The sequence below is a fragment of the Zeus faber genome (genome assembly GCF_960531495.2).
Source record: "Zeus faber genome assembly, chromosome: 18".
Taxonomy (NCBI): Eukaryota; Metazoa; Chordata; class Actinopteri; order Zeiformes; family Zeidae; genus Zeus; species Zeus faber.
Genome location: NC_137210.1, coordinates 17,662,873 through 17,734,961, shown reverse-complemented (window position 1 = coordinate 17,734,961; position 72,089 = coordinate 17,662,873). Strand labels below are relative to the sequence as shown.

Here is a 72,089-nt window from a genome sequence, read left to right as displayed (position 1 = left end):
GGGTTTTGTTTTTCTATCGTTGTTTTTCGTTGTGGTTCTCAATGACGTGCCCATCATAAACTCAACTCTTTATGCATTCTTTCAGCATGTTTCTATGAGTGTGTGTGTGTGTGTGTGTGTGTGTGTGTGTTTTGTGCTTGTCGGGATCATTTTTTTTTGTTTTGTTTATATTGAACCAATATTCCTGTTCCTTGAGTGCATGGTTCATTGTTGATTAGCTCCAACATGGAATTAGATCAACAAATGCGCTGAGAGAAAAGGCCATTTCACAGCTTATAAAGATATTCATCTCGGCGCGCCGTGAGAGGAGGAAAACAAATAAATAATGGGTTATAGTTCATAAAGGAAAATCAATGTAACGGTACACCTGTATTAACGGCACATGGAACTGTAACTCATGCACCCCCCCCCCGACCAGAGCAGCGGACATCTTTAATCAGTGTTTGATAACATGATTTCACTTCAGAAATACGACCATTTTACGAAATATACGAAATCCCGAAAAATAAAAAAGAACATCTCACCGACTTGAAATGTACTTAAATCGAGGCTGGGTTTTTTGCGTACAACACAGATAATAACTTTAAAGCAATTTTTGCAACTTGCAATTTAAAAGTATCAGTATTTTACATCGGGGGGGGGGGGGGGGGGGGGGGGATGTGGTCAAAATAATAAAATAACGTTGTTTACATTTGCATAGATTTGATGCTCAGAGAGGCTGTTGTTTGGGGCGGTGCCCTGGCCATTGATGTCTCGCTTTTCCGAGCGACTGTAAAAGTCGGAGTCGGACACAGGGAACACGCATTAACGTGATGAACGGCATTATTCAATTCTGAATACTTGTACCTCAAGGAGCAGAAATGAATCATCCTTGACTTGACAATGGCACAACAGTGCGACAAGGCGTGCCTGGACCGTCTAATGCAAATTACCACAATTTAGAATCTTGTATTCAGCGGGAGACCATTGCTAAATGGTCAGGCAAGCTAGTCACAGATATTAAAATAAATTATGTCTAATTTGAATTTTAGTCACGGTACATTAACTAATAGAAAGTTATTAACATTTCAAGAGAGGGAGAAAAAAAAAAAAAAAAAAGCTTTTGCCTGCGAAATTAACAGTGGCTGTGCTGACCTGTAAGCCATGCAGTCTGATCACTGTAATGACAGCGTAATGGCATATTTACATTAGAATCTCTGCAGCTAATATGGGATTCAGAATGGGCTGCTCAGTCAAGGATTATTTAGTCTGGCCTGCTGGCCTCTCCCTGCCTCTTTTTTCCTTCTTAACTTCAATACAAAGGAGAAACTTCTCATTTCATGACTATTTATGTGGCTTGCTTTCCCTCCTCTCATCCTAATGTTCTCTTTAGTCTCAACCTTTTTGTCTTTCATCTCCCTCCCCCCCCTCCCCCCTCTCTCTTCCCTCCTTGGTGTTTAAAGGCAATTATTATTTCGCTTTCACAGATGTCAGAATCCTGCACTTCACTAGTATCTGGAGGAGCCTTGTTGGGATGAATGGAATCCTCCACCGAGAGAGATGAGTAGCCTCTCCGTGGCGCCCGTGCCCCAACCCGCCTGACACCGCCGTCTTTGAAACAAGGGAGGAATTTCTTTGCATTTTAAATACGCCTAATTCAGTTCACTGTACTCTGATTTTTTATTATTTTTTTCTTTCCCTCCCGACGAACCTTTGTGGCGTTTCGAGATAGAGGAGCGGGAGGGAGATGCGAGCGGAGAGAGAGCGCCCGGGTTTGTGCTTTGGCAGTCGGGGAACGGATTGGATGGCGATATGGAAATAAATCGCTCTTTAAATGAGCTTGAAACTGGAAAATAAAAAGAACTGAGGTACGGATGGAGGCGATGATTAACCGCAATTTAAGACCGGGGCGCAACACATCTGCCAAGAGGAGAAGACGCTCAAATTTAACGCATTTAGTAAAAATGCAATCAATTTGAGCGTCTTCCACTTCTTCGTTTATACCAAACGCTCAATGAGGAGATGATGAGGAGATAAATAGAACTAATAGATAACATGACACTGCTGCACATTGTTGCTCCACTGCTGCTTTATAATATATACTATATAATATATGGTGCACTACTTGTGCTAAATTACTTTAGTGTCACTCCTATCTGCCCATGACAACAACAACTAGGTAACGTAGCCCTACTCCATGTTAACTCTGTGGATGGACGTACATACATACGTTATTTTATCGTACTTTTTATCCCTTTCTTGACTGTCCTTCTTTTTTGCTGATGTGGCACCTCAATTTACCCAAATCAATGAATTACATCTTGTCTCGTTACTAGGATTAAAAAAAAAACAGTCGTCAGAGCTATGGAAGAGAGTCCCCATGGAGGTAATAGTCGATTAACATTAAACAGTTAACAGTACAGTCAGTTGCAATCATCAATTACCATTACTATTACAAATACAATTACAATTACAATTATTGCATTGTAATTGAACAAACGCACCACGACGTGCGATCCAGAACTCGGTCTCCGACGCCCTGCAGATGGGAGAGAGGGAGGTGGAGGTGTATTTAAAAATGCAAAATGGCGTCTAATGTTTGCTGCTAATGCCGAGCGTTTCCCAGGCGCCACGCGTGGAACCCGGACGTGGCCATCTGCTGCCGCCGCCGCTGCCGCGGTCGCACAGAGCCACAGTTGCTTTTTTTTTTTTTTTCTTGGCACCGGCCTCCGTCTCAGAGGAGAAGCCGGTGTCATCCGGTTTCCTTTTCCTGGATCAAAGTCGGACGAGGATAACAATAACGATATATGCTTAGCGGAAAGGAAGGTTTGGATGGGGGCAATAACAGCCATGTTGAGACGCTGTCACATTACGGATGAAATCGCCTCAGAAACGCGGAGAATTAATATCCTAATGAAGCGTTGAGTGGCCATTAGGTGTGTGTAATGTTCCTCCGGGGGGCTGGGATGGATGTCCGGCGGCTCCAGGAGCCTTATTTGCGCGCACGCACCTCAGCAGTTGCTTTTATTATTAGGGAGAGGGAACGTCAGAGCGGAGGAAAAAACAGGGAGGGATGATGCCGCGAGAAGATAGGGCTTTTATTGCTCCGGTTCCCAGGGAGCCGTGCTCTACCTGTCAGCGCCACGCACGGCCATGCTGTTTGAGCTCCTTCTGCAGCTAAATATCAGCCGTACAAATGTCTCAGTCGGTGGAACAACATTGGGGCCATTATCACCACCGGCGTGGCGCAGGTCTGGAGATGACTTATTCGGGGTAATGTGTCAGGCTGTATGGACAGATTTCTCCACAGATGGCCCGTGCTTATACTTAAATAGTTTATTCGTTCCCTTGGACTTTTCAGCATTAATGTAATCTACCCCACGTGCGCGCACAAACACACACACGCACGCACGCACGCCCGCCCGCCTGCATGCACACACACACACACACACACACACACACACCGTCCATGCACTCTCCATCTCTGACAGGAGTATCCGAGTATTTCTCGCCCCGGCTTTTTATCATCTCACATTTTTTGGGGTGGGGTGGGGGGGGGGTGGTGGTGGTGGCGGTGGGAGTGAGAAAGGAATTGCTCTTCATTGTCACGGAGGGAGCTCTGGCCAAGAATTCATTTTAATGGGTCAAGTGTTTCAGAAAGTCATCTCTGACAGGAACTATCCAGTGCAATGGACAAAAGGACAGAGCCTGGCGGTGGACGGCGGCGGCGATTTTCTTTTTCCTTTTTTTCCCCCACCAGCGTCCGCCTATGCACGGACAACATGCGATAGACAAAGTGCCGAGCACCCGGCGTCTGTGTAGAAATCAATATTGAATTAATACACTCCAAGCTCATGAATAAAAAAACTAAAATGAAAAAAAAAAAAAAAAAAGCAGAAGTAGTGGGGGCCTATGGAGCTGCAGGACCCTCCAGTCAGCTAATGAAGGTTATGTTGCATGGCAGAATTCAGTAATTGCAACGCACAAGTGAGGTATTAGACGGGATGTAGCTAATGGAAAACAATCACATTTAACATGGCTCCTTGGTTCTGGCTGTTCAATAAGTGAGCAGCAGGCTGGCTCACAGCAAAACAGGAGGCAGGGGGCTCCGCACGGCGCAGGCTTTTTAATGTGATCGGACTATAACAGACAATCTATTTACAGTGTGCTCTAGGGAGCTAATAAACAAATGTTGAGTAATTTCAGCCAGCAGTAATTACCCTTGCAGCTGACAAGGAGAGCGCGATACTCTCTCCTTCACCTCCGTCTTGGTCGAGGAGGCATGGGGGGCTCGGCGTGCCTCACATATATATATGCAGCATATATATATATATACAGTATACACACACACATATATATATATATATATATATATATATATATATACAGTAGCCGTGGTTTCTGGCCAGAAGTCAAAGCCGCAGGACAGGAGTGCTCGCGGCGCTGGGCTCTGCCTCCAGGAGGCGCTGGGGGTGTCGGACCCGACGCGCTATTGTTCTTCTGCAGCCCAAACGCCCAAAGACATATAATGAGGATATCAAAGCAGATATGATAATAAGTCGGTGATGTTTTTATTTTTTCGTGTAATGAACGTGTTAAAGGGCTTAGCGCTCCAAAATAATCAAATTAAAGGAAGGTTTAGGTGCTGGGTGACCAGGCCTGAGTCATAATTAACATTTATATGATTTCTGGGAGACTCTTTCCGGTTTTACTCCAACTGCGTTTTATTTTATTGCATCCCAGTGCTGGAACCCGATGTATAAATCATTTGGGGAGTGGGGTGGCGGGGTGGGGGGGTGGGGCACCAATATTAAGTTTAGGAAGCAAACAAATTACTTTGCAGTTTAGACGGCCAACGAGGCCAAAGGCATTTTTATCCGGGGGAGCTCAGACTTGATCCTTCACTTACGGCGAAATAGATTTTTATGCAAATATGTCCGTATCGATCTCCCCGCGTTTCTCACAAGGAGCCGGTCGGAGAAATCTGCATTTAATTAGGGAAGAGATAATCGTTACACAATAAACACCGCCCGGGATAAGAGATCTGTAACACGCAGGGAGGAGGAAAACAGTTTTCCTCAAATTAAAAAAATAAAAGTGGCTTGTTTGGTTTGGTGTTGGTTAGCGCTTTAGCCGAACACCACGGAACAATGGATCAGCAAACAGCGACGATTAAAAAAAAAAAAAAAAAAAAAGATGAAATTTGACTGGAGATATCACAGATTTCTTCACCGAGAATTTCCCGCCTTGCAAATATTGCGTCCCGCGTCGTCATGTTTGTCCGAGGCGCGACACCTATACAAGGCAGAGAGCCTTCTGCTTCCGCCTGGGAAACAATGGCCACCCCACCCCCGTATCAGATCCCCGCGTTCTTCCCCCGGAATACCAAGGAGGGCGCGGCGTGGCGGGGTCCGGTCTGAGGGGCTGACAGACGGACGCTGAAGCCCGCCTGTCCCTTATCCTCAGACAGGCAGATGTCACCTCTCCCCGCGCGCCCGGCTGCCGGCCGGGGGAGAGCCAGGCGGCCGGCGAAAATGAAGAAACTTGAGAGCTCCTCGGGGGGCGAGCTGGTCATTTGATGTCCAGCACAAGGGCAGAGTGTGATGCTGAACGAGCCGAGGGAGAGGGGCCGCCTCTGCAGTCTGTTACAAAGGCCCGGCCTGGCGAGTGAGGAGGGGGGAGGGGGGGTTATACTGAGCTCAGACAGACCATTACTGTATTTCATCTATTTTGTCAGAAAGAAAATGGTCCTGGAATGCAGGTAGGAATGTGTCCTGGATAGAACTGGAGCTGGAGATACAGACTCAGAAAAGGCTCTTTTAAAAAATAAAAAATAAATGCCGTGATCATCTGAGAGTTAAATTCCCCTTTAAATGGTTAAAAAATAATAATAATAAAACACTTATTCTGAGCATTTTCCCATTCGAGCGGACATTGACTGGCTGGAAAAACAGCCTTTTAGGACCAATTTCAATAATCACGTCTATTTGGATGCGGAAAACACTGGCTGGTTCTATATGATATCCTGGGGGGTGGGAAACAGGTCCGGGTATTCTTCTAAAAAAATGGTCGGTTCCGATTGGATATCTGGACAAAATATCCACATTTTGGGACCCCGTGAAGACCTGTGCTCTACGGCCTCTTTCCCACCTGCTCACGTTTGGCTCTTTGGAGGCTCCGAAGAAGGAAAGGGAGGCGGCGGCGGCGGCGGCGGTGGTGGTGGTGGCCCCGGAATTGATCACCGTAGCGACGGAAACCTGAGTCGTGCAGAACTGCTCGACTTCCCCACAACGCTCCAGAGGTGATGGGCAACATTAACTGTCCGGGCAATTTCATTTTCTGAAAGGGAGGATGCTTTGGGGGAGTTATGGTTTTTTTTTTGCAGGGGGGGGTACGTAAGGGGAATCCCGGGGTATGGTGGACGGATTGGGGTGGGGGTTGGGGGGGGGGGGGGGGGGCAGCGGGTACATGAGCCACGGCGATGTAGCTTTCATCTTGCCGGAGATTTGGAGAGGTTTCAGACCACGGAGACTTCTTAATTCTCGCTAATTCATCTGCGTTCCACACTCCGGATCAGCCCAGGCCCGGGACGTAACCTGACTGAGAATGATAATGAAACGCCGCCGTCCCTCTACCTTTGAATGTGCCCCGAATAGATTCAGATAATCTTTTCCCTCCCAATCTTTCTGGGGGAGAAGAATCTTATTAAGAGCGACGGGTTCTGAGGTGTCCTAAGCGCTGGAGAGATAGAGGAGCTGGCGGGGGGGATTTTGGTGACTGAAGAGATACCCCCCCCCCCCAAAAGTTCAATATCCAAAGTTTTGATTTCGAAATCTGACTCTGCAATGAATATTTATTCCCCAGCTGCGGGAGTCTTGGATCAATATTTTCTTCCCACCAGTTTACAGTTATAAACAGGATGCCTTTTTTTCGCTTGAATATCACCCTTCATCCAATCAATACCTTATCAGTATGAATAGAAGGGGGGGGGGGGCTGCCACCAATACACCCCTCACACATACCATTTTTAAAAAGATTACAGACTAAAGAAAAACAACAATTTGAAGCGGAACTATAATAAACATTTTTTATCTTTTACTAAAGAGAATAATAAGAATTTCAATAACAGAATTAAATATAATATATATTATATATATATATATATATATATATATATATATATATATATATATGAATTCAAATTACTAAAAACGTAAACAGAAAAATCACAACATTTTTTTATTCCTAATCTAATATGAAAACATTAGATTGTCAATAAAAAAAAAATGTTGTGATTTTGCACTATATTAAAACACCCCTGCAACCTCAAAGCCTTTCTTGCAGTGACACTACTAATGTTAGACTCTGAATCAAACTGTTTGTGTCTCTGTTCTTTAACCATGCATGAAATGGACACGCTTAAAAAAAAAAAAAAAAAAAAAAAAAGATGTTCTTCACATATTCCCTTTTTTTTTTTTAAACACTGCACTGACAGTGAGCGCGTGGGGGAGGGGAGGGGGGGGGGGGGATTCTCAACAGACTTTAGAGGTGTGCGGGAGTTCTGAGGGAGAGATTGCAAACTCTTCTGAGGGAAGGCAGGAGGGGGAAGGAGGAGAGGAAAAAAAAAAAAGAAAAAGCCGCTTCTCCTCGTCTCTGCGCCACTCTCATCTCTGGTCAAACAGAAGAGAGCTTAATTTGAGGGTTTGCCTGGAGAATTTCAAAAGAGGGGGGAAAAAAAAAAAAAAAGAATCTTTGAGTGACGCCGGTGCTGTGAGCTCCCTGATGTCAGAGAGATGAATGAGAGCCGAGTCCACGGGGCTGCAGGGCCCGCGCCCACTCCCACGCTGTAGCACACACTCTTTCAAGTCCTCATCAGTGTAATTGTACAGGGAAGGAATCCAAACAGCTTCCTCACGATGGAGGATCCAGGTGAGGCTGCTCATCCGCCTGATTGGGAATTAGAATTAAGGATATGATGGAATTAGGTAACACCATATACCTAGTTAAAGGTAAAAGCAAAGCTGTTATGAGTTGAACTGCCCCGGGTCATTTCAAACGGGCGAACGACATAGTTATTAATTATCTATTACAAAATAAGCGGTATTTGAACCTGTGTTTTGGAAGGAAATGCAATGGCGTTTGCATGAATAAAATTGTGACCCACTGCAGACTTAAGGTACATTTGGTGGCTTTTGACTTTTTTACATCATTTGGAAGTGAAGAATCAGAGCTTCAAAACAAGGTGTCACTTGTGCAAATCAAGCAAATATTTTTTATAGCTATGACTTGTTAATTACAAGGGTGTAGCAAACTGTGATTCTGACATAATCACCTTCAAAGTTTCCCCCCACACTTGACTTCATTCAGCCAGCTTCCAGAATGTAAATGGTTGGAGGACCAACACAGCCACATGGCCAATTGACACCCTGCTGAATGGGGACTTGACACCCTGCTAAATGTGTTTTGTTTTTTGAGGGAATGTTGAACAGCGTCAGCGACACACAACATCTTTGGTTTGTAGAAAAGCTTTTATTTAACAGTAAGAATATACATGTTTTATAAAAGTGGAATTATTTTGGAGTTTAAAAGTGCGGACAACACAGTTGTCTATCTATTGATAGTCTATCAAGTCTATCAATAATAATAGACAATAAATAAACCAATAATATGAGTCTCTGAATATCATCCTCGGTGTGTCATTTAATATAATAATGTGCGTATGGCAAATATCTTCAAAGTTGTTGGAGTTATTATGTGGGCTAACCCCACCCTACCCCAGGTACACTCGGAGAGCCTGTTTGGGCCCTCTTTTCATTTTCTTTTTGCCCCTGGCTGCATTTGCGGATATACTTGAGAATCTTGTACATTACTACTTGTTCATAATCTGCATCACCAACCTCAACCGACTTTATCGCGTCATCAACTTATTTGGTTGTACTTCAACGGGCGTGTCGTCGGTCTCTTGACCTTCTCTCGAAGGTCTTGAAAATATTTTGTTTCATCGTCCGTCGTTTGAAATGTTCTCCAAGTCTGGGATAACGCCACCGGTATCAGTTTTAGCATCGCTGTCGTTCTCTGCACTGCTGTCGGAGAACTGACTATCATCGCGCAAAATGAAGTCCAGTACGTGCTGCTTACACTGACTTGGATCTATTGCACTGTTCAGATTAAGGTCCGCAATATGATTTAGATCTTCCGCCGCCCGCTTTTCGTAATCCATATCAACCCCGGAGATGACAGTTTCCACAGACAAGTGAAACTGGGTCCCCGGCCTATTTGTGGAAGTGACGTCAGCATTTCTTATTCGATGGTACACGTTGGTACACGCCCCCTCCACAATGATATCTCCGTCTGTGTGTAAAAGTAGTACGATTTAGTAGAGTTGAACTCTATTGAACTCTATCAAACATTGTTTCACATTTTGACTTCACATCACATGAAATATGGAGGAATGATCTTCACCTGGACTGTCGCTTTAAAGGAAACAATCGATCGCCGTTGTTCAGCGCTGTTCTCGGTTAAGTGAGCTGTGTTTCCCCATGTAATCTAACTGGAATATTGAACTCGACGGTTTAACATTTTTCTACTATTTATAAATCAAACTCGGTTTTGAAAATACGTTGAGAGATAAAAAAAAATAAAAATAAAAGATAAAAATACACAAAGGAATTTGGAAAGATCTAATTTTCCTTCTAGAAAGTTTTTTTCAACAGATTTGGCTGCTCCTGGCCATTTTAGAAATGTGGGTTTGGCTGTGGTGGGTCACAAATATTCTCAGCAGCGGTTCGGATGTGTAAATGTGGGAATTAGGAAGTTATGACCTCTGTCATATCAAAACATCAAACTAGTGACCAAATAAAGGACACTGTGTTCCCTGACAGGTCGCCATTGTAGAAAACTCAATTCTCCAGGCCTTGCACTTTCTGACAGATGTCCTCACTAAGAATCAGAATGAATATGATTGGTTTACATTACACCATACACCTGTTTAAAGGTTCTGTGCATAGAATACCCCCGTTTGAACGACACCATTCTACTTGACTGTCATAAAATAAGGAGTATTTTAACCACTATGCGTGTTATTTAAAGATATGCGACGGCCTTGGTATGAATAAAAACATTTCTGGCAGTGGTTCAGATCTATCAGGGTTGGTATATAAATATTTCTGTGTGGGAATTCCGAAGCTATGGCCTCTAGTTATTGGAAAATATCAAACTATTATACCCAGTGACCAAATAAAGGACACTGAATTTCCTGACAGGTTCCCATTGCAGAAAATAAAGGGGCGTATTCTCTCCTGACAGAAGACTTACTGTGCTGTGGAGTGGCTCTGGGGCCCGGCCTTGATGGAGCGCCCTAACATTTTGACAGCACAAAATATAATGCTGCTCTTTATTCCGCGGACAATTCACCAGACGCAGGCGTGGGAACAACTTTAATCAATAGAAATGTGGGAGCGACCGAGTGATTTATACCCCCCGGCCGACGCTTTATGTACAGAGAAACATTGGCCACGGCGGCGGGGTACACGGCGTAACGGGCGGCACTCCATCTGCCCAGAGTGCTGCTGCTGCTGCTGCTTCTACTGCTGCTGCTGCTGCTGCTGCTGCTGCTGCTGCCGCCGGATCTGCACGTGGCGAAGCGACGCCTTGGAGGCTTCCCCGCCGACAGGCGATTAGCCGCGCTAAACGAGCCTCATCGCACGACCAAATTGATGACTCAATATCAGATGACAGACAACTCAATTTGTATCCAGATAAGGCGGCGTGGCAGCTCGCCATCAATCATAATTGGGTTATTATTGAGCGTAAAGGAAGGCGTTTGTAACGTCATTCAATCCAGATAGGCTCCTGTCTATACATCTGGTGGGGTTTTTTTGGGGGAGGGCGTCGTTTGTGGAGTGTTGGGGAGTGGTGTGGTCACCGTGTTGGCAGCCACGGTGTTTAAATAATTTTTTTTTCTGCAGTTTCAACATGTTTCTGTGCACCTCGCGCTCGGGCGCAGTAGCAGCGTACAGATTGCCGATGTCATCAAATTCTGAACAAACTTCTCCATTGGAGTCGACCTTCATCTGCAGCCATCTGCCTCCTTTACCCCCTCTGGGCTCCCTGTTCTCCCCTGTTCTCCACCAAATGATTGACATTTTGTTTTCCCGTTTTAATTCAATAATGTATTCCTGAAAGTAATATTGTTCTCTATTGCGCTTGTAGCAGTGTATTACATAATGATGCCAAAGCACATTTTTACAATACCTTGCCAAAATGTGAAAAAAAATTGACGTTTACGGCATCTTGTACTTGTCGCATTTTGTAATAAACATCTTGAATGCAATACATAATATGTTTTGACGCACTTTGTAATATCAATATTGTGATATGGCATTCAAGATGCTAATAGCAAAATAAGACATATTATTACAAATTTGCAGAGTCATTATATAATAAAGGTAAAAAATGTTACATTTCAGCAAGATATTACAAAATCCAATTTTAATAATTTGCAATATTTCACATTTTTGAAGTGACTTGAAACATGCACTTGCAGCTCATTAGAAAAATGGAACTGTCTTCATTATTTGTCAATTCACACAAAGTGCAATAGCCAAAATCATAAACACCTAGCACTCCCGTAATATGTGAGTACTTCAAAATACTTGTTTGATTGGTGGATTTCTCGCTCTCACATCCCGACGCCATGCAGAGCCACTGCTCATTTTGGATCTCGTGTATTCTTCTTGGCAGGATGTCTGGTCGGCCATGTTGTTGTGATGTGAGAACCCCCCCCCCCCTCCCAGCCCCCCATCTCCCTCCCTCTCCCTCTCTCTCGCCGTCTCTCCCGCTTCATGTGGAGATCAGCGGCGTAGCGGGAACCTCCTAAAAAGCTTCCTGACAACGTGGCGTGAACAAGTGTCTGCTCCTCTCTCATCCGGTGATCAGAGTAAACAGCGAGCCGGGAGGGGATCTAATACACTCCCTGCACAGTTTGACATTTCCCTCTCATTTTCATATCTGTGCCTTGCCAAATGACAGTCTATGTAACATGTAAAAGGGAGGGAGGGGGAGGGTGGCGGGGGCGGGATGGTCCTAAAAATGCCACGGCGAGATATGAAATCAATTTGCATTTCCCGCCGGTGCCGGGGATAACACGGCCCTGTCAGAGAGATCGGCCGCAGATAATGACGTTATAGAGGAATTCAAAGAGTGACGTGTGTGTGTTTCCGATGATTGTCTCGATGTGTGTGTGTGTGTGTGTGTGTGTGTGTGTCTGTGTGTGTGTGTGTGTGTGTGTGTGTGTCTGTGTGGTGTATTGGACGTGTCCCCTCTCCTGTCTCTACTCCCCATTAGCTCCACTTGTTCCCAGTCAGGGGGTTAAGACAGGACTAAAGGGATCCAGCGGTCCAGGGCGGGGAGCGCTGGTGTCACGATGGCATTTCAGCCGCCAGGGGAAAAAGAAAAAAAAAGAAAATGGTAAAGAAGAAAATTATACTCCGAGTCATTTAATTTCATCAGTCTTTTGTGCTATTGTGTTATATTTTTTCATGATGACCTGCAAAAAAAAAAAAAAAAAAAAAAAAATATATATATATATATATATATATATATATATACACACATATAATAACAGAAGAGTATTTCAATCAATTAAGGATTTCATTATGGTAATTAGAATATTAATGAAGAAAGCTTAGTGCGTGAGACTTTTGGGGCACTTTTGGTGTTAAGACCTAATTTATACAGCTTAATTAAAACGTTACTTGATTATTCACCACCAAAAAAAAAAAAATTGCCACAAAATCATTAAGTGATGTTTTATTTACTACAAAAAAATACTTAATTAAGCATTTCAACGCGTGTATTTCAAACTTTTATTAAGTTAAAAGGCAAAGGCAAAGCAATTGATTTGTGTTCAGCGAGACATCTGTGATGTCATTTTATACCACGACCTGCGAATACTCAAATCTGATTGGCTGGAGGGTGGTCGTTATTTGGAGATATACAGACACCCCGGAAGTAGTTCCAGGCCAAAATGTCTGACTGCGTTCCCCCTCCAACACAACTTCAGCAAATAAGACCTGCCAAGGGAATCATTTCACCATGTTGGCTTAATCCACTGTATTTGGACACAAAACGAAAAGAAAATGAATGCATCCCATGAAAAAACAATGCAGAAAATCAGAGAAGTAAATCAGATAAAAGTTCAAAGTAAAGTCATCTTATTTTGAGGCATTGTTGTTCTTTCACGATGTGATTTATTTTGTTTATGTGATGTGAAGTGTCTTTGAGTACCTTGAAGCGCTACACAATTATAATGTATTATTATTATTATTATTATTATTATTATTATTATTAATAATAATAATAATAATAATAATAATAATAATTATAATAATAATAAATAACACAATATTTTGAAATTATTTTATTTTGTATTATTATGTCATTAAATGTTTTTATTATAATTGTATTATATACAGTATATATATATATATATATATATATATATATATACACAGTATATATACAGTATATATACAGTATATATATATATATATATATATATATCTTATTAATTGGCTCAAATCCACTGGTCCACTAATTGAAGGCATGTGTCTCATTATATGGATCACCTCTGACAAGCAATTATATCAAACCTAAAACAAAACGACACAACATTTTGGTCCCCTTTGTGCTTGGGCTCCACAAGCAGCTGCATCTTCAAGCCTCTCGTCCCGCAGAACAACCCCAAAAAAAAAACAACCCAAAAATCTATTGTGAAAATGTCCTCATAAGCAGCGACCTGAGGACACTTTTAACACACAAAAACACACCCACACCGTCGCAAGGTCCTTACTTTGCTTGTTATCGACTGTACACCTTGTGTGTAGCGAGGGGGAGGGACACAGACGCTGCACACGCATGCACACACACGCACGTGCGCACGCACACACACGCGGACACACACAGACACACACACACACACACACACACACACACACACACACACACACACACACACACACACACACACACACCTCCTGGTTATCCAGCCAGATTTGTGGCTCTTGCCTATCGCAGGCTGCTGGAGCTGCCGCCGCTGACCCCGGGACCCCCGGGCAGACAGCTTTCTCTCCGTGTGACAGATGGTGAAATAGTGAAAGTTTTAGCTGCTGTCTGCTAATTGGTGGCGTGCGCTCAAGGCAGAAGTCATCAAAAAAAAAAAAAAAGGGAAAAAGAAAAAGAAAAACCCTCTTCTGATTCTCCTCGGGTGTAGTGCCGAAGAAAGGGAAAAACGCTTCATATTAAATATGACGTACGAGCGCAGATTTTTCTCGAGATAAATTACCTTCAAGACGAGATCACATGACTCCCCCACCAGCAACGGCCGTCCGCCGCCTAAAAAAATCCCTGCGCGGACAAACACCAGCGTTTTGCCGAGATAAAACGACGGCTCTAACGATGCCCATGCACCATTCATTAACCGCCCCTACCCCTCAAATACCTCCCCCCCCCCCCCTCCTTAAATCCGCCTCATTAGAACATCAAATCGAGATTAGATCTGTTTGAACGCCCGGGGAAACAGAACAGGATCTGACTCTCCGGGTGTCATTGAGAAGACGAATAGTAATCAAAAAATAAAAAACACAATTTCAAAAAACCTGCAGATTTGGAAGTACCGAGTGTAGTAAATGGAGGAGTGGTGATACGGAACGGAGGGATGGACGGGGGACGCACCGGTGTTAATCGGCCACTTAGCGGCGAGGAAGGATGGGCGGCGACGCTCCGCCAACAATTTTCAATTAATAATAAAAAAAATTAAAAAAAATAAAAACATCATTTTGTCCCCGTCTCTCAGGAGGGGGATTAGATGTGACTTCGGGGCCAAAGCACATACAGCACATGGTGTGCCAGGGTCTCTCTCTCTCTCTCTCTCTCTCTCTCTCTCTCTCTCTCTCTCTCTCTCTCTCTCTCTACCATCCTTTTATGCACATGTGCATAACGCAAACACACACACATGCACACACACACGCGCACACAAACACACACGTGCACGGGCATACATACACACACACACACACACACACACACACACACACGCCTGCATGCACACGCGGAAGCAGGAAATTCTCCTTGTCTGCACGGTTTGTTCGCACTCGAGAGATAAAACTTTACACGTTGCTCCCAATTAGCACAGCGGTGACCACGCACCGTCTCCGCCGCTGAAGGGCTGTTTATGTGGGGGCTCGCGAGGATGGGGAAGATACAGTATGAGAGAGAGAGAGAGAGAGAGAGCGAGAGGGCGAGAGAGAGAGAGAGAGAGAGAGAGCAAAAAAAAAAAAAACAGATAGAAAGAGAAGTTGAAATGGCTTAAGCGTCCATCTTGAGTGGGGAGAGACAGGTCCTATTAACATTTAACAGCTTCTGTGCAACTTGGTGCCGAGGTTATGATGCAAATGAGGAGGAATTAAAAGTGGCCAGAGGTTTGTCATTGATGGATTGCAGTCTGGCGGCGCCCGCACTTCCCAGTGTCCATCACAGGCGATTACTGTGTAATTAAACCTTATTTCTGGACTCTCCGCCGCATAATTACTTTGTGGGTGTAACCGTCATCCAAAAGCTACGGAAAAACGCTTTAGCATTTAGTCGGGCAGTCGGCGTGCCCGGGCCCGTGTCAGATATAGCCATCAGACAGCGCAAAGGAACTGTCACTTTTAATAAGAGGCAAAAAAAATAATAAAATGAAACAGTATGCTTATTAAGAAAAAAATTAGGCTTTCAAGAGTCCTTTCTGTTATTTGCATAATTTATCCCCCCCCCCCCATCCCCCCATCCCATCCCTTTACCCCGCCCTCGTACGTACACACACACGTGCACGCACGCACACACGCCAGCACACACACACACACACACACACACACACACACACACACACACACGCACACACCGCAAGCTTTAGGCAATTTCCCTCACATTTAAATAGATTGCACATTTAAGGCTACTTAAGGAAAATTATCACTTTGCATATTTTAATTGTTACGAAGGAAGTGATTTGAGAGAGGTCCGTGGCTCATCCTCTTCAGCCGTCTGATTCGCCGGCTGGGCGCGTGCGGCGCCGCAGATAACCTCCAGGTTCACACACATCCACTCCAGTTTCATCAGAATGCAAATGAAGCTCACAACACCGGGACAAGTGGATCTTTGATATTTACAAAATAGCCACTAATAACTTGAGTGTAATTTGTTTGACTCAACTTTATTTTCTCTTATCGCGTCGGATTTTCTTTCCTTTCATTCTTTTCCCTTTTTCCCTTTTTTTCCTCTCCCCGGTCAAACGGCCCCTGTTAGGAATTCAGCGGGAGAGACAAAGGTATATTATGGTTTTCTTTTAGAGTGAGGGGATGACGAGGACGGAAGAATATCAGACAAAGTCATTGTTGAAACAAAGATGCGGCCACGCCCATTTTGTCCCCTTTCAACCTCCAGCACAGCGTGAGGGATTTGAACTTAAATGATACGAAATTGCATAACGCATCTTATGTCTTATCGGTCCTAGTGCTATCATTCAAATGACTACCAATACCCCCCAAATGGCTCAAATTTTGGCTTTAAACGAATAATCTGTAAAATTATTTTGTAAAATAAACACTTTTTAGCGAGCACGGGATTGCGGTGTACAGTATCTGCACTCATGCAGGCACTTCAGGTTCTGTTTCTGTCGTTGGTGGCGCGGTCCGCCAAGCGCCACCGAGTGTCGCGCGGCTAGTTGCGCTCAGTAAACTGTGGATATGGAAGAACATTCCCCAAAAAACAAAACAATTATTAGAAAAAAAACAAAAAAAAACACGCAAATCACAGGGTAAACCCAGATGTTGTCATTTCGGATGGAACTGTGGGACTTGGAGTGCAAGCCAATCAACACACGGTGTGATGGATAACGTCCAAGTATTTAGTAAGCCAGGAAAAAGGCTTTTAATGGATGTAAGTCGTCCTCTGGGTGAACCCGGTCGACCTTTTCCTTTCTTTCCTTCCCAACGTGAACAACAATTTTCACGATAGAATCCACGACCCCTCACATGACGTCATTGGGATACTCTGCTTTGTTTCCATAGAATTTGAAACAATTAAGCAAATACCCAATTCAGTTAAATTCCATGAAAAACATGCGTGGAAAAACTCACTTAAGTTATGGAATATGAATATAGCAACACACACTCGTTTATCCTCTTGTTGAATGAAAATGTGTATTTCAGTTGATCTCATCATAAGAAACACCATTGGGGTGGTATGAATACAAGATCAAGAATGTGAATTTGAATTCAATATAATTCTATAAATGATGGGTCTTCTTTTGCATCTGGTGCAAAAGCAGAAGGCGAACTACCCTGTGGTATCAATTCAACATGAGTTGCTGTTGCTTTCTCTATTTACATTTACGATATGTTTGAAAAGGGGCCGCGTTTAGCGTCTCTCCACCAAGGAAAATACTCGTAACGAGATCAGCGAGATAAACCAAATATTATGTTACAAAGCGACCACCCCGGCTAATGAAAAGGGAAAATTACCGACACTGGTCAAAAAATAAATAAATAAATAAATACATACATAAAAAAGGAAAATAGACAAAAGCGCTCTCTGACATTTCTCCCTTTATGTTAATTGTGCATCAGCTTCCCACACATCCCTCCCACCGCTTAATAACACCGACAAAAAAGAACAGGACGCAGAACTGCTCATTTTACATAATGAGCAGCGGCAGCAGCACAGCTTTAAGATGGGAAGCCGGGAAAGTTGGCGCTTCATCCTGTTGCATCACAACGATGCAAATTATTCCACAAAGAAAAAAAATGAAAGAATGACGAAAATAGAATAGCGTTGTATTCATATTTGTGGTCCGGCAAAACGACCCATCTCAAATTGTAAATTAAGTGTATAAAAAGTTAAGCCTGGTACACGGTTTATACTACAAGGGCCTTTTGCAAGAAGATAAAACTAAATTATGATTCATATTTATGGTCAATTATGGTCAAAACACGTGCGTCTTTTCAGAAAAAAAAACATCTTTATTCTGTATTTCAACGACCATCGTCATGAACCTCGGAAGAGATGAAAATACATTTACGTCGACAGTAAGTATGGCATTGAATACACACATATGGACACGCATGTGGTGCATTTTTCCCTATGCTTTACAGTACATCATCAGCAACATGTACAGTACGTACACATATGTGCGCAGTCTTTGTACACGTGTATGAAAAGTAAAAATCCAAATTTCCTTCACGGGTGTCTTTCATATGTTGAACCCCAGCCGGCCTTCATATACGTATTGTGAGTGCACACACACACACACACACACACGCGCACGCACGCACGCACGCACGCACGCACGCACGCACGCACGCACGCACGCACGCACACACACACACACACACACACACACACCACGCATGCACACACCTTAATACGCGCACTACGACAATCCACGGAAGATTAAAGCAATTTATTACAGTGGGGGACAAAAAAAAAAAAGAGATTTTTGCATCTCTCAGCAGAGCCAACGTGTCCACCGGAAATGCACCGAGAGGAAGGCGGCATTGTGGGGAATATAAGCGTCGGCAGGTTGCGGGGCCGTCTTCCCCTCCGCTCTCAGGCGAGGTGTTTTTTTTTTTTTAATCGTTCCTACAACTGTTCAGCACAAAAAGACACTCTGAGTGAGGTAGACTGCTCAGAGTCAAGGGCAAGGTTTTTTATTGTCTTTATTTTGTTTTTTCACGTCTTTGATTTTTCTTTTTTTTTTTTTTTTTTCCGCATGACTTTCAAAATGACAGAAACACAACTACTACATGTAGAATATGTAGCAATGAGGTAGAAATGGTTATAAGGGGGATGTCGGGAATACAAAAAAAATAAATAGTCAAATTGAAAGTCAAATTATGTACAAAGGAATGTACAGAGACGGGGATTCTGGAAAGCGATTCAAATGACTCAGTTGATGAGGATTTTAGGATTTGAAGACTCCATGTGCTTGTTAAAAGGCTCCGTCTGTTACCGCCTCAGCCCGTCCGCCACAACGTCCCTTTCGTAGTTTTAACATTGACATCCACATTATACATAAAGTTTATTTACACTGCGTTGAGTAAATGTGAGATTGTTTTTTTCCTAAAACCTCTTTTGCACGGTTATGGAACATGACATGCTCAAATAAGACTTTTCTTTTTTTTTAACCATATCGGCGGCTTAAAAGCCTCATTTAAAATCATTGGGAGATGAAATGTAATGTTTTAATTTTGGGTTGATGGTGTTATGGAGTTCATGAACGGTCCAACTTCACCAAAAACACCAAGGATTATACAGAATTTAAAGTGATGATGTTTTCTTTTTGCTATCTCGGTATTTTAACTGTATCCACACGTTGTGCTATTTATTTTATATGTTTTGAATATTAATATTGTATATTAATTAATAAATACATTAATTAATATTTGAATACTCATATTTCAATAGATGGTAGATTCATTATTATTGATTCTTGGTGTTCGATTGTGCATGAACTCACATGGAGGAATGACATCATCGATATTAACAATACCACTTCAATAGAACTGTAAAATAAAAATAAAAAAAATACACCAATAACACCAATAATAACACCAATGACATTTGTCCACACTTTGAGACGCAGAGTAAGTTCGACTTCTTCAAATGTGTTTTCAGCGTCACTAAATCGAGGCTTTAGTGTAACTTTGGCTTCGAGGGAGATTTTAAAAAACAGCGGAGAAAAAAAACCCATCACCACTTGCAAATCTTTTAAATTGTTGATGTGTGTTTAGTTTCAAAGGTGCAGTGTGTAGAATTTATGGAACGGACTTGCCATTAATGGAATATAAGACGCTATAAGGGAATATAAGGGTACGCTTCACGGAGGCCGCCATGTTGGATCGCCATGCTGCACCGCCATAGGGGAGGAGTACTCAGTCAGTTACGATCTGCAACCTCATCGCTAGATGCCACTAAATTCTACGGACTGCACCGTTAAGTCAAGACTTCATTAGATACTCGTTATTACAACATGTCAACAAACATGAACAAATGTATTTTCATGTATTAATATTTATTGTGGCAAAAAGCTGACACATTTGATTAGGAATAAGTCCTTGGAATTTAAATCTAACTTTCAAACTGTTAATGCTATGGACATTATTTTCAAATTCCTGTTTAAAGACTCGGCGGACGAAAATAATATGTTATGGAATAAACCTAATCCAGTGTAATCTCGGAGTGTATTTGCTTTTAAATGGAGTATGAGTGGATTTTAACACTCATATTTCCTCCGTTGGATCCAATCCAGAAGTGATCTTGCACATAGCTTGGAATGGTTGGAACGGTGCAGGTTTTGACTTTTAACATGTTAAACAGAGTCGCGTGTTACATTCATTTACTTTTCGTTTTTTTTTTTTAGGCGTCAAATCAGGCAGATTGTGTGATTAGTATGGATCTATATTGATCGGATCTATTATCAACGAAAACAACAATTGAGAAACAAACAACGAATAAAAAACAAAATAACATGCACATGCATTAGTACAGAAGGCAAAATAAAGAGCTTAACTTAAATACAGCGCCCTTGCATGGCCCTGTATAAATTAAACCCTTCAGTGAGATCTGCTTCAAGAATGTCAATATTTAGAACCAGTTATTGTTCCTTATGAAGACAGAAGTCCTGTTCCTACCATGAGATGTTTTACTGAAAAGCACTGTTAGACGTTTACCACAGAATTATATATATATATATATATATATATATATTTCTGAAAATATAAGTAATGGTTATATACACTGTGGGACTAATAACACCAAAGCTATAATGTTTTAAAATAAAACACCTCATGTTATTCGCGCAGCAGCGTCTGCACCGGTTTCAAAGGAGGAAAACAAAGCACCTCATCTTTAAAAAGTGACTCTGGGCACCGACACATCCGGCTTTTTATTTTCTTGCTCGTTTTTATTGAACTGCAGATCTCCAAGACATCACAGATTGGGGTCAAACAAACGCATCTCTTTTGTTTACCTCGGGTTACGGCAATGGGATTAAGTAGAGAATGATTCGAAACACACACACACACACACACACACACACACGCGCGCCGGGCGCACGCACGCACACACACACACACACGCACACACACACACACACACACACACACACATACACACACTCTCAAAGAAAAAACACAAAAAATAACAAATGCCTCCGACTCCTCAGATTCAGTGGTATTCCCCTTGAAGTGCCACACGTGGCTATAGTAGATACGCTTTATGGACATTATTATCATAAACATTAAAGCTGACAAATAGATTTTTTGTTTTGTTTTGTTTTCCACACAAGCAGATGGATGGGGGTGGGGAGGGGGCTGGTCTGGCCTGCTCGATATGCGTTGTGGTCAAACATAAGTATAATAATAATGATAATAATAATAATAATAATAATAATAATAATAATAATAATAATAAGCAGATTTGACTTTTTTTTTCGGAGATAACATACAAAACTGAGGTAGAAAGAAATGGGGCTATCCATAATCCTTAGGTTTCATTAATGATAAAACAGCACCAGGGTGGGATGGAGCGGCGTGGCTGGGGGGGCCGTCTCTCTCTCTCTCTCTCTCTCTCTCTCTCTCTCTCCCTCCCCCCAAGACGCTTGTCTTCACTCCCAGCACAACGCCGACACTTCTGTCCAAACATGGGAAATGGAATAAAGTGAATGATAGATTTGGATGAAAATAAAGGAGGTTGTTTTTACCCCCTCCTTCCCCTCTGGCGGCCAATGGCGACTTAACAAGGTTAGGCGGAGGGACGGTCTCAAGGCTGGGATTCACTGTGTTTTTATGGCTCCATCCTCATTGTAGAACCAAAAAAAAAAAAAAAAAAAAAAAAAAGAGATTCGACAGATTCTAAAGACTTTCTTTCTTTCTTTTTTTTTTTTTTGTTGCCTCTCCGTAGGATAACACTCATACATTCATTGTCATAACCTCACCCTTTCATTTCGGAGCCTTTTTTGAGGTACGGTAGCCTTCCGCGGATTTGAAATGCAAATTCAAAAAGCCAAGCCCGATGCTCTGCAGTGTTTCACACAATCTTTTGAGGTACTGTACATATCACAATCACTTTCCTGAGTTTTTTTTTTTTAAGAGCATAACAAGAAACAATGGTACTTTTATTTTTTACATTTGAGTCAAACAATGTAATTACTATTGTAAACAAAAGTAATTAAATCGCCTTTTTTTTTTGTTTATTCTTTTCAATTAATATCTTGGAAAGTGTGATTTGATTGATTTTGGAATTTCATTGACATTGGAGAGACTCGTGTGGCAACCAAATTCACCAAACGTGTTAACTTGTTTTTTTGTAGAAAAAAAAAGAATATTCATGGTATTGTAATACAATATTTTTGCACATACATAAAATTTTTGTAATAGTGAAGCCTAAACTAAAATGATGTCATAAAATTTAATTTAGATTAACAACGCCACAGCAGTTCACAGATACCACTAAACAGACACAGCTGTAATATATTGTTCTCATGGAAAGAGGAAAGCACATTTCTGTCTGATTTTAAAGCTTTTTTATATTAGCACATCACCAATGAAGATTGTGACGCAAAAAAATAAAAAATAAAATACAAAATAAAAGAGCACCAACTCAGGCACTTGATAGAAACCAAATCTCAATAACAGCAGAATGATATATATGTATATATATACAAACAAATAAGGGGGTCCATCCTCTTTATAAGTGAAAGAAAATTAACCTCAGCTATATAATAAGAATTCTCAAGATGCAATGTTCTTACTGCTGCTGCCGAAAAACCTGTCTGTTCTGTGACGTCTTTCCTGAACAATTATCTGATTTGATCTCTGTACTCGTTTCACTGACAGAGAAACACTGAATTTTGTTGCCTTTTACTATATTTGCACATTGAGTGATGTGGGTTTTTTTTTTGTTTTTTTTCATTGACTACAACCAAACATTTTATTCCACTCAGTGTACATATCAAGTTCTTTTTGTGATATGCTGGGCTGGAATTTACAAAACACATTGTCAAAGTCTTGGTAGGACACGGGTCTCATCTGGCTCGGGTGGAGGGCGGAGAGGTCAGGACCGGGGATGCTGTGCAGAGGAGCCACCACAGCCTCCTGACACAGCTGGGCTACATCCAGTCCCGAAAAGCCCTCCGTCCTCTGGACCAGCAGCGACATCTCCTTGTCGCTGAGACAGTAGTTGTGCTGGGAGAGCAGCTGACTGATTATCTGGTGCCGCGCTGTGCCGTCGGGCAGGGGGATGAGGAGGCGCTTGGTGAAGTACCTCCTCAGGGAATCCGGGATCTCTTCGGGCTTATTGGTGGAGCAAACCACCAAAACACGGTCCAGCGCAGAGTTCAGGATGCTGTCGAGCTGCATGAGCAGCTCGCTCTTCAGGCGGTTCACGGGGCTGTCGTCGCCGAGCTGGGCTGAGAGCAGAACGTCCACCTCGCTGATGAACACCACCGCCGGCTGGCGGCAACGGGCCACGAGAAATGAAGCCTGGATTATCTTGTCCCCTTCCCCCAGCCATTTGGTCACCAGGGCCGAGCTGTTGAGCCGCAGGAAGGCCGCCCCCAATTGGTTTGCTATGCAGCGGCCCAGCAGAGTCCTGCCGGTTCCCTGAGGTCCAAACAGAAGGAGGCTGCGAGGTAACGTTGCTAGTCCACTAAACATGTCTGGCCTTAAAATGGGCCAGAGTATCTCCTCTTTAATGGCTTCCTTGGCCATATCCAGGCCCGCGATGTCACTCCAGTCCACCGGAGGGCCCTGCTGAAGGATTTCTGTGGTGACCATCTCGACCAGGTTGGCGTCGCTGTTCTTCAGCTGCTCCTCCGCAGCGTGGCTGGATGAGGTAGCCGTGCCGATGTCAGGCCCCGTTAAGGAATGGGAGAGGTGCTGCCGGTGCTCTTCGCTTTGCTCGATGGGTGATCCAAACTTTCCATAGGATTCACCTGATCTGAGATCACTGACGGAGCCTTTGGTTGATCCATAGGATGGAGGAGAGAGTGCTCTGCCAGAGTGAATGTTAAATTTTCTCTGCTGATCAGAAGGTATTGGCTGCTTTGTGGGCTTAAATGCTAAAGATGATGCATCAGCACTTCTGTCAAAGCCATTCCCCCTGTTTGAGTCTGAAACGCTGCTGTCTGGTATTCTGTACATAGGGCTCTGTGAAGAGCGCTGTTGGTTATAGGTGAAATTACCATAACTAGAGTCCATGTCTCCATGCCCAGTCATGTAGAAAGCTTTTCTTTTTAATGAGTTGGCCGTGCTGCCATTCAAAGGTGTTGGTGCAATTGGTGTATGATTATGGGACTGGTAGGTGTAGCCAGGCAGCGTGGAGGGAGGGAGGGGCGTAGGGGCTGCGATACCAGACGGCAGATAGGCGGAGGGAGGCGGGGCTCCCCCGGGACTATAGCCAGGGGCAACAGCAGTCTGAGGGGGATACCCTGTCGGAGGATAATTGTAGTTGGAAAGGTTTGGAGAGCCGGCGTTGTAGCTGGGCACTAAGGTCGGGGGAGGCGGCGGGGGTGCGGGCGGTGGTTGTAATAGCCCAACGCTGTGCAAGGGGGAAGGGTGTGGGGAGGTGAGGGCCGGGGTGGTCTGCCCGCTGTAGCTAGAATGCAGGTAGGAGCCATTGTAGCTGGCGCTATATTCCTGAGAGGGGAGACCCGAGTGGAGGCTGGTAGCTGTGTGGCTCCCACAGTTGCTGCTGGAATAACTGGGCTCAGACAGACTGCTCGCCACCCCCGGGGAGCTTCCAATGCTAGCAGACACATCTGTAGGGGGCAGGGCAGCTGTCATTCCAGCTTTGCTCACAGATATAACATCTGGAGCACAGTTCATTGGGTAAATCCCCTCCTGCCAGGACTCACTCTCTGACTTTCGTCCGTTCATGAGTCCGGCGGTGCCGTCGGAGTATGAACACAGCAGGGCTCTTTCATTTGGGCCTTCGAGGATCCCAGAGTACTTCTCGGCGTATTTCTTCAGCAGGTTGGAGGCCGTCAACGCGGAGATGTCATCATTTGCCCAAGCGTACTGGTATGTGCGCTGTAAGTGCCCCCGGTAGGCCTCCACTTTGTGTGCCGGCGAGCGTGTGGTGGATGAGATGTCAAAGTGCTGTTCTGCCCATTGTGTGTGCTCTGGCGTCCACTGCATCTTTAGGCCTAGAATTCCACAAAAAAAAACAGAAATGTGTCAGCGCAAAATCAAGTTATTTGTCAGTCGGCACTTTATGCATACATGGAATGTTTATTTATGTATGTTTATTTCAGCAAGTTGTTCAGAATGCAGAATTCAAAGAGAACAAAATTTTCTCCTGCTGAAAAAATAAATAGGCTTTTGGTTTTTCCATTTGGAGAGAAAATATTCGAAAGCGTTTCAAATGGAGCTGGTAGTACGGTGTTTCCTTTATAGAACTGTTTTATTCCCCAAAAAATAACGGCAAACATCTCTTCATTCAGAATTAAAAAAATCATTTTCCGTTGCACGGCGCTGGTCCGGAACACCTTGGTGCGTGGCTTTTTTTTTTTTTTGCAGTTTGAGCAGTTTCAAAAGCCCGAGATTTCAACGCAATTCCCTGGAGGGGGACTGCAACGCCCATGACGCACCTGCCGGCGCTGCGGCAAGGAGGCAGCGGCACGATACGCAGGTTGCGCCGGAGACGGGAGTAACGGTTTATCTGGAGGTGTGAAGGCTACTCTCCAACGTGCAGAAGTATTGTGCATCTTTTGGAATAAAGCCTTTCTCTAGCGCGTAGAGCCGCGCTAGAGAGAGTATTATCATTGTGCAATGGGAATGGGACAAGGACTTCGAACAACCAACTCCAAATGCCATGAGGTGGCTGGTCGGCTCATTTCCAGTCACTAAAATAGCTCTCTATTTAATAACATTTATTTGTAAAGCGCATTTAATACACAGCATGCTCAGCTCAAAGAGTTTCCCATTGATAGAAGGCGATTCAATAATCATAATATTAATAACGACAACACTTATAATAATACATAATAAAATAATTTAAAAAAAAAGGAGGAAATAAGTTACTTAAAAAATATATACAAATAAATGTTACAAAATATGGATAAGCAAAATGATCGTCTCAAACTAAACCGGAAATCGAACAGCACTAAAAAAAAAAAAAAAAAAAAAAGACAACCCCACTAATTGCTCCTCTGATGGAAATCTAAATTGCAAAGGAGCTGCCACGCCATCTGACTGAAGCCAAGGTCACATGTCGTCACTTGACAGGGATTTTCGTTTTTCTTCCTTTCTTTTTTGGGGGGGGGGCGGCGTGGGGGAGGGAGGCACACAGTGATATAATGGTTTAATGCCTCCTCCCGTACGACGGAGCCCACGTCGGCGGCGGCCAACACCTGGTTAGCGGCGTATTAATCCACCCGGCGCTTGGCGGAGTGACACCGACATGGCGGGTCAGTCCATAATCCAACGCTCATCGGAGGCGCTTGAGACACTTTCAAATCTGCTTGGGAGCAGCACGGCAAAGCAATCTCCTCGGCAGCGCTCGGCTGCTTTCATCAGACCGAGCCCCTTCAGCCCGGCGTGAATTACAACAAGCACGGCGCTGTCTGCAGCCAGCAAAACACGCTTCGCTTGTCTTCCCTCTCCCTTTTTCCTCATAACCTCTCTCTCTCTCTCTCTCGCTCTGTCTTTGGTGCATCATCGCCTGAAGGTTTTTAACGGGACAATGCAATCAATTTAAGGCCAAGTCGCAAATATGGTCTTACATGCGGCGTGGGATTATCAGAAAATTGTGTACATATCCCCCTGAAGAATATAGGACTTTTAAGGGGATCAGAGCTTGAAAACAATCACCGATAGTCTGTACGGGCGTGAAATTAACCGATAAAACAGCGAAACTTTCCCCGCGCGTTGCAACAGCAGCCCGTGTCTTGGATAACTAGCTGTTGCAACACTACGGATAATGCTCTTGTAGCTTAGGTCCCAATTGCGGGATTTAGGCAATAAACAGCCGGTGTCCAGCGGCGGATTATGGAGCGCCGCGTTTGCCTGGAAACAGCCTGGATTCCCTCCTGACTTTCTTCCCCGCCGCTCGCCCAGACACCAGGAGCTAATTAGCGGGATGATGCTGCGCTAATTGTGTTAATTTACAAGGTTTTAGTCAAAAAGATCCGTGCTGCGGCTCACACGCTTGTCAGCCACCCAAGCTAATGATGAAGAAAAAGGAAAGAAAAATGAAAAAAAAAAAAAAAAAAACAGAGAGACAGAAAGGAAAAGCCCACGGCAAAAAGCCCTGGCAGCCTCTGGAACATGGCAGCCGCACCAAGTCTTCTAATCATCGGGAAGAAAAGGGAGACAACGGGGGAAACAAATGTCAGAACGGCGGCGGAGTAAATGGAGAGAGGGAAAAAAAAAGAAGAAGAGGGGCTTTGAGACGGTACGCAGCATAATTGTTTAAAATGATCGTGTCGAGAGAGAGAGAGAGAGAGATGTGGCTACGCCTCGATAACCCCCGTGAATTCCAAATTGCCAAAAGTCTCCCCAAATCAATTTGACCGCTGCTTTAACCCTCTGTGTGCATCTACATCCACTGTAGTGGGTGTTGTGTTTGCGTGCATAGGTGTGTGTGTCTTTTTGGCGAGGGTGACCACACGAAACCAAAGCAACCAAACCCGGAAAGTGTACCGGGGGGGGGTGACTGAGAGAGTGTCCCTGTTGTGCACGGCGATTTTTTTGTTTTGTTTTATAAGGGAACGGAGAGGCACGGGGACGCGCAGCGGAGTAGGAAACCCTGGCCCTACACCCACACACCCACACACCCACCCACACACACCCCCCCCCACACACACACACACACACACACACACACACACACACACGAAAGCACACAATTCACAGCCAGCGAGTGGGCGTGTTGATGATGCCGCCCACTTCTCCGGTGGGGTCTTCGTGCACTCTCTTTTTTGCTTGCGTCTATACAGTATATCGCACCAGTGAGCGCTAAAAAACAAGTATAACATTATCATTATTTTAATTGTGCTTAAAACCAGGATCATTTAGTGTTTTACGGATAGGTACTCACAGCTCGAAACTGTGTCGTACAGTGACCGTAGTTTAAATAGAACCTTACTTCCACCACAGAAATACTTCATATTTTAACCTCTTCATCTGCCTAATTGTCTTGAAATAGCTTGCTTTTTCTCACTACATTTCTCACAAACATTTACTAACTATTTACACAAAAGAGAAAGATAAATCCGCGTCGGCTTTTGGCTCCAAATTGCCGACTGCGCCCTCCTCTCCTGGTGTCGAAACCTTCTAATTGGCTCCATTCTCTCAAACGACACCTTGGTCAATAACAAAAAAAATAATAATAAATAAAAAAGGGTGCTCAGCCCCCTCCGTATGAATCTTCTATTACTGTTAATCCTCTCGGAACAATTCGCCACTTTAGACAAATCAGAGGAGCGCTCATCGCAAAGTGTACTTGAGATCTTGGAGCGGCAGATGCTTTGTGAAATTGAAACCGTCCGAGACGAGAGGATTAGATAAATACTGCTCTGCCAACCAAAAAAAAAAAAAAAAAAAAAAAAAAAGAAGAAGAAAAAAATCAACTCCAAGCTCCTGATGGAGACCGTTGTGGAGACAGGATAACACTCAAGAATAAAAGCCGCTCACACACCTCTTCAAACTACTAGTCATTGACGGAGGGAATAACAATAATAAACGCGCTATAATATCCAATTATGAATACCTGGAACTGAGCAGCACGCATGACGGCAAACTGGGATGGATTCTATGTTCTCTCTGTGTCACAACATTAATTAAAATGTCACTAAAAAGTGTTGCATTCAAATTAAGGGATGGGAAACATTCTGAATTAACCCTACATTACAGGAATTGAATATGCAATTAATATATGCAATAATATTTTATATAATGTATGATGTCATGCTGTCATCTGTGTCAATACAAAATATCTACTGGTAGTATAAATAAATAGCAATACTATTTACTATATAATACTAATATAAAAAAATATTCACTGTGTAGAGGGAGGGAGGGGAATAATCAGAAATGTGTTGTAAAGGAGGTGGGATTTTTTCTAAGTCCCCTTTTTGCATGAATCCTAATCCCTCGGGGGCTCTCTCTCTCTCTCTCTCTCTCTCTCTCATATTTGCAATATCTATGTAGAGACATATATATACATATATACACACATACATATATAAAAGTAAGATATAGACAAAGATGTGAAACCCAATACACGCAGCTTGATGTATGTATTGCCACTCAAACACTTGTTACACCCGCCCACACGCCCACACACACACACACACACACACACACACACACACACACACACACACACACACACACACACACACACACACACACACACCCATTGTGCATCAGCATAATGATCTTCTACTTGTTGTATCACGTGGAAACATCCTCCATTATTTGACCTCCGTGGAAATTCAAACCACCAACAGGTTTTTCCTTTTGTCTCTGTGTTTGAAACGGTGTAATTACGGAGCGATCCATTAGCGGAATGTTTTCGACATCGCCCGAGGCATTTTAGCTCAAATTCCGCTGATTGGCCACTCAAAAAAAAAAAAAAAAAAAAAAAAAAAAGCCCTTTGTGTTGGTCAACTTTCTGTGAGACGCAAGCTTTGATAAGACCCATCTCATTTTAATGAAGAAAAGGTCCGTACATCTGATTGGAAGTCAGTTGGTGATCAATCGAGGATCAATCTGTGATCGTCAGGCCGAATTAAATTAGTGGAAAAAATAAAAAAATAAAAAAACCTTCTTCCCGCCGCGCTACTGTGTTATTTCGGAGGAAACAGCGGCCGGATTTGACAATGCGATGCCATCACTCGGTGTTTTAAATTCCTGCCCGGGCGATCGGGGTGGATGAAACAGAGATGCTGACCTTTTTTTTTTTTTTTTTTTTTTGGAGTGGGGGAGGCGGGGAGAGGGGGGGCGGGGGGCTTTTAATCTGGGAAGACCGGGCCGTATTTAAAGCAAACAGCGCCGGGGCCTCCGCTCTGTCCGTCCAATTTCCCAGCGCGTAAATTGGACAGAGGCTCGCACAATTCTCTATTCATTACTGTGCTGCTGAAAGGAAGCACAGAGGTGGCCGAGCCGTTTTCCTTTCCTCTTTCTGTGTGTGCGTGTGCGTGTGCGTGTGTGTGTGTGCGTGTGTGTCTGTGTCTGTAAGAGAGAGAGAGGGGGGGGGGGGGAGAGGAGGAACAAAATGCCTTCCAGAAGGATTCCCAGACTTGTGGCTCGGGGGGAGGGGACGGCCGGACGACGGCGGTGGCGGCGGCGTAATTGAAACGTGGCCTAATCAAACTCATTACCATTTCCGCCAATTTGCACCTCCAAAGATGCTTATTAGGTAACTGTGTTTAATAAGCTGCTCTTTGGAAAACTAACTGTAATGAGCTCTTTAAAGTCAGACTCGGGCGTGATTACGCGCTGGAAGTGTTGTGCCACGCCGCAGCAGACCGCCGGGTTTAGTCGCGGCACAATGTCATAATTAAGCCGCACACACTCTGCAGTTCGCGGCGCACAATGGCGCAGCTGAGACGGGGAGACGCGCCGAAAAATATTTATAATTACTGATCATTACAGCCCCAGGATTTTCATCTGCGGATATAAACATAATTACGGGAGCTTTTGCTTTTATTCCGGCGTGCGCAGGCGGAGCACTCTGTGTGACAAGCGTGCAAATAGCGCAGACGGACAGTAATTAAGTTTATAAATAAAAACAAGCTCATAGTCATATTCAAATCCACCGGCGATATTCCGGGTGTGTGTGAGTGTGTGTGTGTGCGCGCGTGTGCGTAAGGGGGGCGGGGTGGGCGAGGCCAATCCAATAAAATGTTGCACTGTTGAGCTACGGTCACGGCCCGCGGAGCCTCATTCATCTCACATATCAAGTTAAGAGCGTTTAAACCCAATTTGGAGCTTGGCGTGGCGCTAATTCCGGCGGATCTTTCCACTGTTTAACCCCCTCGTTTGGGAAAAGACATGGCGTCCTCCGTCACCGTCTTTTCCAGGGGGTGGCGGCGGCGGTCAGATCGGCGGTGCGCTTCACGCCCCGCCCGCCCACGGCAGACACAGTTTGGATTTGAAGCCGATCCCACGCCAATCCGGAGCTAAAAAGGTGCAGCGTGAGTGTGGGCCGCGCACGCACTCATCCCCGCCGTAATTCACCTGTCAGTCAAGTGTTCCACTTCCTGTGACAGGGTCTCTCTCTCTCTCTCGCTCTCTCGCTCTCTCTCTCTGATCACAGTAATATTCGGGATTGTCCACACGGCCGGCGGTGACAGCACTGTAATCATTTCAATCTGGTAAACATGGATTATTTGTTTAAGAGCACCTCCTCGCCTCTGAGCCGTAACGCCGCTCGCCCGGCTCTGGCTCCTGAACACGCCGCGCATCGCGTGGAAAAACTGCAATTTTCCCCCAAATCACGTATTTTGTGGAACAGCTTAACGCTCAGCAAAAAACTCCACCCCCAAACAACCACAATATCTCAGATCATTCAGAAATGTGTTGTCTTTTTTTCTTTATTTGGATCTAAAGCTTTTATATATATATATATATGTATATATATATATTTTTTATATATATATATAAAAGCTTTAGTTTATATATATATATATATATATATATATGTATATATATATTTTTTTATATATATATATAAAAGCTTTAGATCCAAATATTCAATACAGATAATTATGTGGATGGTATGTACTATATATATTTCAACCTTTAGTGTTTGCTGAACATGCCTGAAGTGCAGTGCATCATTAAGTGCCTTATATCATGTGAAGCTGCTGTTTATTTCCTTCGTTTTCTTTTATTCATTTTAAGCTTGCACTTACTGTATTGACTCACTTGCCGTGTGAGTGAGTCATTTCCAATCCACTCACTTCATCGCCATTCTCCTCTTTTTTAGAAATACTGCATCTTTCACGAGCCAAACCTCTGTATGTGATCTCACCCTGTGCCTTCTTAGATTAAACGCAGATTATTTTAACTATACAAGATGCATTAAAGCCGCATATAAGTTACATACAGACGTGATGGGTTCATCTTATATAGGTCAATTTTTTTGCATGACATTGTCCATTCCCTATCATAGATTAAAGAGTGAATTTAACCCTAACCCTTGTTTTATCACGTAACTATGTTATTTTTTTAATCACACTTTCTGCTCCTCACTAAACTCACTTTATCGACAAGATTTTGGGTCCAATTCTATTTGTTTTATCAATGTAAAAGGACCATTATTTACAGAGTGTCATTTCTCATCTTCATACTATTCCTTACTCCTTTGCAAAATATCAGCGGTTATGTAGATACACATTTTTAACTTAATGATTTGTACCATAAGAGTTAAGACCACAGCTGTTACATTACATTACATTACATAACATTAAATCACCTGATCGCAATAATTTGAGCGCATCACAATCTTTTGGTGAAATTGTCAAATCCCACTGTCGAGTTTTAATCCAAATCTCAGGGGACTTTTAAACCAATGTTAGAAGTGTTGCAATAAATAAAATGGTGAGTTTGCATTTGGACACTGCATCAGGATACTGGCAACATCAACAAAAGAGACTATTCAATAAATAGTTAATCGCAATAATTTGTATGACAATCGCTAACTAAAATGTTCTGATTATGACAGTTTTAAATTAGACATAGAATGCATTTTCTTCACACTGGTTAGTTAGATAGCGTGGGTGCTGGTTAGATGCCACTTTTACGGAAGCTGCCTAAGGGCACCTGTGTTTCTGTTCTGAAGAAAAAGCATGAATCCTTATGGAATAAAATATAATATAAATATAATATATCATAACCTCGTATAACCGTACACACAGCTCTTGCTCAGCCTGCTGCTACAGGAAATAGATGGACAGAGCTTGTGGTATCCATGCAGAGTAAATTGGGATATATCTTTCTTCCACAACTGTTCAACAGGAGATGATCCAAAACATTGATGAATACTGATAACGAACTTAAATGATGCCATTCTAAAGCGCACAACGAAAAACACGTTTTTATTTTGGCGCGAAGGAGCGGAATGCTAAATCAAACATTAACTCAACATTAACATTTTTTCGTCTTAAATAAGCGTTTGTGTCTAAATTAAAACTCCTACACTCTGCTGGCAGGAAGCCAAACCCACGGAGCGCTGGAGGATCTGAATAATTCATAACTACACGCCGTAATGAGACGATGTAAATGTTCACACTCAACCCAGTGATAAAATATATAAATCTGCGTAAAAAATGTTTGCAGTTGTATTAAAACTATCAGTGTGATATTCATGGCTTTATTAGTGGCTCATTTTATTATGTGATTTTTATATATTTGATATATTTCTGCATGGCTGGCGGTGTGCGCGCTGCATGGATGCTCTTCCAGCAGCGAATCCACGGTGACATCTGAACCACAGACAGTATAATAATAACATATTGATTCCCCACATGTAAACAAACTCACTGGAGCTTTCAGGCTGCAAACAGCCTGATCGGCCATTCAGCGCTGAATAAAGGCCAATATTTTAAGCTGTGCAAAAGATGGATATGGTTTTGAATTTAAATGTAACACAGAAAATGAATTAAGCATAATAATAAAATAAACCAAAAAAGATATCAGTAAAATATAAATAATAAATAAACAAATATATTAATAAATAAATACAATAAAATACGATTGAATAAATAAAAAATAAAACAAAATAAATTAAAATCACTTCACGAGGTATAGGTATGTATTTTCATATTTTTTTAAAAATTTAAAAATTTTGAGACAGAGCAAATCTCCTATATTATGTTAAACTACAATGGCCTTTTCAGCGATAATGATGATAAATTAAACTGTAGGGGAAAAAAAAGAAAAGAAACAAGAGTCCCACATTTCAAATTTCCTCATGTAATACAGTAAATCATGAGGTTGAGAGTTTTTCGGAGCCATCATGGCTCTGTCTCAGTGATGCTTATTAAACCATGACTCTTGTGGCCGAGAGGCCCCCAAGGCAAAGTCTTCCATTACCACCCTAAGTACTCGAGAGCGAAATTCACCCAGAAACTAAATGAACAGTCATCCACGGCACAAGCAGAATTTATCCACTGAATAAAAGTATGACAATTACGCCAGAGTAGCTTCCACAGACTCCCGCATAATACCCCACGAGTGCTCGGGTGTTGGTTAAAAAGGAACGGCGGCCATTGAACTCGCATTTTTGCAGCTTGGTTTTAAAACTTGTCCACCCGTGTACAGTAGAACAGAGCTGAAGGATAGATACTCCACCTCTCCGGGGATCACTTACACACTCCAAAAGAGGAGAGGAGGAGGACTGTGACCTTACCACAAGAAGGCTCATTGACCAAAAAACCCTCTACTCCAGAACCTGCCCTAGCGCAGGCGCTCCCCAAAGTCCTGCTCCCCCTAACGGGTTCCGGCGAGGGGGAGCAGCACACCGGGTAAGGGGAGACATTTTCGGATTGGATTCCACACTCTTATCACACTCGCCACTTATCTGATTTTAACTGCGAGGCGCTGGTTTAATGGCGCCGGGAGGCGGTGGACTGATTTACAAACCAATAGGCCAAGCCCCATTGGAAATTAACAGATTATCTTGTTCACTGGTCCGATTCACAACTGTGATTACTTTACACTTCCAACCATTAGACTTTACAGCCTTTACAGCAGCTCGTGAAAGAGATGATCTCCGCTCATAATAACATTTGTCCTCGGATTGCCACTGTTTGGTGTCGTACACAAGACCAGTGTCAGCCAGTGGGAGAGTTTTTCCGACCGATCCAACCTTTCACACGAACAAGGGAGCTAGTAAACATCTCCAAAACGAGGGTCGTTGTACAGTCATTATACGGCTTTCCGTACCTTGATTTCCTGGGGTATTTCCATCCATCTGAGTTTGGATAGAAATGGGGGCGCGGTCAGGGGCTTGAATGGGAGGAGGTTCAAAACGCTACTGCCAACACAATATTTCAACGCTGTTTCAGAAAGCTTTGCAGGGTACGAACGCCTCTGCCGCTTTTGCTCGGGGACAAAACGCGTTCTTTGTTCTTATGGGAGAAAAAGTTTGACCCTGGCCTGATTTTCCCGAAAGGGGATTGGCTGTGTACGGCGTACGCCAGCTCGCCTTGGAGACAAAGGGCCACGACAAAGAATTCAAAATAATGAAACAAACAAATACAAAGGTTTTATTTGGAGAATGGAAGGCAAACTTTACATGACTGTAGGACAGACGTGGACCACTTGGAAATTTGGAGAGATAATTCTAAGTACAAGGAAAATTGACGATGGCCGCTCCGAAATCGCTGGTGCGAGTGCGAGCCACTCAAGAAAGAATCGGTCGTTACAAGTGGCTGATGACGGAGTGTGTGTTGGAGGATTTGGAATGTCAATGGGAGGATGCCATAAAAAACTGACAATGATTGGTCTCCTTCACTCCAGCGTCCTTGATAAGCGATAACGGTCCCACCACGTGAGCAAAAGAGTTGTGGCAAAGTCCATTAATCTTTGCAACAACTCTCCCTCGAGTTGTTCCCTGTCCCCTCTAAGCTCTGTGGCCGTGCGCGTACAACGTCTGCACACAGTCAGAAAGTCCGTTGGCTGGTTAGAACCAGGGCCGATGCAGTGGTTTGTTGCGTGTAAAACTTGCATAAAAAGAAGCATTTATATCGTGTTCTCGAATTCACTGGTTTTTTCATTAATTAACCCGAAACATGTCAGCAGTTGCGGACCCCCCCCCCCCCAAAAAAAATGGTTAGCTCCGAAAAAAGTTCAATTGGCCCTGGAGCGGTTCAGTGGAACAGCCCTCTGAGTTGGTTCGCATAACAGTCGATTCATTTTTGTGCTCGTCGTCGAAAAACTCGTCCGAGGTCGAAGTGAAACGTGAATGTTGTTCTGATTTCAAAATATGTTTTTCAAATTAAAATACAGCGATACATTTGCTTTGATGACACAGTGATCGCGTGGCGTCCTTAGTGCCAGGGCGGCACCGTGACATGTACGGTGCATTCACTGTACGGTCGGAGACCGGTGTTTGGATCGCAGGACAGAATCCATAACAATTCGTCTTGCTTAATTCTGAGAAAGTCGAAAATGACTTAAGGCCAAATCCCTCCCCTCCCTTTGGTCTCTACAGACGCCGTGGCAATACTACATAAATTACTGCAAAGTCATCCTCTTTAAGCCGTGACGGGTCTCACCGAGTACCTGGATTGAATCCTTTATCCCGGGCTGCAGAAAGGCCGGCCAAGCTTTTGGTTGAAGTTTCCCAAAATTATTTCTAATACAACAAAAAAAATATTTAATTCTTTCCTCCCATTTCAAAATTCCACTATATATGTTCTTTTTTTTGTTGTTGTTGTTTTGGACCAATGCGATGCACGGATACTCGTCCTGAACAGTGGGAGAGAATTTGGGGTTAGTTTGGGGTCATTAGGAGATAATGATTGACATATAGTCAATGCTTTTTCTCCACTGGAAACATTGTTTCCGAAAGGAAGGATGCGTCTGCCAAAAATGCAGAATATAAAGTCACTTTTCTTTCAAATCGGCCCGTGGCATTCCATTTTTTTCACCGGGGTTATAATACTCTGATGTGCTATTTTAGCCTGGCATGTCATATGATACCAGTATCATTACCAATACACCCACATTTATTATGCGGTGCATAGAAAATATTTTGGTCCAACACTAATTGAAATTATCTGCAGCGCCGACCCAAGAAATGTGTCGATGGTCGTCAACAGCTTTCACCCAGAAGCCTTTTCTAGGGATCCATGGGGAGTATCGACTAAAAGCGGTCTCAAGGAAATTCACATCTCCAACACGGGGCCAGACAAAAGGTGAAATGAGACGACGGAGACAATCTGAAGTCAATGTGAAATAGAAATCTCTCAGCCATACTGTAGTAAAGTTACTGAAGTAGCCGAGCCGTAAAAAAAAAAGGGAACTTTTACAAGGAAAGAGCTGTGGAGGAGATCGTTTCGCTCACAGGTTTACAGCTGCTCTGGTGCTATGGTTATTTAATGGTACCGCAGAACTGGCATGCCTGGAAGTCATCATCATTTGATTGTGAATTTAGCTTGGATTTACGCAGGCTGTGACATTTATTTATTAATGCATTTTCTCGAGCGACTTATTGTAATTTCCAAATGCTAGATATGCTAAAATAAACCGTAATATTATCTTCAAAGTCAAAGCTACTAGTTAGGTAGTGAAGCTAAGTCAATTGAGTAAAACTGAATACAAAAGATAAATGCGTTAATCTATCACAACACTCTTCTTTTTCGAGGTCAAAGATAAACATTTTTAAATCCGCCAGAGCAAAATCTTTCCGTGCCCTACAATAAAAACAATCAAATTACAACCCAAACAGACCCAAAAATTCTCACAGTTGTCTCTGCTTGACCTGTCTTGGGTCTAGGTAATTGGGCCCGGGATCGGGGTGGCTGTACGCCTGTTGCTGGTCAGAGCAGGCAACGAGCAACAGGTAAATCACCCATCCCCACACACACAGGGAGAGAGCCTCTGTCATGACATGTGTCCACCTGCTCCCGGCTTGTTCCACCTCGCCCACTCTTTACAATAAACCGGTGTCTGTGTCGGAGGGCCCTGAAAACACCGCTCGGGCGGCGTGCGACAGGCGGAACTGAAACCACACAGGTCTTCTTTGTTCCGGATTTATTAAAAATAAATAATGTTGTGTATTGCCGTCATTAGAATGTTAGCAACAGGACACTGGTGCAGTTAATGTGCGTGGTGCTGTGGAGGGGAGCTAATTGGGGAACGTGGGAGCGTATTTACCAAACACTTTGCACAGGCACTAATGGAACTGTGCTTAAAAGCAGCCGCAGCTGATTAAGCACCCTGCGTGAAGAATAATCCGGTCCCAGTATTAATATGTATTTTGAAGAGAAGAAAATACATTTAACATTTAATCGAAAAATGGGGAGGCAACGTTTCAGATTTTTCAGTTTTAACACTTTGACTTATCCTCAAACTTTTTTTCTTTTTTTTCCTAAATTGCAACACAACAAATAATCCAATCCATCCATGACCTCAGAATATAACATCATAACACACGCAGAGAGGATTTAAAAAGAAGAGAGAGTATTTCACCTGAAACTGATTTAGAACGATCCTGTTTGGGAAAACATGAAGAAAAGAAGAATCTTGCATTAATTGCGTCATTTGGCGCTTCTTTCTGAGGCGGGGAGATCAGCTCCTTTTACGATTATTGTCATTTGATAAGCACCTGTCAGAATGAGTCGTTCAGGTTGTCAAAATGCCCTTCTCCAAATCCCGCCCTATATTAGTGCAGTTGTAATGACGGGAAACTGCTTACAGCTGTGGTTGTAAAATTATTTGGCGACAGTAAAAGAAGATTGCACCTTCTTCTGTTTAAAATGCCACAGTACGGTAACTTTTGAGCAAATATTGTGGCGGCAGCTGTAAACTCTATTCAAAAGTTCAGCCAAAGAAAAGCTTTCTTGATACGCAAATGGAATTCCAACAGAAGTTAACAGCGGCAGTCCAACAAACAAACAAGCCAATAAATCCAGCGCATTTCCTTAAGACATTGAAAAAAAATAAATAAATACAAAAAAAACAAAACCCTAAAAACATGAAGTTGAAGTTAATCCACCCAAAGAAGTTAATTAAGGGGTTATGGGTTAGTTATGAATTATGAATTTAGCTTTTAATGAAATTTGGGACAAAAAGAAATTGTACTCTCATTATCAACGCTCTAAACTCGTAAAAATACAGAACACTCACACACAGACACACACACACAAAAAACAAAAAAAAACAGGACACAAATTAGAACTGAAACACAAAGACACATTGCTAAAAACCCAAGCCAACAATTAAAAGCTCCCATTCCATTAAGCGGACCTCTGTGTGCCGTTCTTAATGCAGTTTGAAGTAATGATTGTTCTGCATTGTGCTGTATTTGCATGTTCAGGGTTCAACCAATTAAAAGCTAATTAATTAGACACAATTCTATTAAGAAACAAATCCAACTCATCAATATACACAACCTGGGGTCACCTATCGCTCAAATGTGAATTGGCTCTTCGTATCCAGAATGGCACAATAGCAATACGACAGCTTATAAAGAAACACGGCGTGGCCGAAGCATATTCAATAGCACAGGAACTCATCAGCGCTCATAGATTTTTTTCTCCGTGGGCAGAGAAAGAAATCAGGATGGACTGATTGTGCTCGTACAGCAAACATTCAAATGATGGATATTATAGGAAGGATAAGTCACAACTCCTCATCTGCCTTCTCCAAACTCCAATTCTCGCCTCTATAGCTTTATATACTATTAAAGTGGGGATCCGTAAGATTATTTTGAGAAAAAATATCATATTTTACACTTTATTTAGCTGGCACTTTCTAACAAACGGAGATTCTATGTATTTGCGTTCCGCATGTGCGTCTCTAGATGCTGCTTCCGTTGTTGGTGAGCAAAGATCGGGACATCCGCAAGCAGTAAAAAGCGGCGGTGATTAATTTAATACAGGAAAGCAGCATAACTAGTTGTGGTTGGCAAACTGTCGATATGGATGAACACTCACAGGAAAAAAAAAAAAAAAAAAAAACAGCACCCGGCAATAAATAAATATCCAGCACCACCTCAAGACACCAAAAAGATTTTAATTAATTAATTTATCAGAAGACGGCGAAACTTTAGAGAAGAGACAGTGAGGTCTGAGAATGAAGGAAGGAGAAGTTGCTGTTTCAAATGGAATTCTGGGACTTGGGGGCAGTGTAGTCATCCACCCAGCGCAACCAACCTCATGGACTGTGACTTTAATTGGACACAATCTGAATTTGTGGTTGATTCCTTACTGAGGTCTTGGTCCCCTGTTTGATCTTCGTCTCATCAACTGATGTTCGTCTATAATTAAATCAGCGTCCTGTCTTTGTGCTTGCGTTGTTTCCAGTGTGTATTAGATCGTGCACTCTTTACTACAGGTCCCTATTTGTAGCAGGATTTTAAATAGAGCATCAAAGCCGATTCGTAGACTGAACAATAACCTTGTCCAGCGCCGGACAAATCTTTCTGGCCGGTACAAAAAAGTCAACAGCCGACAGCAAAACAGTGTAAGTAACATTCCCGCAATAACCTTGTGGGAGGGGTTTTTTTTTGTTTTTTTTTCAAACACTTGAGGTCAACTACGCGAGCAGATCCACATGTGCAGCCCATGGACGGCGCTGCCTGGAATCCACCTCTCCCTCCTGGCCCGGTGACGCTGCACGTTTCTATTTCCAGAGCCAGGGTTGAATTGAGGCTGCGGGGCGTGTAACACTGACCCACATGACCCGTGGACTAGAAAAGCCGCCTGGAGCAAAACAAACAAAAAAAATAATAATAAATAAAACAACAAAATCCTTTGCTCCTTCGCTGATGGCCTTTCAAAGGGAAATAGAAAACCTTTACACTTAGCGTGTGCCTTTTCGTGCCAAATGATTTGCATCCGTCTCGGTCCTATCTTTGACTTGTTGTCAATGTATTCCGGCCTGATGCTCGCGCTCTCTTCTGCTCTCTCTCAGAAGTCTCGAGCGGCGCGAGGGAAGAAGGAAGAAAGAAAGAAAGAAAGGAAGATATAAAGAAAGAAAGAAAGAAAGAAAGGGAGGGGGGGAAAAAAAAGGCAGAAATCTGCTTTACTTCCAGGCGCAGTGTCTACAGGCCGCTTGTCTCCAGTCATCTGTCACTAGTTTACATACACACTGTGACACTTGGTCTCTCCGTGGGAACGCGTTGTCACCGCTCGGCCGCCGGCAGAGGCTGAGTGGGTGCCGGACGGGTCTCCCCCAGGTACCTCTGGGGAACCGCATTAGGGCCCACTGACAGACTGACAGGCTCTCACACACACACGCACACGCGCGCACACACAGAACGACGGACAGACACACACACACACACACACACACACAATCCACCCCTTGTCCAAGCACTCCCTCCTCCCACTGTGTACGAACGAGCCCACATGCTCCCAAGGCATGGAGCGTTTTGCATAGAGCAGTGACTTTGCTCTACATATTTCTCTCTCTCTCTCTCTCTCTCTCAAAATTATTTTTCACCCCTCTAGCCCTCTCCATGCTACATGCATTTTTTTTTTTTTTTGGAATGAATAATGGAAACAACAGAGCTGTGGGCTCATGGGATCCATTTAAAGATGTGGGAGAGGAGATGCAGTCAGAGTTTGGACTGCGGAAACATCATGTGCCAAGTGCATCAATCTGCTATTGTTCTGTATAGAAACGCTGCCTGGATTGGAGATTTTAAGTAGCATGCCGTTAAAACATAAGGAAAGAGAGGAAAAAAAAACAAACATCCAATTTGTATTTAACACTCGGCTCTTATACTGTATTTCCACATTGAAAAAAGCTTTGAACACTCATCCACACTTATTTAATTAGAATGGTTACCCATCATAATAATAAGCTATCTGAAAAGTGATTATCAAAAAAATTGTTTTTTTTCCCTGGTACCACACAAAAACATGAGCAAATTGGCAAATTGCATTTCCTTTCCTACACCAGGAGTTTAACCAGTGTTTATTCTTTTTTTTTTTGTGCAGAGCGTTGATTTGGTATTTCCACCTTGTCTCCCTAGATACACAGGGCAGCGGCGAACACAGGAGCGTGGATGTGGCTCTCCAGCAGCTATTTTTGCCCATGCAAAGTCAACACGACTCCCCGAGGTGGTTTCTTGATAATGAACACAAAAGAAGTGTCAAACCTCATAAAGCTCCGAGATGATACTGAACTCTTGAGCGCTCCTTTTTGTGCTCCTCTTTTTTTTCTTTTTTCTCTAATTTAAATTAATCGAATTCCGTGTGGACTCTCAGAAGAGCTGTCAAATAGGCCACACACAAAACAAGACGTTCAATGACTGTTCATTTATAATGCACAAGTGGGACTCGGGCAGTTACGGGGAAAAATAATACATCTTTGAAAACTCCATTGAATCTGATTACAAAGGAGTTTGAATACTACTGTGATAATATAATTGAATTCGACACCACAATACATTACGTGTAATTTTTGCGGACAGTTTTGGTTATTGTAATACTGTGATATAGTTTAATGTTGTTTTTAAGGCTAGATTAACAGTCAAAATAAAATGCAATATTCTGAACTTCATAGACTATTCGACCTGTTCAAATCAATGGTCATAAAACCCGCGCTACTAATGGTTGTTTCGCAAATATTTCTTGGGTGTAAATATTATGAAAGCGCCAATAGTCACGCTCAAATTAACAATAACGAGGTATCAGTAAAAAAAACAAGTGATAAAACTGTCAATACTGCCGAGCCCTGGTGTCTCCCTATAACATTTTCATGTCGTTACTTCTCAAAAATATATTGTGAATTCATAGCTTACACACAAGACAGACACGGACAAGTTATTATGGAATGGTCAATATTTACGCATTCATCAAAAAAAATAAGTATATATATATTGTGAAATGAAATTTTTGTCAATATTGCCGAGCCCTATAGATTTATGTCAAATCCCGACGACCGACTCCAGGTAAGGAAGGGTTTCTTTTCTATACACACGTCTGAAATCTAAAGCACAGTGCAGCGCGGACGAGCGATACAGAGCGATGGAAGGTAACAACGCCACGCAGCAGCAGCAGCAGCAGCATCATCATCATCATCATCAACAAGAGCGTCGTCCAGCCGTGTGCCGGCCAGCACGCTCACATAACGGCGCCGCCGCGGCCGGCCAGACACCTTAAAACCCCCCTGTGCCAGAACAATGGTCCCTCTCCTCTCCTCCTCTACCCTTTCCTCTCATCTCCCCTCCGCTCATCCCCCCCCCCCCCCACCCCCACCCTTCCCCTCCTCCATAAGCCAGACCCCCAAACGCATCCTCCCGCCGTCCCTGGTACTCAAGGTTCCCTCTCCGCCGGAGCGCTGGCACGCTGCCAACCTGTCAGCCGCTGGAAGTCCGGGGAGGATGGATGAATTAGTGGAATTTAGTGAGGAGCCACCGATAGCCCGCATCTCCTCTGATCATCTTTCTAATTAAGATCTGACTTCCTTTATGCCATCTTCAGAGGAACATCAAAATATCAATTTGAGACAATTAGCAGTCAATGTGACGGCTCTATTAATCATCCCGCGAGGAATTTCCCGAGACAGACAGACGGGGAAAAAAAAAAAAAAAAAAAAAGAAAAGGATACGCAGACAAAACACCGACTTTCATTTTCCAGCCGATCCACGTACACTCCTGAATAATAATGTCTGACTTGATTCACAGACTCGGTCACAAAGCATTAATAATAAAACTATTGCACATAATTGCGAGTATAATGATAAATTAAAATCTTTTTTTTTTTCTTTTTTTGAGGGGCGGGGGTCTACCACAGGCACTGTTCCACGGTAGCAGAGAGAAGACGTTCAGGCAACCAGCGCACGCCTTGTCATAATTTACAAACAGGGACCTTCCAAACATCCAAACATATACCTCAGCGGAGCGAATAAAAATAAGAGGACATTTCAATTAAAAAATCTGGACGGCGACAGAAGTGCATTATCCACTCAAACAACTCGAGCGTTACATTTTTTTTTTATCACCCCCCCCCCCCCCCCCCCCCACCCCCTCCAAAAGTGTGTGTGTGTGGGGGGGGGTGGCAAAATGGTATGTATAAAGGCTCTCAGATGAAGACTTGTTGAATGCGTTTGAGTTCCTTTCAGCTCCTCCTATAACGGTGGCCTCGGTTGCCAGATTAGACAGACGGTGTTTTGTGAGAACACAAGTGGAATTTCAATACAGTAAAATATTGAGTTTTCTCTTGTGAGAGACAGGCCGCTTTCTCACAACTGACTTGCCCAACGGCGTGCAATAAAAACACCTTGGAAGCGGCATAGGGGGGAGAGAAACCCCCCCCCCCCCACACCACCGCTCTCGAAGGTTGCTCAATGATAAGCTGCAGTACTCAAGCGCACAATGACGGACTCAAACAATTTGCCAGTGGCATGTTGGGAAGTTATGAAATTGTAGATTTTTGTGCAGTCCTTGAAAGGTCGGTATTTGCCGCCTCACGATGGAACTCAGGAGAGGGGGCGGGTTTTTACAAAAGTTCTTGGTGAAAGCCCCCGAAATAAAAGACTGCAGACTAATTTAGCCGCGAGCGCATACTGCCGCGAATCTATGCAATTACGGAGGAACACAGCGTTGGAAATGCCGTGTGGCCTTTTCCCAAAACAAGCTCGCTCGTCGAAGACCAAATAATTGGCAAATATTTCCAGGGCTTGAGGAGGCTGCGTTCATCGAGCAAATGTGCATTTTGAGTCACTCGAGAAAACACAAACTGTGTCATATAAATTTCCTGTATTTTACAATGCACCCCGACTGCCAGGAAACACCCTGCCAGAGTTGGAGCAAAAATAAAAAAATAAAAAAAACATTTTAAATCAATTCAATCCAATCTTTGTGGGCATTAGGAATCAAAAAGTTTAGTAACCCTAATTAAAATGTAAACAGCGTAATGAGGACATCAGTGATTTAGGCAAATGTCTCTGTGGCTGCCACTGGGGGTATGATAATTACTGAGGCAAATCTATGAATGCACATGAATCTTCTACATGTCCAGATTAAAAGCCTTAGTGCTAAACCTAGTTTAGGCCACGTGGGGATTGTCTATTCTGGCCGATCCCCAGCCGGCGGTGAGCTGCCTCCCCTCCTTATGAGACACAGGAGATGGAACCACGGCTCCATGTGTGGGGAATGACAAGAACAATGGGTCCACGGAAGAAAAAAGAAAAGGAGAAATGCTCTGAATATATAGTATATATACGTGTGTATTTGAAATGATAAATGGTGTTTTGGTTTGCCAACGTCAAAAAAAAAAATGTGGTTGCTGTGATCTGATTTTTTTCCTTTGGGCAAAATGACCATAAGCTCTAATAGAATGAAGCAAAACAATAGGATATATTACCATATTTGGGACTCTGTGCATTCAGGACATTAAAGAAAAATAATGAGTTTTTTGTATTTTTTTTCGGTAAAAACACATTATATTTAGCTGAAACTGGAGAACGCAAACAGTGATGCTGTTATGGTCACTGATTTTGTCTTTCGCCAAAATGACCATAAGCTCTACACCTATGAAGCATAACAACGGTATATAACCATGTATATTTGCGTTCCGTGAGTTCAGTGCATTAAAGAGGAAAAAAAAAGAAAAAAAATCAGCTGTTTATATACTTGCTAAAAATGAATTATAAACAGGAAAAACAAACAAAAGAAACAGTCAAGGATGCTTGGATGGACACTGTTGCACCATTGCACATGTGATTGCATCGACGGTTGGATGAGCCCACACACACACACACACACACACACACACACACACAGACACACACACACGCACACAGACCAACACACACAGACACACACAGACACACACACAGACACAAAAACAAACAGACCACCTTAAATGATCCCCTCAATATCACAATAACAAAAAACCCACTTGTTAAGAATATGTGTCGATTTAAGCACGAATACACTGCATTTGGTACACACCACGTCAATTTCTATGAGGAAAAAAAATCACATTATAAATATCCATATTATCTTATTTATTTCAAAATGTGTGCGTGCCCGTGTTTTTTCCCCCAATTTTTTTTTTTTCCCTTAAACCGTGAAATGACAGCAGACAACCGACCTAATAAGCGCCGGCATTCTGTACAAATTAGGAGTTGAGAGATAAAGTGAGCGCTGTGCGAGGGAGACGTGTGAAGGGTAAGTACAGGCAATGCCAGACGCACGCGCTGCAGACATCTGGATGCCGTACGCTGTCATCAAAATAAAAATGACCAAAAAAATAAAAAAATTAAATAAAACACACACACACACACACACACACACACACACACAAGTCTGAGCGGAGACAGTCCCTGTGTCTAAATGAGATGGTAGAATGAGGAAGGGGGGCGGGGGGGGTTTGGCGAAGAAAAAAAAAAAAAAAAAGGGGGGGGGGGGGGGGGGGATGTCAAGGATTCCTGGTCCTTCATCTTTGCAGTAGAGCAAACACGTCCCCCAGTATAGACACAGACAGCTGCCTCCACTTCCCAACGCTCAGCAAGTTAGATCAGAAAACACAGCGCTGCTGCCATGAGGGAGACCAAAGAGAGGGAGAGAAAGACAGGGATGTGGACGGAGAGAGAGAGAGAGGGAGGGAGGGGAATAATCAGAAATGTGTTGTAAAGGAGGTGGGATCCTTTTTTTTAAGTCCCCTTTTTGCATGAATCCTAATCCCTCAGGGGCTCTCTCTCTCTCTCTCTCTCTCTCTCTCTCTCTCCCTCCCTCCCTCCCTCTCTCTCTCCTGTCAGATGAAGACAACACTTAACATATTTGCTTTAAGATAACAACGTTTAGCACCGATTTCACAATAATATGGGCGAGGGGAGGGAGGCTTTTTTTTACGTTTTTCATTTTCTTTCCTTTTTTTTTTTTTTTTTGGTGTTGTTGTTGCCGTTTCCTGACAAATGGATCCATCTTGTACACATGAACGTTTCATCAATTCACAGACATCCCAGGGGGTGTTTACACACGCAGCCGAATCCAGATAGGGAGTCGTCACCAGCCCACTTTAATTGTGACCATTAGTGGACGTATGAAATCTGCCAGTCCTCTTCTTGGTGTGCACACACACACACACACACACACACACACACACACACACACACACACGCACACACACGCACGCACCCACACACACAATCCCTCCGGTCACATCTTCAACGACTATCAATTCCAGCCATCACTTACGGCGCTGCAGAACTACACGCTGCCAGGACCCAGAGGGCAGGAGGTGCATCGTTTAGACGAGCGGCGTCGGACGAGACACTCCATCCAAATGAGGATCGGGAACAAATAGATGTCCCTTTAATTCTCCATCGTTTTTGGAATCCGCGTTTCTGGGTTGCATCGGTTCCTAATTGTTATCTATAAGTCCATCCTAACCGGTATATTCTACAGCCAACACCTGCTGACAGTCATCCTCATAGAGAGTCACAACCAGGGTAATTAAGATTAAATAAAGTCTCCTTTGTTTTGCACTTTATGCTATAATTAATCCACATTAAAATTCTAAATAATTATCTCACAATGACTCTACAATCAATACTGATTGATACTTTGTGTTTTAGTGTGTGTGTGGGGGGGGGGGGGATAGGCACTAATAAAATGGCTTATAGTCTATAAAAATAATGTCTCACAATAAATACAATGAAATATTACACACACACACACACACACACACACACACACACACACACACACACACACACACACACACACACACACACACCCATACACACCCATACACACCCACACTCAGCCTTATAATGTAAATGTCTCAAACAGCCTCCACTGACTATCAACTATATCCAGCAGGGAAGGTGTTGAGAGGGTGTGTGCACTTATTCTTTTTTATTTTATTTGATTAAATATGTCAAACATTCACACAAATAGAATCCTCCCTTAACAATGTGTTAGCAGCGGAACGGCGGCAACAGCGCTCTGAACTTTCTAACCCCTCGCGGTGACGTTTAAAAAATCAGAGCTGGCAGTGAGGGAGCGGTGCCACGCAGCCCCTGTCATCACACCCCGACACAGGGAGGATCGGCCTCAGATCGCTGTCGCTAAGTGCCACGTTATTAGAAACAAAGCAGAGCTGTCAACTTCTTTACATGCACGCCGCCGGGAGGGTCCCGGGGTTACCTGAGGAAACGGCAAAAAGAAAGAAAAAAAAAAACAAAAGAAAACAGTAACCCTCTGAACATACACACACACACACACACACACACACACACACACACACATACACATACACACACACAGGCACACGCACCCACACACAGGTGTGAGGATGCACAGCCTCAAAGGGCTCACACTCCACATATAGCCGCACATACAGTAGATAGCACTTAGCGTCGATCACTCATGTAAAAATAAAATAAAAAAATAAAATAAATATCTACAGTAAAGAAAGACCTGGTGTCAATCCATTAATACCACTGCTATAATGCCACTGAAAATAGCAAAGAATGCCACAGTCCATTTCCATGAATAAGAGAGAAGTTATATTTTATCGGGGTTGGAATTCTCAATTGTTGGGACTTATGCAGGGCTCACCTATCACAAATAAATGGAAAAAATAAAAATAAAAATTATAGGGAGCATTTCAGAATGTCTGTAGGCATCTTTTTTTATATATATATATATATATAGACTCTGTAGTTGAGTTTTAGACAATTTCATTATCTACTTAAAATAAACACTAAAAATAAAGTTGTGTGGGTAAGAGTCCAGCACATTTGCAAACAGGGGCAGTAAAAAAAAGTGTCTAAATGTGATAATACATCAAAACCTGGAGAAAAAAACAAAAAACAAATTCAACGTCCACTTCCATCAAAACACATTAAAGCCAAACACTCCAGTATAATGAACGTGGTAGTAATGTACATTTTTTTTTCTGATGGGGGCTTGATGTTGTTGTTGCTGAAGAGCAGTGAAAACATACTTCAGCTTTGTGCTGATGATGTTAATTTCCTCTCAGAGTGAAACATGCAAATGTAATGTGTGGACATCATCAAGCAAATGGCTCTCTCACCGGTTATTTTAAGGATGCATTCTTTGTAAAAAAAAAAAAAAAAAAAAGCAGGGAACTGGAGCACAGTATTTGCTATTATATTTGGTTTTATCAGGGAAGATTTTTATTATGTGTCATAAACTGTAAGATGCTGTTGACTGTGTTACTGGTAAATAATCATTCATGAGATGTGTGTGTGTGTGTGTGTGGGGGGGGGGGGGGTGATAGTAAAAGTCAGCCTGTAAAACTAAAAAAAGCAATAAGGATTTCCCCCCCCCCATGTTTTTTAGTGACACTATCTGCAGCAGTTCAGTTTATTGTCAACTGTTTTCATACTGTAACCAAGAGTGGGTTATAATTACCCTTGTCAAACACCACCTTATTGTATCATACTCATGCTGGAATCTGATATAAGGATAATTATGATGCAACTCTAACAGCTGCATTTAAATCTGACATAAGTCCGTATAAGCCCATTACACAGGAGAGCCTACAGTTAGTGTAAGTATTTTGGAGATTTATAATGTCATGAATTAAAGAGTTATACCTTTGTATATTATTTTTTGTTTCCTTACATTGAAGGTTGTTGCTTTTTTTAAGAATATCATAGAGATCATAACAGAATGTATTTAAAAAGAAAAGCTTTAAATTGCATATCCTATACTTATTGCCATTTTTAGAAATATCTAATACTATTAATTGTAAAGCATGCTAGTTGAAAACATTAATATAAAAGGGAAAATATATTCTCCCATGGACTGACTCAAATCTGTTATTTTGGTCAACTGGATGATAACCTTTGCAAGTGCATGCAAAAAGATGTAATGTGAAAGTAAAAGTTGAACTGTGACATATAGATTATCAAATCAAAAAGTACCAAAAAACATTATAATTATATTACACGTCACAATATGTGGCAATCATAACAAAATGCTGCTTTTAGATGCACAATATATGACACGGACAATTCAAACAAAACAATCCACACGCAGGAAGTCCTGGACAGTATATGCATTAATACTATTTTCAGTGCATTTCAAATAAGCTTTTGCAGTTAAACCCGTGCATGCAACATGACGAACACACTCTAAATAGAAATAACACCAACATGTAAATAGTAATTGCAAAATGAACATACCATAAATACTGGTGCTAGTGATCATGTCTTCCAAGCCTAAAAACAAGAGGAGAGGGGAAACAGCAGAAAACAGCGGGATTTTCACGAGGAGGAATTCCAAAGGTTGCTTTTCATTACAGGCATTTTTTTTTCCCCTTCTCGGGCTATCGGATTTCACAGCTTTCAAAAAAAAAAAAAGCAAAAGAAGAAAAAAAAAAACCCCCAAACATAATAAAAAAAAAAAAAAAAAACCCAAAAAAACAACAAAAAAAAAAAAAAAAAAACCCCGCTGCAGCTCTGGTCGTCAGGTATTCATTTACCCCCGCATGCACGTCATCAGGAGGGAACCCGGTGCGGACTGGGACGGAGCCTGTCACTGCTGCTCCCGGTTCGAACCTCGCACTGGGGAGGGAAGGAGCGTGTGGGAGAGACTGTGGCGCGACACGGAGATGCGCGCACACACGCACGCATACGCACACGCACACGCCACACGCCACACGCACGGTCCTCCCGCAGCCCGTTGGAGGAAGAGCTTAAACGAGCGGCGGGATGTCCCCCCCCCCCCCCTTTCACTTTTAAAACAGCTTTACTCTCACTGGTGCGAGCCTCTCTCCCCGTTAAAGCCCCGGAAGTTTGATTCACATGAAGTTGCCGGCGCGGGAAAGTTATTTAGGTTTTACAGAAATCAAACAATTCATGGACACACCTTAAGCGGTTTTTTTATTTTTAATTGTATTTTGCTCCACAGCAATTTTGTAAATCAATGTATATGTATTTTTTTAATTGCAAATAATAATAACCCTAACCCTATTAATAATAATAATAATAATAATAATAATAATAATAAATAATGAAGAATAATAATAATGTCTGATGACTCGCGCGCCTCACACTGCGACGCAGCTGCGTGACGCGCGAGCACGCGTCCACGCGCGCACGGTTCCGGTGCGGAGTGGGAGCTCCGCGTGCTCCTCACCCCCCCCCCCCCCCCCCCCCCCCCCACCTCCACCCCCCCACCCGCGGACCCACTCACCTGTGCGCGCGGCGGGACGGACGGCGTCGACGGTCACGGCGAACGCATCGATCCGGTAAAGCGCGCGCGCGCGCGCGGGCGGGCGGGCGTGCGGGGCGTCGGACGCTGCGTCGCGCTACACGCGGCCGCTCGCGGTCGGAATCCATCGCGCGTCGGCGCGCGGAGCAGCGAGCCGAGCCTCTGCCATGTTGGAATCCGGAGCCCGGACCGCCGCTCCGCCGACTGGAGGCAGCGTGCGCACTGCGCCGCCCTGCGCATGCGCCGCGCACCCCCACACACCCCCCCACCCCACCCCCACACACACCCCCCTCCGCTGCAAGGGGAGCCAAAATTCAAAGCCATTTAACTTTTGGGAAGCTCTCAATGAAATCGGCGGCGGGGGGCAAAGATTGGGTCCGCGGTCACCTGTTTGGGCCGCACACCCAAACAATAACAAGGGTTATTGAGGGTTTGGGGGGGGGGCGAAATAATGGAGTTATTATCTGTATGTGTGCAATCAGCACCGGTGACGGATGCAGTCGAAATGAATCGCGGTTGGGTTGAGGTCCCGACGATTAGAGCCGGGGCCGCAGAGAGATACGGCGTGGTCCGATTTGGCTCGCAGTGTGATCAAATCTGGTCGGCGGGACGATTTGGGGGAAAGAAAAAAAAAAAATGTAACGTTAATGAATATATTCTGATTCACTTATTATCTGTTTGTGCGCCATCAGTGCACTGCAGATAACGCCCGAATAAATGACAGTTTGGAGGGGGACCTGAGCGAAACTGCGACTGATTCAGCCGTTCAGACTCCAAACCCAGGCCTCCGTGACACTGAATCGGTCTTGTTCATAAAATGAAATGAAATTCGCGAAAATGCAACGCTTCGTACTTTAAGCCGAGACATTGACAAAAAAAAACAAAAAACAACGGCGTTTGGGCGACCGGCGGCCGGCGACCCCAGAAACAACCGACGCCCCCCGCCGCGTAAATCGACGGAGGGGGGACATCAGTTGCCGCGCGGTACACGGGGGTTTGAAGCTCTGACGTGATTCCACCCCCGCTGGTCATAAATTAGTTTGGACGAACACGTGGACACATATGATGGGGACTGCGTGCGAGGTGTTCAGCCACGCCGCTGTGCGCTCTGCCTCCTAGGAATAGCCTGGACGAGGTCTTTGGGGAGCTCTCGGCGGCGGCGAATATAACAAGGCTTCCAGGGCTCCCGCCGCGAGCCTCATCTCCCGTACGTCCTTGTGTGTCCGCGCGTAATATATTGTCCGTGCAGCGCGTGACTGGCGGAGCTAGAAATGTGCCGACGTCGCCTCGGTCACGGTTTTTCTTGCGCGGCGCAGCTTTTAAACACCGACCCGGGCGCGTGTATGTCGGGGTGGGGGTTTCGGCGGAGAAGGGGCGGGCGGCGCTCATCAGGCCACGCTGCGATAACAGCCTGTTAACGCGCAGCAGCGTGGGTCCGAGGAGCCTATATAGGCACCAGCCGGCCAAGGGGTTCTGTGTACTTTTGGAGGTCACGGGGAAAAAAACAACTGCAGTGCATTTCCAGGTGTAGCCGCGTCCGTTGTCTCCCCCCCTCGCACGGGGCATGTTCTGTCTCCCTGCCTTTGTCCTTGTGTCAGCGGGCAGGACATTCTAAATTATTTTGCTCAGCTGCCTCCCTGAACTCTGGCTATGACACGTCAATGCACACATCATCCACACAGCCGCGCGCGCGCACACACACACACACGCACACACACACACACACACACACACACATACACACACGCATACACACACATACACAGACACACACACACACACACACACACACACACACACACACACACACACAGGGAACACGGGTCATGTCCATCATGCACCTCAAAGTTTGATATATATATATATATATACTATACACACACACACACTGTATACACACACACACACACACACGCCAGAGAGGCTCTTTCTACATTTCATACCATATATAAAGAATGTTGTGGTCAAGCATTTGCACAGATGGAACACAACAGGACAAAATGTGAGTGATATTGAAAGTGTGCTTTTTTTTTTTTTTTTTTCCGACACGACATAACACAATAAACAGCGCTCCGCCAAACTGAAGGAAATCAAAAAGAGAGTTAACCGGTGAACGACGCGATGCCTGCCAAACCTGCCCTCACCTTAACACCATTTTGGGGCAGAAATCCCCCAACGCGGAGGACTGGATGCCTGGTTCTCACCGCGGAGCAGGGTGCTTAATATTGACATTATTCATTCAAATGATGTGTGGGAATCCCACACGGCGCTCCCGTCGAAACGATCAGATTTTTATGCATTTGTTTAAAACCCATGGCCGTTACGAGCCATAACAATGGAGTTCACCGTCGTCCAGGCTTATTCGTTGTGCCCAGATGGGAGCCGTGTGTCCTGGAAACCGTCATGGAGTATTTTTATTATAATTATTATTATTATTATTATTTATTTATTTATTTTATTTTTTACCAATGCGAGGTTATAGTCGCGAAGCGAAAATGAGAGTTAAACGTCGAGTGAAAGCTGCTGGGTTTTTTTGTTTTGTTTTTTTGTTTCTTTTTCAAAACCCACAATCTACTCCACCCTCCCCCACCACGCACACACACACACACACACACACACTCACACACACATTTTTTTTTTTTTTACATTTCCCCAGGAACAAGGTTAGGGGTTTGCAGACTCACGTGACTGGATGATTTTTAACCTTCTGCCTACAGACTCTTATGTCATCTGCGATCACTTCAACAGTGTTGTCGGGGTTTTTGGTATTTCTAGCCATGAATCACCGGCTCAGGAGAAAACAGGCTGCAAAAGAGCCTTTTTTCCTCACAGGAGCAAACTGATGTTATCTCGGAACGTTTCGTCCAAATAACGGCTCTTTTATTTGTTCTTTTTATTCTCCTTTGTGGGATTATCGACTCGTCTTGTTGGGTGATTTGCCGTTTAACATCGTGGAGAAAAAAGAAGAAAAAATAAAATAAAATCGCGGGGCGGGAGGCCCCGGCACGAAAATACAAAAGATTCCACTGGCGCCGGGAAGAAATCCTTTCCCATCTTTAAACCGTGTTTTGTGTTTGATATCATTACGCGACGTTTTTTGACACAATCAGGCTTTGAACAGGATCATTTAAACCTCGTGCGTGTTGTGCGGAAAATAAAACAAAATACCGCACACTGGGCCGCGGCGGTGGGGTAGCCTGCATGACGGGCTTAAGATTCCCCAAAAAGGTGATAATCTGGAAAAATATATATATTGTTTATATATTCCAAAGTCTTGCTCGTTGGGATGGACAGAGAACACACAGGGTTCTTACGGAGTTCGGGTGGATGTTCAGAATAGTACAGTGTATCAGCTGTATGTCTTGATGGATACAGTGCTAAGTAACTATGCATAAATAACACACAGTTAAGACCGCGTATGAAGAATATTGGTTCGATACCGTAACAGTTGCTTATGAATATGGAACAACAGGCGGCAATTATTGGGCGCTGTCCAGGGGTTACGCCTCCCAAAGAGGTGATTATCTGGGGCGGGGGGGGAATCACAACACTTGGTCTTTGTGATGGCGCGAGAACACACAGGGTTCTTAGAGAGAGAGAGAGAGAGCGCGAGAGAGAGGGAGAGCGAGGGAGAGCGAGGGAGGGAGAAGGGAAAAAAAAATGGACGAAGAAGCAGAAAAAAAAAATAAAAAAAATGAAACGGCCTTTTGGTTCGAGCCGCGTTATTTGAAGACGTCGCAGCCGCCGTAAAAGTGCCTTTATGGAGCGGGCGCCGAGCTCCTAATAGGGACAAGCTTGAAGTGAATGGAGCGCCGCGGCGAGGATAAGCCGCTAAATCTCGCCCCATGAAAGCCGGCGCGATGTGATTTACAGTGAACCGCGGCGGGCTGACAACGGCGGCGGCCGCGGGGGGGGTGGGGGGGGGGGGAGGGTTGGAGGGGGAGGGCGCCGGCGGGCGCCGCTTTCTCAGCCGGCGCGACGCAATCGCCGCGCGCCCGCCACTCAAGGGCCCCCCCGCCGCCGCTTTGATAAACAACCGGGGGGAGTCCCGGCGACGACGGGGCTCCTCGCGTCCGCGGGTTGTTCGGCCGCGATTCCGCGTTTGTCGTCGCCTCTAATGTGTGTAGAAGTGGCTTTAGCGGTAATCTGTCAGTGATTGATTGGGCGACGCCGAATCCGCTCGCCGCTCTCCTCCGCTGACTCCACGCGGGCGCTCGCAGCACTCACTCTCCCTCTCCCTCTCTCACTCACACACACGTACACACGGGGCTGTGTATTTACAGAAAAAAAAAGATGGCTGTATTAGGAGCGGGGGGCAGGGTGGGTGGGTGATACTACGCCTTATTTACCTGCAACACAAACGCGGTTACTTCCAGTCGGGCGGCCCCACGCCCAGGGTGAGCGGCCGGCCGGTTGGAACACAAGAAACAAGAAGTGACATGTTCTTGTTGGCGCTGCATTCATGCACCGCTGGATAAACAAACACTCTTGTAAGACCATTTACCCAATTGTTCCGGGGTGGGTGGGGTGGGGTTTGGGAGAAAAAGGAAAAGAAGGAGAATTAGATCTGGGCCCACACGCCGCTGCGTTTGAAACCATTGATCCGGATACCGGAGATCAAACCAGACGGAGCAATTAAATCGGTGGAAGCGCCAGGTTGGGGCTCCCCATCCGGAATACGAGCGACCTTTTTTTTTTACGATGAAATATTAGAAAATAAAGGCGTCAAAACGACGCGTCGGGTGGAGCTTCGGTTTTTTGTCTTGACGGGAACATTTTTACGCCCCGGCGTTTCAAGCGGTGCAGTGCTTCAAGTGAGCAGTGGTAGTAATGACCACTCTATAAGAAGCATTACAAAAAACACAGTATTTATTTTTGTATGTGACACAAGAGGGTGAAAATGCAATTTATACCGAGAGCCAGATATTGATCACACTTACCAACAGATCCATTTTAATTAAATATTAAGAGAGTGTGCTGCATTGACAGCATCTGGACAGCAACAGTTTCTCGTTTTCCCTCTCAGCGTCTCTAAAAATGAAATATATTATTATTATTATTATTATTATTATTATTATTATTATTATTATTATACAAGCCAGAAAGAAAGCAATGGCTGCCTTCATAACGCTCATGCATGTGTAGTCAGAGCTTCAAGTATTTAAAGCAGGGCCGGATAATAATTCAATTCATTTTGTATTCAAAGGATATTTTAGTTATTTTTAAAAGGAGGTCCGGGTATGAACATCCGTGTATGAATTTTAATGGAGACACTTAAATGGTAATTATTCCACTCAGGCTCAAACGTAGGTAACAAATGGAATTCAATCAGTGTCCGTGCATAATGATGGTCATTAGGAGAAAGAAAATAATAATGACATCCTATCTGCATTAAACCTGCAGACACTTTACACAATGATCCTGGAGCCATTATTGATCTCCATGGAGATAAGCAATTGTCACTTTTCAGCATTGTGCCTGAATGTTAAGTACAGCTCATTTTGTTTTTCAGCCCCCCTCCCCCCCAGCAAACTAAAAATGTTTCGTGGTATTGTATTTACTGCGGTTCCTTCAACACCTTTGGCGCCGTTGGACTTGATTGTAATTTGGATTCATTGTCGCGTTTTTTTTTCCTTTTTGTTATTCGTCCCGAAACCTTGACGTCCACGACTTCCACGTGCTCAAGTGGAGCGCGCGTAACGGGTGTGGGGGCGTAACCAGGGGATTTTGCACCATTACTAGTGATGGTTATTTACTAGTTCTAATGAATTGTGCGTAATGTAAATGTGCTTTCCCAGTGCGCTCCGTGATGCAGGAGATAATGAGATGCACGATCACTAAGTGACTCCTACGACCACCGAACAGTTTCTTTAGTTATGGACCCACCGACAGGATATGTGGGTGTATTGTTTCAGCCTCTCTTTTCGCGATTTAAGACTCTGGTTGAGCAGTAAGAGTTTTAGAGAAATTGCGGAAGAATATAAACAACAAACTGAAGAAAAAGCTAAAAAATAAAATAATAATAAAAAAAAAAAGTACAAAACTCATGGCAAGTGAGTATATTTCTTTTGGTACACTCCAGCTGGGGAGAGGATTGATACAGCCATAGGGGGGCTGGGACTGTATTTCTAGTGTGTGTCTGTATGTGTGTGTGTGTGTGTGTGTGTGAAACAAGATTGAGCTGTATGAAATGAATACATGTCGGTACAAATAATACACACATTGATATCACGCATTCGACATTCTAATCCGTTTTTGGTTTCAGCCTAGAGGCAATACTGGTTGAATGGTGTAACAGTTGCTTACACATATTGTACAACAGGCAGCATTTATTGGGTCCCGTCCAAGATGGCCACTTGGTCGAATAATTGAATAAGAACTCCAATCAAATGATCCATGATTTACACGCCTTCTGTTGCCGGCCGGCTCCATCTGCTTGCTTTTCGGCGCTCTGACACAGTGACTCTGCGGAGTGAAACAGCAATAATGTAATTGTGAACGTGACAGATCCACCAGATGATTCAAGGACTGTTCGGCAGAGCGCTCCAAGGCGCACGGTCAGGCGTCATATGGTCTTTCGAGAAAAGTGCGACAAAATGCGATGTCAATCCACGGCGGATGTGCAGACACTTGTAGCCATTAGCGCGCTTTGCCCCATTTGGAGTGACTGGAACGGCTTTCAAAATGGTATCAAAATCGGCTTTAGAGACGTCCAGTGTCTTAATTGAATAGCAGGGCTTCAGCGGGAGCCCGGCTGGAAGGGGTGAAGGACGACGGTAGCGAGGCTAGGTTTCTTTTTTTTTTTGGCTGGGCGCCAACGGGTAAGGCGGAGTGGTCCGGCGCTCGCGGCGGCGGGCGGGGCCCTTGGCGGAGTCCACATCGGGAGAGAGACGGCCGCCGCTGCTTTGATGGATCTGTCGTGGCGGCCAGGCCTCCACGTTCCCAGTAGGGGCTCGGGTATCCACCGCCGACAACACCTTTCGGCGAAAAGGGTTTTGCAGGACTGTTTGTTGGTGAAAATGGACTTTTGTTCTCAATTAATTCATGAATAATTTCCATATTCCTTCTGGACAGATTGTATGCAGAGCGCGCCTTGTGGAGTGTTATTTAATGAGTTATCTACCTCCTGACATATCCTTAAAGCACGGTGGCTGATCCAAGGCTTACCAGACCCTCCTTTTGTCGCGCGTGGCTTCAGAGCGAAACGCTTTTCTTCCCATTTTGGTTGGAGCCGGCGCCGCGGAAGGTTGAGAGTTGAAAGAGTATTCAGGAAGACAATGAACATCATTCAGAAAGACCTGGTCAAAGACTTGTGATGTTTAAATGCCCACTAAAAGGCAGCGTGTCCTTTACATTGAAGTAGGTCTGCTCATTAAAACCAGTAATGCCAAGGTCATTCAATTAATGTCTCTGCCTTTCATCAACTTCATGAGCTCCTTGGTGATTGAACAACACTTTGCCCGGCGCACTTAAGTGGTCCTTTGTGACTGAAGCCTTCCCCGGCGAGGAAATGCACTTTACCTATTCTACCCCGTTCAAATCACAATATGATAATAGCAACAAGGACAAAAACACAATAATAATAATACTGACAAGTATTATTATTATCATTGTTATTATTATTATTATTATTGTTACTTCTACTATTGTTTTTGTGTTGTTGTTATTATTATTTTTATAATCATTATTATTATTATTATTATTATTATTATTATTATTATTATTATTATTATTACTTCCACTATTGTTTTTGTGTTGTTGTTATTATTATTGTTATTATCATTATTATTATTATTATTATTACTTCTACTATTGTTTTTGTTGTTGTTGTTGTTGTTATTATTATTATTTTTATGCAGCAGACAATGGAGGCATCATGAGTGGGATGCCAGTTCTTGATGGAGTCACACACATTCAGCAGTGTTTACATTCACAACGTAAAGCATACAATTTGATTCACGGCAATATCTCATCTCATGTCATAAAAAAGAATCACACACACACATACACACACATACACACACACACACACACACAAAAAAAAAATCCCGGTATCTAGCAGGATATAGAGACTTGTGGAACACAGTGCTTGCGCCCGGGCTTCATTTTGCACGGCACTGGCTCTCCAAACAGCTCCAGGACTTCCCGGTCGTGTGTACTCCGCAGCTTTCACACATAAGTCATTGAGAGCGATGGAGTCCTCTCTGTTTACTCACTCCAAACCAAATGATCTTTCACAAGTAGACCACTTCAGATGTGAAATGGAATTTCGCCGGGGTGTTCTATTCCGAGTCTATTTCTCTGTACGCTTTGGCAATTCCCAAACAGGGCTCAGTTGCTCAAAGGTAATGTCTGTGTGTATTGAGCCGGACTCCTCCGCCGTTTCGGGAGGTCGGGGGAGGAGGGGAGGGGGAGCCCCTGGGAAAAGGTATTTGACGGAACTGAAAAACTACTGTTCCACACACACACACACACACGCGCACACAGAGAGAGAGAGAGAGAGAGCACTCAATTTCATTTTCTTTTTATTTGTTGGAATCTATTTGTTCATTGGACAGTTGACGGGTGTTTAAATTACAGTTTGAAAGATTGAACACCGAGATGATAACCGAAGTGCACAGTGAATCATTCCATTGCACTTGAAAGGCAACGTCCGTGTACCCGCACGGTCAAAAACACTGGAGATCAGCGTTTAATGGATCTCGTTTAGAAGTGAAAGTCAGAAGCAGTGACAAACTCAAGACTGCTACATTTCTATTTGGAATTAGAGTGAATAACACTCTCCAAAGCCCCTGCTGTGGATTTATCCGAGGTCGCGTGTGCATTGATGTTGCAATCACAAAGAGACTAAACGGGCTGATGTTGTTGTCTCAGCAGCGTGACCGTGACAGCGTTATTGCTCTGGTACATAGTTATGATAAATGATTGTTTTAGGAGGGCTGCATTTACTTTGTAGAGTCATTATGAGAATATTATGTACGAGAAAAACAGTCATTAATATTCATTATAATTGCAAACCACTGAACTGAATGCTGATCAAGTGTGTGTGTGTTCAGACGCCAGCACTGGCCTGCTTTGTTTCTAATGTATCTCTTAGCGTGTCGGGGGAGTAATTAGGTATCCAAAAAATGTGGGTGTTTAGGAAGGTGTTTATTAGAATGTCATCGCAACAGAACCTGGACTATTGTACGCCTGCTGTCTGCTTTAACACGTTATTCTTTTATTATTGGGTAGATTTGTACGCAGTGTTATCTTGGCCAGGTCTCCCTTAGAAAAGAGATTTTTTAATCCCAAGGGACCTCCTTGAGGGTCGAATACAAGGCTTGAATACAAAAATCCTGACATCCCAAGTATCCAATTTATCAGTCAAACGGCCTAACTATTACGTATTATCATGTAAAATTAACAAAACAGTATATACAATATATGCGTATACTGTATATACATACTGTATGTTTGCATGTACTGTATAAATACGCTTATGTATTATATGTATTCTGTGTGTAATATATATATGTTTGTATATATATGTGTGTGTGTGTGTGTGTAGGTCCCCCTCGTGCCGCCAAAACAGCTGTGACCCGTGGAGGCATGGTCTCCACAAGAACCTCTGAAGGTGTCCTGTGGTATCCGGCACCAAGACGTTAGCAGCAGATCCTTTAAGTCCTGGAAGTTGAGCGGTGGGGCCCCCGTGGATCGAGCTTGTTGTTCCAGCACATCCCACAGATGCTCCATTAGATCGGACCCTAACATGGGTCCATCCACATGATGAAATAGAAAATGTGATTCATCAGACCAGGCCACCTTCTTCCATTGCGCCATGGTCCAGTTCCGACGCTCACATGCCCATTGTAGGTGCTCTCAGTGGTGGACGGGTCAACATGGGCGCTCTGACAAGTCTGCAGCTACCCAGCCCCATACACAGCAAGCTGCGATGCACTGTGTGTCCTGACACCTTTCTATCACAGCAGCATTAACTTTTACACCAATTTGTGCTGCAGTAGCTCTTCTGTGGGATCGGACCAGACGGGCTGGACTTCGCTCCCCATGTGCATCAATGAGCTCTCGGGAGCCCATGACCTTGTCGCCGGTTCACCAGTTGTCCTTCCTTGCTCCACTTTTTTTGGGAGGTACTAACCACTGCACACCCAGGGTTTTGGAGATACTCTGACCCAGTCGTCCAGCATCACAATTTGGCCCTCTGACCCAGTCGTCTAGCCATCGTCTAGCTTGCCCACTTTTCCTGCTTCCAACCCATCAACTTCAAGAACTGACTGTTCGCTTGTTGCCTATAGCCCCTTTCCCACATGGAATCCATAACATTGCTGGATAAAATATATCTGACAAAGCCAGTAGATAGTCATTCCCGCATAGCCTCATTTACGGAAAAGTTCTGTATCGAGTCTGTTCCCACATACATGACTGTTACGGATACATATGGTCGCACAAGAGGTGTCTCATTTCACACGAGACCAGGCGACAGAATCCTTTTTTTGGACCAGCGCTTTGCTCCCTGTCCCCTTGCGCCGGTGAACCCTTCCCTCCGCTGTCTGAGAGGGGAAAGAGCCCCCGTCCCCAGATGCAATGACCCTAAAACCAGATGTTATTCAATCAGTGTGATCTTTTTCAACCAGTCCTTCACTCTCAGCCCACGGAAAGTGAACGTTCTCCACCCGTTCTCCCTCATCCTGTCCACTCGTTTCCTCCGGCTCCAAGCTGTGTTTGAGCCGGCGGGCAAGGGAAGCTGTACACGTCGAGGGATCTGAGTGGCATTTTTAAGAAGAAAAGTAAAGGAATATGAAGACCTGTCTCTGTAGAGACGGGAGACTTTAATGTTTTTTGTTTCCAAAAACAAATAAAATATTAATAATATACTCAAAAAATATTGGTAAAACCCCACAATTCTTGCTTTATTTTGATTAATTCCACCCCTATTTGACGCAAATCTTGCTGCTTCCATTCCCACACACTTCTATTTACAGCCTTTCCGGTGATTTGCCGGAAATTGTAGGAGGTCGAGAGTGGGGAAATTTACGGAACGACTTCTACGGAACATAGACACCGGCTCCCGTTCCCAATACGGAACTTTGCGGTGCATTTAGGAAAGGGGCTTAATGCAGTATATCCCACCTCTTGACGGGTGCCATTGGAAGGAGATGAGCAATGTTATACACCTCACTTACATACATCAGTGGTCTTGATGTTGTGGCCGATAGGTGTATGTGTGTGTGTGTATATATATATTTATAAATATATATATACACACACAATATGTATACATAAATGGAATTTATGGCAAATGTATCCTAGGAGCGTGGGATTCAGAAGACATATTACGTATTCTGAATCCCACGCTCCTAGGATTAATAAAGTGTTTTCTTTCTTTTACTTTATCTTATCATATCATGTCTTATCTATCTTATCTTATCTTGTAAGATAAAAATGTATGTGCAACACTAATATCATATCACAAATCATTCCTGCTCCGGCGTCCACTATCAAAACCATCCAAAGCGCTGTAATAATTCACCATGTCTTGTTTGTTTCCAGCTCCTTCCTCCCCTTATAAAGCACTGAGCTTCTCTCTATCTGTGTTTGTGTCTGGTAATTGGAGGAATGCTGAAGTGAGGGAGCATTGAAACATTCCCCAGTCTGTGTGTGGACGAGGAAACGAAAGGTCAGGCTCCGGACTGGCCCTCTTCCCTAAGGGCCTCCGGTAGGTAGGGGCCGGAGAACACCACAAACAATTAAACATGTTGCTCGCGAGGCCGCGGCGGCCGGACTCCCGGCGGCTGGAGGGCTTTTCAGCTCGGCGGGTTGCTGCTGGTCACTCTTCAGAGCAATAATCTGCAGGTCTAAGCAATCAATACGGCCACGATAGCCCCAGCCTCCATTAGCGCAGACACCTCTGGAGTGGCTGTGCATGAGGAGGAGAGCGCCGAACACGCATCCACAATCACCCCAACGCACACACACACACACGTGCACGCACACACACGCACGCATGCATGCACGCACATACACACACACACACGTGCGCATGCGCACACACACACACACATACACACACCGACACACACACACACACACACACACACACACACACACACATACAAACACACATACGCACAACAAGCATTGTTTTCCGCAATTTTTTATTAATAAAAGGTTGTGCTATATGTACTGTCGTTACCAGCACCTTTTTCCTGGATAACCTACTACGATTATGAGTTTGTGTTTCCTTGTCATAACAGATGTGCATTGTCGTCCTCACATTTTCCCACGCAGCCAGCGTGGGTTTCACGTAATTGTGATTTTCATTGAGGTATTTTTAATTTTAGATAGGATGAAAAAAAATTGATTTTATATTTGACTGAAAAATTTTCGGAATGCATTTCTGAAGCTGTTACAGGGTGTCCTTGCTAGAAATGTCTATGTTTTGCTGCTCGCGCGTTTGTGTGCGTGCGTGCGTGCGTGCATGCATGCATGCATGCGTGCGTGTGTATGTGCTCCTGCTTCTGAACTAACACACAGCAACTGCAGCAGCAGCAGCAGCAGCAGCGGCAGCGGCAGGGGCAGGAGCAGGGGCAGCGGCAGCGGCAGCGGCAGCGGCAGCGGCCATGGACTCGACCAGAGAAACAAAATTGGCATGTCTCCAACAAGTTGTGCCCGGAGGCGATGCTACAGTAGCCCTACAATTTAGAAAACAAAGAGACATGCAGCTAAATACTTCCTAAAGGAGCAGAACTGGAACGTATACAGTAGGACGCAGCAGGTTGTTTTTCTTTGTTATTTCTTGACATGAAAAAATTAATTGGTTCCCTTGAGTATTGTATGACACCACAACTCTGCGGAACGACATGTGTTATTGCAATTCATATATATATATATATTTATATATATATATATCTACATATATATTTATATATATATATATATATATATATATATATATATATATATATATATATATATATATATATATATATATATACTGTACATATGATTTAGCAAAAGTGGATCTAGCACTCCGCATGGCATTGACCGCTATTGACTGCAGGCGTCAAAAACCCTTTCATTTTATTTCACAGTTCAGCGTCAATAGAACCTACCTTAAAAAATGCCTGATGAAAAGCTCGCTCTGTGTATAAACGTTGAAGGAATCCCGAGAACACAGAGGAGCCGATTGACCTTTGCGCTAGAGTCATTTATTTCAATGGCGGATCTTTTCTGCCTTGAAAAGTTTTTTTATTTTTTTTACTGAATTCAGATCATTATCTTTTGTTTTAGAGAGAAACTGGAAGAATGGAGGAATCTGAACAAGTCGGGTTCGAGGTTTGAAGTTTGTGTGGAGAGAGAAAAAACGGCGCACTTCTACGCTTTCAAGTTTTTCGAGTTTACCTTTCAGAGTGTTCACTCGAAACTTTGTTACTCAAGGAATGGGAAATAAGGAAATAAATATAAATTTACTCGGATGTTTCAGGCACTTGCTATAACTGCTGCCATTACATTGACATCAATTGACTACTTTTTCTAAGACCAACGTCATGATTGAGAATTTATTTAAGTTGCAGTTTAAGTTGTTGTTATTTATACATTATTTCATTCAGTACATATAATAGTATTATTATTCTGGAGGCTCATCTTAACGTCACGTGCACATTAGTGATGCGCAGGTCAGCTCTGACATCACCTCAACACACCACTTGTGTGTCTGCCCGTGCTTCCAGGGAATTACACTTGTGGTTTATTTCAGAATATTGTTTTTTTTCTTTTAATGGAAATGCCTCATCTGCATTTCCACACAAACAAACAACACGCCATCGTTTTGTTTTCCTCTCCAAGCAATTCCAGCCTTAGCGCGGTGAATGAGCATAAATGCAAGGAATACTCAAGGCAGACTGCAGTCTTCAAGTGTGTCCTTGAGTCTGGTCTCTAATGCTGGATTATAATTGATATACCTCTTTACCTGACGCCTCCTCTGACGACCGAAAGGAAAAAAGGATCAGGATGACAACTGGAAACAACTGACGTCGTGGTGTTTTGGTCTTTTCTCAGATTTCAGTTTAGACAGACAGACAGACAGACACATAGATAGATAGATAGATAGATAGATAGATAGATAGATAGATAGATAGATAGATAGATGGATAGATAGATAGATAGATAGATAGATAGATAGATAGATGGATAGATGGATAGATAGATAGATAGATAAATAGATAGATAGATAGATAGATAGATAGACAGACAGACAGACAGACAGACAGACAGACAGTCCACTGGAGGTTGATCTCTTCTCATACACTTAACAATTAGCTGGTGGTTATTTGTCTCGGGTCAACTTGGTTCTAATCACGGCAGAACCTCATGGTCGGCCATTTAGACCCTTAACTCTGTGTGTGTGATTAGATAAAAAACACTCATCACGTGTTCTCAGCACAGGAAAAACACTTCACATCAGGATTGGATTTTCAAGAAGTGTAAAACCAAACGCCAATACACCACCAATACATAATAACATCAGATTAGTGATCGCGATAAGTCTCAGTGCGGCGAAATAGAACAATCTATAATTGCGCATTTCTATATTCTAGATATTTTGTTTTATTTTATTAATAAGAATCAGCAGATTCCCAGATTCCCATTTATTTTATTTTTTTTTGTTGTTCCCTGTGTCCGTCCGAAATGTCTTAACCAAGAGCTATGAGGCTCTTTTGTCTCGCCCTCCTAAAGAATTAGCCCATTCATCCAACCCCCCAGACGCCCGCCTGGCCCCTAGGAACAGAGAGAAAAGGAGGGAAAGAGAGAGAGAGCGAGAGAAAGAGAGAGAGAGAGAGGGAGAGAGAGAGAGAGCGATAGAGAGAGAGAGAAAGAGAGAGAGAGAATTGAGGGAGATGTGAGGGAGAAGCAGGACTGGACGGCCAGGCCTGTGGGCAGTGGCCAGAGCTCATTATGCCCGAAACAAGTGAAGATGTGTCTGCAATGGAGTTGAGCAGCTTTATTCAAATCAAAACATCTGGAGCCTCCGTCCTTGTAGTTCCCTGCTGTTGGTCAGTCATTATTTAAGGCGACGCTTCTCGGGAAGCAGGCTCTGGTGTCGCTGGCAGGCCAGTCGTTATTGCGTTTCCATGGAAAAACTCCGGCCACCGGCTTTTAACGAGGGAGCATTCATGTGTGTGTGTGTGTGTGTGTGTGCATGTGTGTGTGTGCATGTGTGTGTGTGTGTGTGTGTTGTTGTTGTTCCGAGCTCCTTTGCAGCCTCGGAGAAAACTGTAAAAGAAAAATACAAATCAACAGGACTTAATTGAGCACATTGCCAGGCTGGTACATTGTTAGGTTTTTCTGTAAAAAATGAGTTTATTTATTGTGTTTAAGACCGGTGGAGATGTATTACAGGAATAAGTTGTGTATTATTATTATTGCTACGGATGCTAGAGGATGAGTTCCTTAAAAAAGATGGGGTGGAAGAAGTGCTCAGAGCTTTTATTTAAGTATAAAGTGCAAAAAACCTGATGCAGAGATACTCTTGTGAAAATAGAAGTAACACATTGACATTTCTTCTTAAGTAAAAGTATAAATAATTACTATGAAATATACTGTAACTAACTGTTACATCTTAGAAAATACATAGAAATGTATAATTGTAATTTACACCCATACAAATAACCTGTCTGTGCATAGAACCACATTAAATAATGGTTTTAAAAAGTGGATAATTGTGCCTTTTACTTATTATTCCATTTTTATTTATCTTGTTCTTTTTCTGCGATAGTCAAGCTTTTTTAAATGCTTATCATCCGTAAATACGCACCAAAAATGACCAGGAATTCCCACATGGAATTCGAAAAGTAAAAGTACTTGTCATATACTGTACAGTGTCTTGCTATAACAGGAGCCTATGTGGCATAAAGTGCTGCTGTACCTTTTTTTTTTTTCTTCTGCAGATGATGCTCATGCATATACTGATTATAATTTACAAAAAAATAGTACAGGTGGTGTCAAGGATATAGACCTAATGAATCATTGATGAGCTGCTTAATAGATCCAGGCCCTGGTTTTTCCTCTTGCTTTGGCTTGCTTTCGATTATACATGAATATAAATCCTGTTTTTCTTTTTTTTGCTTTTTTAACTAAAGTAAGATGAACTAGAATAAGATGTCTGTGGTCGTAGAGTAAAAAGCCTAGATATTTGCTTTGGGATGTAGTGGAGTAAAAGACAAAACTCTCTGAAACTGAATATAAGTAAGATAAGATAAGATTATCGATCTCCTGTCGGGGAAATTCAGGCGTTGCAGCAGCTCAGTGGGGAACATGAAGTACAGAGTGAGAGGCCATTCGCTAAATTCACAATCTATACACTAAAACAACAACAAAGCAATGAGCTCAACAAATTAAAATTAACTTTAGTTAGTACAGCACAGATGTATTTAAACGCAGTACTTGTACTTTGCTGCCTCCCAGCACTGCTACACCCACCGCTCCACAAACGGAGCCCGCGGAGCCGTTTAAAAGTCGCAATTATGAAAAGATTAACAAGTTCACGCTGCTACGATGGGGGTGGTGGCAGGGGTGGGTGGCGGAAGGGGGGTGGGTTTCGGTTCCTGGAGCGAGATGTTGGCGGCGTGCCATCCCTGAAGGTGACAGAAATCTTGCCGATCTTGCACGATGGACCGAGCCGAGCCAGAGCAGACGGAGAAGAGAGGGGCGGGGCCGGCGAATCTGAAAGTCAATGCTGCTGCCGCTGCTGGTGGTGGTGGGGTCCGCCACCCTGCCCTTCCCCTGGACCGGTCCCCCCTGCCCTGGATCAGCTCCACTCAGCAGATTCTTCTCTGCTGGGAATCAGCGGGAGGAGGGAGTGCTCTAATACGTTGCATGGTCAAAGCCTCCGCTGTCCCCGATACTAATTATTGATCAGATGATTAAGGCAGATAAAGAGATTTTTTTTTTTTTTTTTTTAAGTGAAGGCTGTGATTTTGAACCCCCCCCCCCACTCTTCCCAAAACAATCAATACCCTCAATCATGCCGGAGAGCTGTGCTGCCAGTCACGCTGGGCGAGGTGATTGCAACCCAGACTTAAGACAATGAATAACTTTGCGGGGCTTCCTCCAGCACTTGCAGCCGCACTTTTCAGGGGAAAGCTGATAAAAACAGTAAGTGGTCTCCAAGCTTCTGCCACTCAGCAGCAGCCAAACACATCAAGTACTACCTGGGAACACACACACACACACACACACACACACACACACACACACACACACACACACACACACACACACACACACACACACACACACACACACACACACACACACACACACACACACACACACACACACAAAAAGCTTTATAATGCCCTTTCGGATTATGAGGACACTACATTGTGAGGACAAAAAGAGGAGATTATGAGGACACAAAATGCGTGCTCACAATCCAAATTTTCAAATTATTAATACTGGTAATAAAAACGTTCAGTGACTCAGAACACATGAGAAATCAAAAGCGCGACAAAAAAACAATCAGGTAAGAAGTCAAAGTCCACAAGGTTTATTGCAGAAACCAGGCGGGGGTCAAACCCAGGAGATCAGTCAGGGAAGGCGAACCTAACCGGCAGGGAATCAGGCTGAGAATCAGTGTCCAGGGAATCAGGCAGAGAATCAGGGTCCAGAGAATCAGGCTAAGGTTTAGACAGAAGGTTCAGGAATCAGGTTGTAAGTGTGGGAAAGCTTGGCGTAATGCAAATGGACAATCTGATAGAGAACAAAGGGAAGTGGACTGGTATTTTAGTAGAGGGACTAATGAGGGAATGAGCTGCAGGCGGGGGAAACCAGGTAAAGGTAAAGGAATGACTGCAAAGCAAAAGGGAGTGGCAGGATCTGAAATGAAAGGAGAGTTAAGCCCCTTTCCCACATGGAATTCGTAACATTGCTGGATACAAAATATCCAGAAAAGGCAGTGGGTAGTCATTCCATCATTGGCCTCTTTTACGGAAAACTTCGACATGAGGTCTGTTACCACATAGATGACTGTCAGAGAAACATTAAGTAATGCTCACACGAGGTGTCTAATATCATGTGAGACTAGGCAACAGAATCTGTTTCATTTTTAGACCAGCGCTTCGCTCCCCGTCTCCCCGCCGCACGGACTCTTCCCTCCTCTGACTGAGAGGGGAAAGAGCCCCCGTCCCCAGATGCAATAACCCAATCCCAATGTTATTAAATCAGTGTGATCATTTTCAGCCTGTTCTGGACTCTCTGCCTCTAGAGAAGGAACTTTCTCCACCTGTTCTACCTCTCCCTGTCCACTAATTCCTTCCGGCTCCGCACTGCGGTGCAGCCGGCAGGCAAGCAGAGCTTTTGTGCCCGATGTCCCCACACCCCGACTCTTAAACAGACGTCTAGGGTCTGAGTGGCATTCATTTAGAAGAAAAACAATGAAATTGGAGACTGAAAAAACCTGTCTCCGTAGAGACTGGACGTGTTTCAGTTTCTCATCTTTGCAGTTGAGCTCCACGGTTTGGATCAGACATGGTTTTTTTTCCCCTTACCGAAAACAAATAACTTTTGAAATATTTGTACAGCATAAATATTTGTAAAACCTACTATTTGTGCTTTATTTGAATTCGGCTCCATTCCTACTTTACATGCTTGTCCCGGCAATGTTATCGTTTCTATTAGCATTTTCCCATAAATTATACTAGGAGAGAGTAGGCTCCTTTTCCCACATGACGCCAATACGGAACATTGCCTGTAGATTTACAGCTTTCAGCGCAAGTGGGAAAGGGGCCTTAGTGACATGACATGAGGAAAACAACCAGATAAAAGTAACCATGAAAGCAAATGAGTAAACTGAATGAAAGAAATGTAAATACTGGGAGATCAGGGACGATTCATGTCAGAATACCCCCTTCGAGGGATCTCCCACCAGGCTGGTCCCGATGGAAGTCCCGGATCATGTAGGGACCCATAATCTCTCCTCAGGTCCATATCCTTCCCAGTCCACCAGAAACTGGAGGCCCCTTTCTCTGCACCAAGACTTCAGTAGGTGACTGACTATATAAGCGGGAGACCCATCGATGATCGGGGTGGGCGGTGGCAGTCTGTAGGAAGGCTGAAGCGGGCTCTCCTTAAGCAGCTCTAGTCGAGAGATGTTGGGTGGGATGAACGCGTAGTGGGCAAAGCACAGGTGAACAGCTGCTGGGTTGATGATATTGGATATGGGGAATGGTCCTACAAAGAGGGGGGCCAGCTTTCTGGATTCAACCCGGAGGGGAAGTCCCACGTAGCCAGAGCCAGAACTTCTGTCCCAGAACTTTTGTCCCAGAGTATAGGCGGGGCCTGGGGTGCGGCAGCAGTTGGCTGACCTCTGATAGCGTTCAGAGGTGCAGAGTAGAATGGCACAGGCCAGCCGCCAGGTAAGTTGACAACCACGTATGATGGCTTGAACAGATGGAACTTGCCTTGCGTTGTGGCTCAGGAAACAGAGGAGGTTGATAGTCCCGGGAACACTGGAATGGAGAGAGGTCAGTAATAGAGCTGTGCAAGGTGTTTTGGGCATCTATGCATAACAGTTGTTTATGAGGTAGGATTCCATGAAACCATGCAGCGCGGTCTATCTCCTTGTTTTATCCCCGCCGTCTGGCCATTGGACTGGGGATGGAAACCCGGCGAGAGGCTGACTGTGGCCCCCAGCAGGCTGCAGAACTTAGTCCAAAAACAAGTAGTGAATTGAGGCCCCCCATCCGAGACAATGTCTCTAGTGAGGCAATGCAACCAAAACACCTGATGGATGGGAAATGGGCAGAGGCTGGAGGAGACCAGCAGTTATTTTTCCATGAGCATACAGGACATGCGGCCACAAACTCCTGTGTGACCTGATGCATGGATTCCCACCAATAATGCTATCGGAGAAGGGAGAGAGTCCTAGCTACCCCAGGATGACAAGCTAACCGGGAGGAATGTCTCCACTGCACAACCTGAGAGGGTACATCAGCTGGCATAAAAAGGCAGTTATCAGGGCAAGTGCTGGGAGAAGGGTGGTTAGAAAGAGAGTCAGAGTGTGTGTGTTTAAATCGTGATTGAGCAATTAATATGTCCTTGTTTCGATTCTGTGTTTATGTTATGTAACACTGTGAAATTACGAGTTTTTGGAGATTTTTTCTGCACAGGACTGCTTTGGCTGCTTTTCACAGTAGGCCACTGTCAAACAACATTCCATGGAAAAAACTAGGAACATTTGTGACAGGGAAAAGCTCTTGTCACTATGAACCTCCAGCGGCCCGAGGAACTACAAAGACCACGGAGGTACTGATGGCGAGACAGTCTGAGACTAGTCTGAGAATGGGGAAAGGCTATGGAGACAACAGCGGAGGGGCAAACGAGTGGGAGTAAGACAGAGGCTCCGGAAAAGAGGGAATAGGCCACCCTTGCCCTGGAGCATCCTCAGTAATGCACGCTCGCTGAGGAATAAGATGGACAAACTCAAACTTTATACCAGAACCTGCTTTGAGTACTGTGAGTCATACATCATGGTCTTTACAGAAACTTGGCTGCATCAGGATATTTCTAGCTCACTCGTTGAGTTGGATGGCTTTTCTGTGGCACGTTCTGATAGGAGTCCTGAGTCGTGTAAGACAAGGGGGGGCCAACTATGTGTTTATATTAATGACAAGTGGTGTAGGCAATGCACCACACAAGCGCCTATCTGTAACCCAGACGTTAAGCTATTATTCTTGAGTCTCAGGCTGTTCTTCCTACCGAGGAGGTTTGGGAATGTTGTGATTTGTGCTGTTTATGTGCTCCCAAGTGGAAACGCAGGGAGAGCTGTGGCCCAAGTGGCAGACTGTACATCGACATTTGCAATGTACACCAGATGCTCCCATGCTCATTTTGGGGTATTTCAATCATTGCAAACTTGAAATGTCTTTACCTGGGTTTGAACAGTATATCAGATGTGACACTACAAACTGTTAAACTCTTGACAAATGCTATGGAAATATCCAGAATGCAAATACAGCTACAGCCAAACCACCTCTGTCCAATTTTGATCACAACGGGCTTCAGCTCATTCCTCTACCGTTGAGTCCTTAGAAGGAGCAAACCTTTTGTCAAAACTGTTAAAGCCTGGTCGACTGACAGTATTGGAACTCTGAATCAGATTTTAGCAAATCCACAATCCAAGTCC

The 72,089-nt window shown here is 43.8% G+C and overlaps 1 protein-coding gene across 1 annotated transcript; it reads right to left on the bottom strand.

The window, feature by feature from the left end:
* Window positions 1-22,985: 22,985 nt before the first annotated feature.
* Window positions 22,986-49,961, bottom strand: fign (fidgetin; the record flags this gene model as incomplete). The annotated part of the gene is made up of 2 exons (XM_080019420.1): window positions 49,876-49,961; window positions 22,986-25,222 (listed from the first exon to the last, which is right to left on the bottom strand). Exons 1-2 carry the CDS (start codon window positions 49,898-49,900, stop codon window positions 22,986-22,988), a joined length of 2,262 nt encoding a protein of 753 aa, XP_079875546.1. The 5' UTR covers window positions 49,901-49,961.
* Window positions 49,962-72,089: the final 22,128 nt, after the last annotated feature.